Here is a 72,089-nt window from a genome sequence, read left to right as displayed (position 1 = left end):
TGCCATAGCAGCCAGGAGGTAACAGTCACTGGTTGCAAATGTTGCATAAACCAATAATTGCATTATACAGCCCTCAAAGGATATAGATTTGTTTTTTAATATGAAGTTTTGCAGCATCTTGGGAGTGATAGCGGAGGTATAACAGATATCAACAAAAGCCAAATGTTGTAGGAAAAAGTACATGGGTGTTTGAAGTCTGGAATCTGTCTTGATGAGTAGGATCATTCCAATATTACCCACCATGGAAGTCACATAGATGACCAGAAATACAATGAAGAGGAGGTCTCGAAACTTGTTTTGGGCACCAAACCCCAGAAGAAAAAATTCAGTCACTTCAGTGATATTTTCTTTTGTCATGATTATGGAAGTCTAGAAAGGACCAAGAAGAGGACCAAGAAAAGAAAGAAAATCTTTGTGATTTCTTGAAGGAAAAGGATCTTATATTTCAGTCACCTTTTTTTTTTTGAATTAGATCCTTATGGAAAACACTCACAAAAGGATTTATTGCTTTCCATATTTCTTCTATTTCCTTGATAAGTAATCACCACATAAAAAATGACATGTGAGTCATGGATTCATTTTCAAACTGAAGGAGATCTCATAGAAGATGATTGACTTCTAATATGTGTGATTCCAAGAAGCATAGGTTAACACATGTTTCCATCATATTAAGCAGGTATCCATATTTGCTGAGAGCAATATTCAAATATGATTTGCAACTTTTCAACATCTGTAGTTTTCCTTAGACATTCATCATTCCAATCCTGGTCAAGCTCCTGAAATTGGTAGCATTAATGAAAGAAATTTTCTGAGATCAATTGGTAGCATTAATGAAAGAAATTTTCTGCTCATGGCCCACATATGTTTGAAGACTTCAGAGTGTCTTTCTACAACTCTCCTTAGCATCCAACTCCCATATTTACATGCCATATAGTCCCCTCATTTTATATATACATACATGCATATATATGTGTATAAATAGAAGGGATAGCAACAACATCACCTATGTTGTTTTAATGGCAAAGATTTATTGAACCTAATCATTATGAAGCAACTTGAAAAAGTCCAGATGTTGGGAAATTCTATAATCAACTGGCTTAGACACTTCAAAAATGTCAATTTCATAAAAGACAAACAAAAAACAAAACAGGGAACTATTCCAGATTTAATAAGGCTAGAAAGACATTGCAACTAAATTTAATACATAATCCTTCATTGGTCCCTGAATCTGAAAATACAACATCTACTTAAGATATTGTGGAGACAAGTGGGAAATTAGAATAGTAAGTATATATGCGATAATATAATTTAATCAGTATCAAGTTTCTTTAGTGGGAACAGGTGGTTATCACAGAGATTTTCTTTGTTTGCAGGAGGTACATGCTGAATATCTCTTATCTGTCCATTTGCCTGTGTAGCGATCCAGCAAAAGGAAAAGAAAAAGTGTTGGTTAATCTAGGTGCAGTGTATCACAGTGCTCACTGCACCATCATTTTAACTTTTATGAAGGTTTTAGATTTAAATGAAGAAGTTAATGAAAAGAATGGATAAAATATTTTCATGCAAAAAACACATGGAGGGTTTACCATCAGTAGTTGAGCACTATATATGCTTCTAAAGGCTGTTGTTCAGAAGAGACTAATGTGATCCTTAAAAAAGTCTCAGAAACAAGAAGACATAGTGAACTTAGAAATTAGTAAACAGGTGAGAAAATTGGAAAAAACAGAGGAAGTATAAAATATTAATAATATTTTCCATTGGGAAGTGGTCAAGAAACTGAATATATCAGCTAACACTGAGGTATTAGGTTGGAGGGTTAATTAGACTTAAGGTGCTCTAAAATTTTTGTACTTTTGACTTGAACTTAAAGATATATGTTTTCAAACATTATAAAAGATAAAAGTTGGGTTTTCTTTTAAAATTTGGGGGATTGGCAGGAATTTAAAAATCAACCAATCTAAATAAACATAAGAAAGGAGATAAAAATACTAGAAAAAAATCATGGCAAACAGAAATCACCTGAGAAGGCATAAATAATCTAAATGAATTAGGATAATAAATATAAATGGAATAAATGCATCATTAAAATGCAATGATTGTCAAATTGGATTTTAAAAAGGTAGATCAGGCCATGTGATATAATAGAAAAAGTGTTAAAAAAACAGACAACTAATGATAAAATAAATAATGGTACAAAAAATAATAGAATATTTCCATCACTGAAAATGAATTCACTAGGCCTACATTTCTTTACCCAAATTTTAAAATCATAATGTTGAGGGAAATAGCTTCTTGACTAATTATAATATGATATAATACTGGGGCTTCCATAGTATTGGTGATACTTTATATCCATAGCTATCTGGTGATTACACATATTTGTTGTATATTCTATATGCCTTTTTGTAATTATTAAATATTTTTTAATGTATTTTATACTCCTTTAATTGACTTTTAAGTACAGGTCCAGACATACTATCTCTAAGCAAGTCAAAATGCTGCCAGTATTTTGTTTTTTTTTTAAATAAAAGCCACATCTCTTTACAAGACATTGGGAAAACAAGGGTATTATTGTTTTAAGGGTTAAAAGAGGTCAATTCAGTCCAAAGGAAAAATTGAGCATCTCAGTTGTGGAAAGAAATGGTCGGAGACTTAGGGTCTAAAGTGGTGAGTAAGTTACATCTACAGTTGTCAAGTTTAATTTTCATGTTGGTTCTCTGTGACAAAAATGAGAATTAATAGTGTCCAAAAGGAGATACAAACTGCATGCTGTTTGACTTTAGTTTGGCAAATAATCTCATTTTATTAGAGGATATAGAAACCATCCCTAAAATAAGTGGTTTTAAAATTGCTTCTAGAAATGTGTTTGGGATGGTATAAGGTGGAGATCTGTATGGCTAGGGAAGGCAACTCCAAGCAGAGGAAGTATTTGAACAAATGCATGGTGATGTTGCCTCACAAGCTACAGTAGAGACAATAGGAAGTCACATTATATGCAATTAAGGAGAAATTACTCTAATTAGGAGTCATTTCTACATTAAGTTACAGTGGACTTTTTCTGTACCTCTTTCGTAGATATTCTCTCCCCCACTCCAATTTTATTGACACACAAATGACATATAACATTGTGTAAGTTTAAGGTGTGAATGTGTTTATTTGATACACATGTATATTGCAAAATGTTCACGGCCATAAGGTTAGTTAACATATCCTTCACCTAATTATCATGTTGTTGTTACGTTGAGAATATTTAAAATCTACTCTTACAGCAACGTTCACAGTACAGTATTGTTACTTATATATAGTAGCTGTGAGGTACATCAGATCCCAGGAACTTATTCCTTTTATAACTGGAAGTTCATACCCTTTAACATCTCATTTCCCCTACCATCTGGTCCCTGGCAACTACTGTTGTACTCAGAGATATTTTTAAATAAAGTAATGATTTCTTCCATTTCCAAAGTGTTAACTGGTAACCAAGATGGATTAGTTTAGTTATAAAACTTTTACTGAGCACTGAGAGTATTCAAGTGTTTTATGATCTGAATGTTGAAAATGCTCCCAACTCACGCCATCAGTAGATCCTGCTACTCTGTTTCAACTTTCGATTTTATGGGGGAGGATTTTCTGGAGTCTGCAAAGAAGCAGAGATAAAATTCCTGGTGTATTTTTCGATTTCTAGGCTTGGATTTTCCTTCCAGACACTACAGCAGGTGTGTCCTTAGAAAAACACTTGCTGCAAGGTGGTGTTTTTGCTTTTGCTACAAATGGGGGAGTTATTTTTGAGGGCTGTGGGATTAAGATCTATGTATTCCTATGAGAATCTCAGACACTGGGGACTGAGTTGAGTGTATAGAACTGAACTTCTCAGTTGAGACCATTAACAATTTTCTTTTTTTTCAAGTTCCTACCCTTTAGGGAATTTACATCTTGTTTAATTCTATGAGTTTGGGGATCATCTGTTCCAACCTGGGGCTGATCTTGGATCTGGAAAACTGGTTTTGCATTCTGGATCTTTCTCTTACTCTAAACCTCAGTTTCTCCATCTGTCAAATAGGATTAATGATGCCAGATGTGGCTGCCTCCATAGTTTTGGAAGAGCAAGGAAGGGAATGCTCATGCATATATCTTTTGATCAGCAAAGGGCTTTGCATTGAAGGGGGTTATCAGGATTATCATTGCTAGAAGGCTCCTCCCAATTGGAGTGCCCCTTCCTCTCATTGCTGTGGCTGTCATCATTGTTATTTACCTCAATAGCTCTCCGGGGTCTTAGACAGACAGTCAAGATCCTCAACTGAAGCTCTGTCTGCAGCATCAGTGAAGACATTCACATGCCCTTTTAACTTGATCATCTCCATGCCTCATTTTATTAGCCCCATGGCATCATTAGAAGAACGGTTCACAGGTGCTACCCTATAGTTCTAGACCATCTCTTTGGAGAGCTCTTGAGGACTCAAAGAGCTCTTGAGGAGAGCTCTTGAGGAGCTCTTGAGGGTCCAAATCCTGGCTGTATCGATTACTCACTGGGTGAATATGAGCAAGTTACTACACCTCTTGGGGACTTTGGACTTTAAGTTTCATGGGTTTAAGGACAGTATCATGCATTCAGTTATTTCCATGTTTATTGAAGCTGTCAGCAAATTTGAATCTATTGTATGATTACCCACCGAGTGGCAGACTGTGTTCTAGTTGTACTTTGATTGACCAAATGCTGACTGTACTAGAAGGATAACCCAGGGAATAAATAAATGAATGGATGCGAATGAAAGAGGCATAATCTCTGATGGAGAAATCTACCCCTTCTACTTTATGGTGGTGACTACTGAAAGCCGAAAACCAACACTGATAGCAGTAATAATGTGTATTTAGTGTTTGCCACTTTGAGGCTTTGGGCTCAGAGGTTTTACATGCATTGTCTTGTTGAATCTGCACACAACCTTATAGCTTAAGAACTGTTATTATCTGCATCTTATAGATAAAGGAACTGCATCTCAGGGATGTGAAGTGAGTCAGCCATGACAAGGGTAATACAATGTGAATATGGAATTCAAATAGGTCAGTGTGAACCCACAATTTTTAAGACCTCAGTCCCCGAGTCTGAGCCAGAACCGAAGTTTCAAAAGAACCCAAATGGCGAAATCCTGTCTTCTTGAGGAAAAACATAAATTCAGTGATTGTATGTGAACTGTTCTATTTTAGTACAATGGATATTATTACACCTACCATATGGCAGGCCCTGCTCCGGGGACTGGGGACACATAGGAAATAGCAGCATATGGATACAACTGTCATGGAGGTTGCACCCCAGTGTGTGGAGAGCAGAGTAAACACAGAGAAACCCTTTAATAAGCAAGATAATTTCCGACAAGGAGAAATGCTGTAAGGAAAATAAAGTGCTATGAAGTCATGGTGCTTGATAGGAGGGAGAATCTCAGTCAGGAGAGGCCTCCTTCTAGAGATGCTTAGGGAGAAAGCAGAGCCACCTGTGGGGAAAGATGGTGCACAGTCCCCACAGTGGAAATGGAATGAGCTTGGCCTGTGTATGTGCTCCAAGGACAAGAAAGTGGGCTGGAGGGACTGAAGGGGGACACGTTACACCTGGGGTCAGAGACCCGGGCAGATGCCTTATCACAGAGAGCCCTCAGGAGTTTGAATGTCAGTATGATAAAGAGTTATCATAGGGTCAGTGGGAGAAGTGACATAGACATATCATTGCATTGGAGAGATTATTCTTGTTGTTGATTGGACTTAGATGATAAAGGGCAAGAATGGAAGTTGGAAGACCATACACGAGGCTCTTATAGTCTTTCATTTGAAAGGTAATAGTGGGTTGAACTAGGGTATTATAAGGGATAGGGAGACAATGATACTTAATTGCACTGTTTTGAGGAGGTAAAGTTAACAGGAAATTGCTTTTGGTTTGAATGTAGGGAGTGAGAGAAAGATAGAAATCAAGTTTGACCCCTAGATTGTTGTTCTGATCCATTGTGTGAATGGTGGGGCCATTTAACCGGGATAGAGAAGGGAGAAGGAGTAGGTTTAAAGGAAAATGCAGTTGAAGCAGATAAGGCATTGCCAAAACCCCACAAGAACAACGCTCAGTATAACTGACACATGAAATGGATTTCAAAAGGCTTTGTGAGGGACTTTGTCCCATCTGAAAATGGTGAAAGGCTAACAGGGATCCAGAGGCAGACACGGATCCAGAGGCAGATTCCTTCAGCCCCTTCTTAGAACCTGTCCGTAGCTGAGTCACAGAGTAAATGATCCCCTGGAACAATCCTCAGCAGGTGCATGGTGTGGTTCAGCAGGTTGGTGCAAAAGAAAACAGAGACCAAATAAGCAGAGCTCTCCTATAGGCTGAGCTGCTCCCTGAGCTGCTTTAACTACCCGAGGGGAGGCCAGCTGGAGTACATGCAGGTGAGGCCAGCTGAGTCCTTCCTGGCCTCCTGCAGACAGGAGCAGGTACTCCACCCTGAGCCCAAGAGCTTTGAGAGAGAAGTAGCTGGCTTCCAAATCTCTTCCTTTCTGACAGTCTAGTCTGTTATTAAGGCAGCATAAGTAAGACACACTGATCCTTTCCACTTGAAACACCTACTTGTTTATTACCACTCCATCCTGCTATACAAAGGGTGCGAGACTTACCTGGAGGGACACCTGGCTTTGACTCATTTTAGTCACCTTTGTGTCAGCTGATACTATGCTTTGATTCTCAATTCCTAAAACACCTTTTTTAAAAAAAATTCTTTTAATGTTTATGTATTTGTGGGAGAGACAGAGCACAAGTGGGGGAGTGGCAGAGAGAGAGGGAGACACGGAATCTGAAGCAGGCTCCAGGTTCTGAGCTATCAGCACAGAGCCTGACACAGGGCTCGAACCCATGCACTGCGAGATCGTGACCTGAGCGGATGCCAGAGGCTTAACCAACTGAGCCACCCAGGCATCCCCTAAAACACCTTTTGATAAGGACACTTCCTAGGCAAATAATACCATCATGGCCATCTAAGTAGTTCTACAAACAGGGAAAGGTGAGTTTATAGTGATACCAACTTTATTGAATTGAAACATTTCCAAAATGATTGATGCCTCACGATTTCTATATGACTAAGGGGTTTTGTTACAAAAGGTGGAAGAGCTCAATTTTCAATCATTGAACAGATATTTATTGAGTCTCTGACTTGATTCTCACATAGTTCTCGGCACTGAGGATGTCACAATGAATAAAAGAGAAGTTTGAATCCCTTGGTAACTTCTTACCTGTCAGGAAGTTTACATTCTGGTAGGGGAGAGAGAGGTAGGAAATACTGTTGAAAATTATTAATAAAAATGTTGAGGGCATGTGGGGACCTAGCGGTACATGATGATCCCTCTGGTTATGAAAACTACTGGAATATCAGAGCCATGAAATCTAGCTACCTTTCCATCTCCCTCCCTAGTTTAATTCAGCACAGGAGAAATCCAAGGCACAGAGGCCAAAGCTCAGTAGGCATTGTTGCCGGTAATTTTTTATTCCAGAAGACCACACTGACTTCTTAGAGGATTAATTCTTCTTAGAGTATTAATTATTGTTACTGTTAATTTTTTTTTTTTTTTTTACAAATTGAATGCTGATGGTTTTGTCGATTTCAGATATGAAATTGAGTTATGTTTTTAGAAAGAAACTTTATGTTTTACATACATATTGAAGTATTTATGGATGAAATGACATGGTACCTAGGAAGTGATTGAAAATAATCAGGTGAGGGAGGGAAATGGAAGAGGTCACAGAAAAGAAGATTGGTTATGAGTTAAGAAGTATGGAGGCAGGGGGCGCTTGGGTGGCTCAGTCTGTTGGGCATCCCACTTTGGCTCAGGTCATGATCTCATGGGTCGGGCTCTGTGCTGACAGGTCAGCCCTCACACCTGCTTCAGATTCTCTGTCTCTCTCTGCCCCACCCATGCTGCTCACTTTCTCTCTCTCTCTCTCTCTCTCTCTCTCTCAAATATAAACAAACATTAAAAACTTTTAAAAATAGAAATAAAAAAAATGAATTACAGAGGCTGAATGTAATCACAGTAGTTCCTTCTGCATTTGAAAAATTTTCAAATAAAAAGTAAATGAATAAAAAGTAGAGCATGAGAATCCCTTGGGTGCAGGTTCCCTGGTTTCTATACCAGCTCCTGGGATTCTTCTCAGGAGCCATCCGCCTGTAGGCCGCTCCTGCAGAAAGGTTGGTGCAGAACCCCCTAAAACAGGGGCCACGCCTCCTCTGGTGGGTTCTTAGCCAAGGACCATGAAAACGAATGAACGAACACCACCTCCCAGAGGTAAAACAGAAAAAGAACATGAGGATGAAGGGGGAATCCCAAAGACGTTTGTCCTGGCAGAGCAGTGGGGATGCCTTCTTTGGGCCAGCGCCTAAGCCGCACTTGGCTATGAAGATAGACTCCTGGGTTCAAGTTCTGCCTCCGCTACCCACCAACCATGTGACCTTGGGCAAGTTACTTAACTTCTCTGTGATTCTGTTTCCCCTCCTATCAAACGAAGATAATAGTATCAACTTATTGGTGAGGGTATGTGTAAATGACTGACACAGAGTAAGTGCTAAATAAATGTTAGCTGGTATTATTATTGCCTGAGCCTCCAGGCAAGTATAATGTGGGGCAAAGTGCATGTGCGGAGGACGGTGGGGACTCCTTTCCTTCCAGTTCGTCCGCAGACACAGAAGGTTCTGGGCCTGGTAGCAGGGTTGGCGGGGATGCCATTGTCCAGCAGGAACTCAGCCACGTCCACGTAAGCACTCCAAGGGGGAAAAATGTGAACTCAAATGGAAGGTCGTGCATCCTAGATGAGCATCAGGAGGGAAGCCGATTCTGCTGCCCCTGCATCATTTGCCTCCAGCTTTTCCAACTCCTTTTCTCTATTGAGGCACCTCCCACGGGGCTTTCTGGAGCCTGGCAGTCCCTTGCCCCACTGCCCTCCCCCTGATACCCCTGTCTGCCTCCTCATAGATACTCCATCTCCCCTCTCCCCACTGCCAGCCTCCCCTCTCTTCTCCCACATCTCTCACCCCAGGCCCATTCTGCAACTTCCCCCACTCAAAGACCCCACCAGCCACTTTCCTCACTGCTCTTGTCCCCTGTCCCCCTTCCCCACATCTCCCCGCTTCCCCATTATCCCCCTTGACTCTTCCCCTTGCATCCTGACAGGGGCAGCTCCTGCATAGGTTCCCAGTGGCACCCCACTACCCACCTCGCCCCGACTATTTCTAACAGCTCTGGACTGTCTTAATTTTATCTTTCCTTTAAATTGATATTAGTCTTGTCTTCTTTATGAAATTGTCAACTCCTTGGGGGCAGAACAATGGCATGCCCAAATTCCATGTGACCGCAGCACCTGGTAACTACAGTACTGGCTCTCCACAGTTATGTGTTGGATTGGATTCAGTTATCTCTGAAGTGGGCATCAGACATCCTTCTCCAAATATTACTCCACTGGATACTGCTGGAGGCTTTGACCTTGGAAATTCCAGCCAGACCCTGACCACGCACCCTCTGCAGGACCACTGTGTGATGTGGTGGGTGGCTTCAAGAGGAAAAAAGCAGTCCTTCAAGAAAAGTATTTATCCAGCACCAGCTCTGGGCGCGAGATAGAACAGTGGACAAGTCTGTCAAAAATCTGCTCGCAAGGACCCGGTATCATTTTCCAATTCTCCTTCCACTTTGTAAATGACAAAGACATAAATGCACTCATTGCTTTGGGAAGCACTCTTCCAGCCTTCTGTATTAAACTTATTTTACAGTGAGATGAGATGACCAGTAAATAAGATAATTTCAGATGGTGTAAAGATTATGAAGGAAAGAAAACAGGTTACTGGTTAGGGAATCTAGGCAATGGTGGTGGTGGTGGGAGGTGGGGTGGAAAGGCACATGGATTCTCTGCCTAAATTGGAGTGGATATAAGGTGACCAGAATGATGAATAGGTACCTTTAATGCAAACATCTGGGAGATTCCCGGTAGGTAGGACATCAAGTTCAAAGGTGCTAATGGGAGAAAAAGAAGAAGAAGCAAGGAGAACAGTCAGGAAGCTTAATACAGTGACTCCTGAGAGCTGACCGGTGCCAGTCCTGGTTCTGATCATTTTAACATACGTTGTATTTTTAAAACTACAAATACATTAGTCATTTATGAATAAATCATATAATCTCTAGGAAGGGGCAATCTCATGATCACATGGTTAGTTAGTAGCTGTGTAACTTTTAAGAGAACCCTAGTTTGGGACTCTGGTGACTGTACCCCTCTGGCCAGAAGTCCCCCACTATGGCTTAGGGAAGCCTCACTCCTTCCTCAGATCTACCTGATCATACCCCCAATAAATCATGTGTCAGAACCCTAATTTTAAAATGTAAGTCAATGTTTGTATTTGTCCCCATGAGAAAGGGACCCAAATCGCTCTTGTGCAACTTTTTCCAGTTGCTTGAGCAGAGTTCCAAATTATAGGCTTTAATAATTCCAGGTACTTAGGTATTTTTTGTCCTCATACTGAACAGGAAACACCGGTATGACAGTTGGATTCTGGGCAGTAATTACTAAGAATGTTTGCAATGCTGGCCTTGAGCAGAAAGATCATTTACTGTTTTTGTCACTAGGCAGCAACTTTTTGTGGCTTTGGTTGTTCTTGATTGGGAGATTTTGTTGATCACATTGAAATGGTCAAGCTCATCACCTGAAGCCTAGAGTTTACATTTTATTTTGGATAAGATATTTCTCTTTTGGAAATAAATTTTTCAGGACATTGGAGAGGGCTTAAAAGGCCTGGAAAATTACTACCCATCCACCCACTCACCCACCTCCATTTTGGGCCAAATGGGGGTGTGTGTGTCCTGGGAGAAGGGGTGGGGCATCAAGGAGAGGGGGTTGGTAGGAGTTAGATAGAGAGTAGTGGCTGTTTACCAACTGACATGGCAGTGTCCTCAATGTTTTAATAAATGATAAAGGGGCTGTTTCCTATTTCTGTCTGTAGGACTAGCAATGAAATCCAGAAATGCCCCTTGAGGTGGTGTAGACCATAACTTTCCAGCTCATGTGATGGGCATCCTGATTTGTTGAAATGTTGATCCCCTCACCTCTCAGTTCGGATGCATGGAGCCCAGGGTACAGCATTCCCAGGTGGGTTCTCTTGAGCAATGTGCATCCTATCCACTTACCTTTGTGTTTTAGATGAACATTTTAATTTTGTGTCTGTGCCATTACAGAAGAATCTTTGGGTTTCATGCAAATATAAAATCCTTATGTCTAATTTTTATAAATGTTGACAAACTTGAAACAGCAAAATCTTCCCTTTAGAATACCGTTGAACATGTTCAGGGCCCATTCTTCAGCTTGGATATTTGGTTTCTTGAGATGAGCCGAACTCAACTTTGCAAACAAAACAAAGTTCCATGAAATGAAATGGGCTTCCCCTCTGATGCCTTCTCTGGGTATTGGACTTGTTTTCTAGCTGCTCCCCTAACTTTCTTCTTTCCCACCCTCTGCCTCTGACATTCCCTTGTATTTCCTGCAAGGACTCAGTGTACATCTTTTATTTATTTATTTATTTATTTATTTATTTATTTATTTATTTATTTGCAGGCCCATTTTTCTTCCTCCAACTTAACTGAAAACATCAATAAGATTCTCTGTCAAATCAAGTCTACCCCTCTGCTCTTTTTCTTGATGATCTCTCTGAGACTATGTCCAAGCTGGTATCTTTTGCCCTTATGCCTCTTCCAAGGTCTAAAAGGGCATTTTTCTACAATTACCTGCTAGCCATTCACTCTTAGATTTTCCTCCAATATCATTAACTCAAGATATTTAAAATCAACACTTCACTTTTGCTCCATCTTCTACTTTTCACCCATTGGCTAATGTCACCTACAATGCAAACTTTTGGTCATCTTTAGATGACCTTAATGCTTAATTATGGGCTATGTTTCATGGACCCAGACTTTTACAATGTGTCTCATTTATTCCTTTCCATTTCATTTTTTACACCACCAGCTGAATTCAGGTTCTCAATATCTCCCACTGAGGCTGTTGAATTAGTCACCTTGCTGGTCTCCCCTCCTCTGTGCCACTCATCTTCCAATCTTCCCTTTGTGTGTTTCCAGAAGGGTCCTTCCAGAGATCAGTTCCAATTAAACTACTCTCCAGCTCAAAGATTCCCTGTGGACCCACATAGTCTACTAAACCAAGCATATATTTTCCAGCCTGACATTTTAGACTTTTTTTCAGTGAGAACTCAATTTAACTTCCCAGGCTTAACTACCATAGCTCTAACTAACTAATTATTCATTAAAATATTTACTGAGCACCCACTCAATGCCAAACAATGGGTGGGTTGGTAATAAAACGATGAGTGACAGCTCCCATGGAGTTTTCAGTGTAGTGGGTGAACAGGAAGGAATAAGTTGTATCAGTGAGGTGCACAGGCATAGGAGCTTATCAAGGGAGACTTAACCTGGTGAGTGAAGTCTGGGAAAATGTCCCAGAGAATACCATACTTGTACAAACAACAGGAAATTATTTTTGGATGTTGTAGAAAAGACAAGGCAAACTAGACTCATGAAGAAATGAAGTGTAAGTGAGAGAAAAAGCTGGGACGCTAGTTTGCAGTTCACACACCTCTAACTCTATTCTTTGAATAGAATATTAACTTTGAGTTAATAATTTTGCAGAAAGCTAACTATGTTATATTACCTTATAGCAAATTCCTCTAAAATACCTTTAAAGTTAAACTTCTCCACAATTTACACCAATTCTTTATTGAAGAAGAGAAATATGCTTTTGTGGTTGCATAATCTGAGGCTTATTTTTAAATGCAGGCTTCTGCAGGGACACCTGGGTAGCTCGGTTGACTGAACATCTGACTCTTGATTTCAGCCCAGGTCATGATGTCAGTGTCCTGGGATCGAGCCTCATGTTAGGCTTTGTGCTGGGTGTGGAGCCTGCTTAAGATTCTATCTCTGTCCTTCTGCCTCTCTCCGTGTTTTCTCTCTCTCTTTCAAGAAATTAAATAAAAAAAGTAAAAGTAAGCCCTTGGAAATTTACTTTGAAGCAATACAAAAATCAGGCAGATTAATAGACAGATAGGTAGATGGATAAACATGAAATGAGACATGTTTTCTAAAATACTAATGTTGAATTTAGGTGAAGCTTACTCAGATGTTCACTGTAAGATTCTCTCAACATGCTATCTGCAATTTCCATAAATGCTGCTGGGAAAGAAAAAGTACCTAAATATAGTCTTGCCATCAAGAGGGTTTAAGTTCAGGATGGGGCCAAGATGGCGCAGCAGCATGGAAGTTCTCAGCTTCTCTACTCTACTCCCTGAAATGCAGTTAGATCAGCACCAAACCATTTTGCACACCTAGGAAATTGATCTGAGGATTAACACGACAATCTGCATAACTTGAACCACAGAACTCATCAGGTACACAGTGCAGAGAGGTGAAGTGGGGAGAAAGAAGCTGCAGAGGGTAGGAAGCTGTTTTGGGGGAGAGAGGATGGGGCGGGGGATAGTATGTCACATAGGAAGAGTGCAGGAGAAGCACTCCCCCTGAAAGTAGCTGAAGAGAAAGAGTGGAAACACAAGGAACTGAACAAGAAATCTGCTCCCCAAAACCATTGACAGGGATTAACGAGAAGCTTTCAATACCATTTGGACTCTATAAACAGGAGAGAACAGAGTAGGAAATTCTGGAGATCAATACCTTGCAGTGCTCTGGTGGGGAGGAAGGGAGAATCCCTAGGAGCAGGCAGAGAGGTCTGAGGGGTCCTGGGCCACACGGGAGAAGCAGTTCCCCCACCTGGAAAGCATTTGGTATAGGCCAGATAGCCTCCCCATAGGTACAAGTCCCAGTGGACCCCAGAGAACAGCCATGTCCGCTGGTATTGGAACAGAGCCGCCAAAGTGTGGTGAAACCTGGCCCCAGATCTGTGTTGTGATTTTCCATAATCTCTGAACCTTTGCTGCAGTGTGATTGCAAACTTTTTCTGGGGTAAGCCAGCACCTGGCCATGATCTCTGAACCTCTACCACAGCGCAATCACATGAATGTTTGTTGGGGTAAGTGGGCACCCAGTTATTGCTCAGTGAGACCCTCCCTGAGAGAGTTGGAGTGGGTCCAAGCCACAGAGTTCTCAGAAGTGAGGGGTGTGGAAACATAGCCCCATCTGAGATGAAATTTGGGAGGAAGGTACTGCCTGGCAGGCTGATGGTTTGGACACAGACAATGTAGAAGCAGTGAATGGACAGAAGCCTGAGACAAAGGAGGGGTGCTTGACTGGGAGTTGGTGAGAGTGCAGAGTTCCTGTGCCAGAAACCAGGATGCTGTGTGAGCCATTTTCACCTCTCCTGTGCATGTGCAACACACTGATCCACCCCAGTAGGCTAGTCAGTACCACCTAGTGGAGAATGGAGCCATTACACCAAGCCCCACCCAACTGGGCCCTCCAAGCACATGCCTTAGAGGAGGACCACAAATCTCTCCACCTGCTTAGTGTACGGACTATAGAACGCTTCATAGTTTGACTTCTAGGGGAAACTGGATGTAACTTCATTCCATTTTCATTCTGTTTGCTGGTTCATCTATTCATTTTTCTCTATTTCTTTTTCTTTTTTCTTTTTTTACTATTGTTTAAGTTTTTTTTCTCTTTTTCTCTTTTCTTTTTCTTGGATATAGAAAGAAAAAGAATTATTTTTATTTTCCTTTTTTTAAAAAAAATAGTTTATAAAAATTCTTTTTACTATGTTTTTTATTCTTTTTGTAATTTTTAAAAAATTCTATTTCAGTTTCTTCATTTCATTTTATTCTATTTTATTGTATACATTTTTTTTTAATTTTTAAAACTTTTTCTTGCTGTTTTCTTTTTTCTTTTGTTTCCCTTTTTCCTCTATTCTATCAAGTTTCTTTCAACAACCAAACCAAAATGCACTTAGGATATAGCTTCCTTTATTTTATTTTTTTGTGTAGTTTTTAATTTTTAAGTTTAGTTTTTAATTTTCTTTTGTTAATTCTTTTTCTTCCTCCAAAATGACAAAATGAAGGAATTCACCCCAAAAGATAGAACAGGAAGAAATGACTGCCAGAGGCTTAATCAACACAGATATAAGCAAGATGTTTGGACTAGAATTTAGAACCACAATTATAAGAATACTAGTTGGGGTTGAAAAAAGGTATAGAGTCCCTTTCTGTGGAGATAAAATAAGTAAAATCTAGTCAGGACAAAATTAAAAATGCTATACCTGAGATGCAATCTTGAATGGATGCCACAGTGGCAAGGATGGACAAAGCAGAGTGGGGGATCAATGCTATAGAAGACAAAATAGTGGAGAATAATGAAGCAGAAAAAAAAGAGGAAAACTAAGGCAAAAGAGCATGATACAAGAATTAGAGAACTCAGTGACTTATTAAAAAGGTAACATCTGAATCATAAGAGTCCCAGGAGATGAAAAGAAAGAAAAAAGGGAAGAAGGTTTATATGAGCAAATCATAGTGGAAAACTTTCCTCATCTGGAGAAAGACACAGACATCAGAATCCAAGAAGTACAAAGAACCCCTATTAGATTCAACCAAAACTAACCATCACCAAGGCATATGATAGTCAAATTCACAAAAAACACAGACAAGGAAAGAATTATGAAAGCATCAAGGGAAAAAAAATGTCCTTAACCTACAAGGGAAGACAGAACAGGTTTACAGCAGACCTATCCACAGAAACTTGACAGGCCAGAAAGGAGTGGCAGGATATATTCGGCATGCTGAATCAGAAAAATATGCAGCCAAGAATTCTTTATCCAGCAAGGTTGTCATTCAAAATAGGAGAGATGGAGAGTTTCCCGGACAAACAAAAAGTAAGGGAGTTCATGACCACTAAACCAGCCCTCAAGAAATTTTAAGGGCAGGGGGTACTCTCTGAAGGAAGAAAAGATGAAACAAAACAAAATAGACCAAAAACAACAAAGACTAGAGAGAACAAGAGAACACCATCAGAAACTGCAACTCTACAGGCAACACAATGGCAATAAATTCATAGTCTTCAGTACTCACTATAAATGTCAATGGACTAAATGCTCCAATAAAAAGACATAGGGTATGAAAATGGATAAGAAAATAAGATACACAAGAGACCCATTTTAGACCTAAAGACACCTTCAGGTTGAAAGTAAGGAGATGGAGAACCATTTATCATGCTAATGGTCGCCAAAAGAAAGTCAGAGTAGCCATACTTATAGTCAGACAAACTAGATTTTAAAATAAGGACTGTAACAAGAGATGAAGAAGGGCATTATATCATAATTAAGGGGTCTAGCCACCAATACCTAACAATTGTAAACATTTATGCCCCCAATTTGAGCGGAAACACCCAAATATATAAATAAGTTAATCACAAACATACAGAAACTAATTGATAATAATACCATAATAGTAGGGGACTTTAACACCCCACTTACAACAGTGGACAGATAATCTAAGCAGAAAATCAATAAGGAAAAATGGTTTTGAATGACACCTGGACCAGACGGACTTAACAGATATATTCAGAACATTTCATCTTAAAGCAGAAGAATTCATATTCTTCTCAAGTGCCCATGGAACATTCTCCAGAATAGATCACATACTGGACATAAATCAGCCTTTGACAGTACAAAAGTTTGAGATCATACTGTGCATATTTTCAGACCACAATGCTATGAAATTTGAAATCAACCACAAGAAAAAATTTGGAAAGACCACAAATTTTTGGAGATTAAAGAACATCCTACTAAATAATGAATGGGTTAACCAAGAAATTAAAGGGGGAATTAAAAAGTATATGGAAGCCAATGAAAATGATAACAGTCTCAAATCTCTGTGATGCAGCAAAGGCAGTCACAAGAGGGAAATATGTAGCAATTCAGGCCTAAAGAAAGAAGAAAGGTCTCAGATACACAACATAAACTTACATCTAAAGAGCTGGAAAAAGAACAGCAAATAAAACCCAAAACCAGCAGAAGACAGGAAAAAATAAATATTGGAGTAGAAATCAATGATATCGAAAACAAACAAATAAACGATAGAGCAGATCAGTGAAACCGGGAGCTGGTTCTTTGAAAGAATTAACAAAATTGATACGCCACTAGCTAGTTTGATCAAAAAGAAAAAGGAAAGGACCCAAATAAATAAAATCACAGATAGAGAGATCACAACCAACACTGCAGAAATACAAACAATAAAAGAATATTATGAGCAATTATATGCCAATAAATTGGGCAGTCTGGAAGAAATGGACAAATTTCTAGAAACATACAAACTACCAAAACTGAAATAGGAAGAAATAGAAAATTTAAACAGACCCATAATCAGTAAATAAATCGAATTAGTAATCAAAAATCTCCCAAAACACAAGAGTCCAGGGCCAGATGGCTTTCCAGGGCAATTCTACCAAACATTTATAGAAGAGTTAACACCGATTCTCTTGAAGCTGTTCCAAAAAATAGAAATGGAAAGAAAACTTCCAAACTCATTCTATGAGGCCAGCATTACTTTGATTCCAAAACCAAAGACCCCACTAAAAAGGAGAACTACAGATCAATTTCCATGATGAACATGTATGCAAAAATCCTCAACAAGATATTTGCCAACCAGACCCAACAATATATTAAAAAAACTATTCACCATGATCAAGTGGAATTTAAATCTGGATGCAAGGCTGGTTCGATATCTGCAAATCAATGTGATACAGCACATTAATACATGAAAGAATAAGAACATGATCCTCTCAATAGATGCAGAGAAAGCATTTGACAAAATACAGCATCCTTTTTTTTAATAAAAACCTTAAAGAAAGAAAGACCATACCTGAAGATCATAAAAGCCATATATGAAGACCCTCCGGTAATATCATCCTCAATGGGGAAAATCTGAGATCTTTCCCCCTAAGGTCAGGAACACAACAAGGATGTCTACTCTCACCACTGTTATTCAACATAGTGTTTGGAAGTCCAAGCCTCAGCAATCAGACAACACAAAGAAATAAAAGGCATCCAAATCAGCAAGGAGGAAGGCAATCTTTAACTCCTTGCAGACAACATGACACTCTATGTGGAAAACCCAAAGATTCCACCAAAAAAACCAGCTAGAACTGATCCATGGATTCAGCAAAGTCACAGGATACAAAATCAATGCACAGAAATTGGTTGCTTTTCTATACACCAATAACGAAGCAACAGAAAGAGAAATCAAGGAATCAATCCCACTTGCAGTTGCACCAAAACCCATAAAATACCTAGGAATAAATCTAACTAAAGAAAAATCTATACACTGAAAACTATAGAAAGCTTATGAAAAAAATGAAATAAGACACAAAAAATGGAAAAATATTCCATGCTCACGGATTGGAAGAAGAAATATTGTTAAAATATTGATACTACCCAAACCAATCTACATATTCATTGCAATCCTTATCAAAATATCACCAGCATTCCTCACAGAGCTTGAAGAAACAGTCCTAAAATTTTTGTGGAACCAGAAAAGACCCTGAATAGCCAAAGCAATCCTAAAAAAGAAAACCAGAGCTGGAGGCATCACAATTCCAGGCTTCAGGATGTATTACAAAGCTGTAATAATCAAGACAGTATGGTACTGGCACAAAAACAGACAAGTAGGTCAATGGAAGAGAATAGAGAACCCCAAAATAGACCACAAATGTATGGCCCACTCATCTTTGACAAAGCAAGAAAGAATATCCAATGGAATAAAGACAGTCTCTTCAGCAAATGGTGTTTGAAAAACTGGACAGCAACATGCAGACGAATTAACCTAGATGACTTTCTTATACCATACACACAAAAAAACCCCTCAAAATGGATGAAAGACCTAAATGTAAGACAGGAATCCATCAAAATCATTGAGGAGAAAGCAGAAAAAAAAACTCTTTGACCTTGGCTGCAGCAACTTCATCTCCAGAGGCAAGGGAATAAAAGGAAAAATGAACTACTGGGACCTCATTAAAATAAAGAGCTTTTGCACAGCGAAGGAAATAATCAACAAAACCAAAAGGCGACTGATGGAATGGGAGAAGATATTTTCAAATGACATATCAGATAAAGGTTAGTATCCAAAAACTATAAAGAACTTATCAAACTCAACACCCCCCCCCCCAGAACAAATAATCTAGTGAAGACATGGGCCAAAGACATGAATATACACTTGTCCAAAGAAGACATCCAGAAAACTAATAGACACATGAAAAAAATGTTCAACATCACTCATCATCAGAACCAGATCAAAACCACAATGAGATACCACCTCACACCTGTCAGAATGGCTAACGTTAACAACTCAGGGAACAACAGATGTTGGCGAGGATGTGGAGAAAGAGGATCTCTTTTGCATTGTTGGTGGGAATGCAAACTGGTGCAGCCACTCTGGAAAACAGCATGGAGCTTCCTCAAAAAATTAAAAATAGAGGGGCACCCGCGTGGCTCAGTCGGTTAACTGTCCGACTTCAGCTCAGGTCATCTCACAGTTCTTGAGTTTGAGCCCTGCGTCAGCTGTGTGCTGACAGATCAGAGAGCCTGGAGCCTACTTTGGATTTTGTGTTTCCCTCTCTTGCTGTCCCTCCCCTGCTTGCACTCTGTCTCTCTCTCTCTCTCTCTCTCTCAAAAATAAATAAACATTAAACAAAAGAAGACTTTTCCTACTTCAAAGTTATAAATTAATTCTCCTGTAACTACCTTACAACCCAGCAATTGCACTACTAAGTATTTATCCAAAGGATACAGGTGTGCTGTTTCTAAGGGGCACATGTACCCCAATGCTTATAGCAGCACTATCAACAATAGCCAAAGTATGGAAAGAGCCCAAATGTCTATTGACTGATGAATGGATAAAGAAGAGGTGATATACATATACAATGGAATATTACTTGGCAATCAAAAAGAATGAAATCTTGCCATTTGCAACAACATGAATGGAACTAGAGTGTATTATGCTAAGTGAAATTAGAAAAAGACAAATATCATATGAATTCACTCGTGTGGAATTTAAGATTCAAAGCAGGTCAACATAAGGGAAGGGAAGCAAGAATAACATAAAAACAGGGTGACAAAACATAAGAGACTCTTAAATACAGAGAACAAACTGAGGCTTGCTGGAGGGGTTTAAGGTGGGGGGATGGGCTATATGGCAAGGGGGACTAAGGAGGACCCTTGTTGGGACGAGCCCTAGGTGTTGTAAGTAGGGGAGGCATCACTGGATTCTTCTCTTGAAATCATATATTGCACTATATGCTAACTAAATTGGATGTAAATTAAAAAAAAGTTTAAGTTCAATCTTTTATGCTTTCTGTATCTTTGAGGTTGATGATTAGCATGGAAATAGTCAAGAGATTCCTAAATAACATACTGATTAAGCAACAGACAGTATACTTATATTTGGTATGATTTTCAACAGTGAGGATTGTGCTCTCACACGATTAACCATAAATTGGTATAAGTAGAACCTCCGGTTCTCTACTTGCCCTTCAGCCTGAGATCTGGAGATTTCTGCTGGTTCCAGGGGATTTAATACAGCCAGATGTGGAAGGTGCCTCAAGGGTGTCACTCGTTGCAACGGGAGAAATCATTTTCTCGCTTGTGACTCATAAGCTTCTCCCTTGGTGAAAGGTGCCACTGTCATTATAAAAATGATTGTCTGTCCATCTTGTGTGTCTGTGTGACTGACTCCGTGGCCCTCTTGCTTCTGGTGGGTCTGCGATTGGAGGAACCTCATTATAACATAATAGCAATAATAAGCATCAGAATGGGTGTTCTCAGCTTATGAAACTATTCCGTTTGCCTTACTCCTTTGTCCCAGTCACGCTATGATATGGACGAGCCAGCTAATACTAGGCACACCTGTTACACAGATTGAGGTAGGAGGGTATAAATGACCTGGCCAATTTCACTGTAGGGTGTTAAGGAGCTGAAATTAGGGTCTGGGTTCTGACTTCCATTCCAGTCACCCTTACTTAATGCCCAACTGACAGTGCGTGCAAGTTCTCACTGCCTCATTTTACCAACAAGAATGGTGCTTTTGAGGAAATAGGGTTTCAGGGAAGACCATATGAAGACAGCCACAGGGAAGACGAATTTTCCTTTGGCTGAATTCATGTTAAATCACCACAAAATCTCAAATCCGTTTCTTCATCCTGTTCCTCTACAGTTAATGCAGTATCTGTCATTTCTGAAGGCTTACATCTCAGCTTGAACACTCCCGAGTGAAATTTTTTATGAGCAGGATACTCTTTTAGGACTGGTGAGTAGAAGTGAGTCAATAGGAATCCTTTCTGAGTTAGTGCTGTTCCTGTCATATGCTTCTCCAGCCTTCCCTTCCCCTAGGCACCTGTCCCTGCTGGTGAAAAGATACCTACGTTGGGGAGCCTGGGTGGCTCCGTTGGTTGAGTGTCTCACTTCGGCTCAGGTCATGATCTTGCATTTCCTGAGTTTGAGCCCCGCATCAGGCTGTGCTGACAGCTCAGAGCCTGGAGCCTGCTTTGGAGTCTGTGTCTCCCTCCCTCCCTCTCTCTCTCTCTCTGCCCCTCCACCACTTGCACCCTCCCTCTCTCTCTTTCAAAAATAAATAAACTTAAAAAAATAAATACTGGGTGTATTTATAAAAAAAAAGATAACTACCTTAATGCCTATTCCATCAGCTCCTGGCAAGTGATTGAAGTTATTCCAGAAATGCCAACTGCCCGTGTCTATTAATATCACTTAATTTCCTCTTTGAATTCCTTGACTTGGAAATTAATGAGCGTTGGCTATGGAGTCAGACATTGCTGGGTCTGAAACTACTCCAGCATTTCTTATCTGTGACATCAGGCAAGTTGTTTGGCCTGCCTAAGCCCCAAGTTTTTCATCTGTAAAGTGATATTAATTATAGGTCTTGCCCCAAGGGGTTATTATGAGGATTAAATAGACTAATGTCCATGAAGGGGGTAGCTCAGTACTTACTGCTTGGTAGATGTTCTTATGTTTTGAAAATAATTTTGATAATTCAGAGTTACAATATAGAAATTATTTTCATATATGTGACAAATTTTTCCTTTCTATCAAATTAGAAAGAATTACATTCATATACTTGTTTCCCTCCCCTCCCTCCCTCTCTTCTTCCCTCCCTCCCTTCCACACATCTTTGTTGTCTGCCTCCAACAGATCAGGCAGTTCCTACTCTCATGGATATTGCAGGCTGGGGTAGAAGACAAACAAATTAATGAATCACACAAACGAATGTACAATTTTACCTGTAGTAATTGTTACAGAGTGTATAACAATAGGCCTTGACTTACAATAGGCCTTTAGTGTGGAGGCTGCCCTGAGATCAGCAGGTGAGTGGCAGGTAACCAGGAGAGAAGAAGTGAGGGCAGGGAGGGTGACAGAGGGGTTCAGACACTGGGCTTAGGGGCAAAGACCCTGTAGCAGAGCAAGTATCATGACTGGAAGAAGCCACTGGGGCCGAAGCAGAGGGAACAAGGGCCAGACTGGTACAAGGTAGGGGAGGGTATATGGGGAGGGGCCAATGCAGGCAAAGTCTGTTGGCCATCTGAGGGTTGGCTCTTTATTCCAAGAGCCATGAAAACCCATTGAACAGTTTCAGGTAAGGCTGTAATTCGATTCTCAGGAGTCATTTAGTTTAAAGACGCAGAAGTCTGGCCCAGCTTCATTCAAGCGTCTATAGAGCAGAGAGGACAGAAATGAAATACCCTGAGGACTGACCATCTAGATTCTCCCTCAGTGCTCAGTGTTGTGGGAAGCTGTGAACGTGACAGGCCTTGGTTCTCCTCCAAGAGGCTTGTTCAACAGGTAATAAAATGTAGTCACATTCCTCACCAAGTGCAAATACCTGTCAGCACAGGGTGAGGAAGATAAATTAGTTGAGATAGTTCACGAAAATGACTACTATGCTGACTTGGGACGCCTTAAGCAGGTTAAAGTTTACCCACCATAAATTTTTATTCTTACCTAGCAACTTGCTTGAACTAATTTCACATGTTTTCCCTACAAAATGTGTCAAAATCTCCCAGGTGTGTTCAGTCCCACAGTAACCAACCCCATTCAGGCAACTGCCAAGTGGTCTGGTCTCAACACAGAGAGGGATGCCTTTGAGTTCCTGAGTCTGTCCAGGGAGAAGTCAACTTGCTATTTCTAGTGACCAGGAGGAGAAACAGGACTTGAGCACCTCTGGGGGTTGAACCAGATGAGGCAGAGAAAACAACCATTGTCCCCCACACCCACTTGCAGCCCTGATTTCCGGCAGGAGAAATCACTTATAGATCCACCAGTAGGTGGAATATGGGTTATGGCCATATCCATTAGGGCTTATATTATAAAGAATCATAAAACCAATAAAGCCTTTCTTCCTTTCTATCCTCTGCTTAACTTCCCTGTTCAATATTATTACCATTTCAATGCTCCTCCCCCCCCCCCCCCCCAACCAGTTCTTGCTTTCCTGGCTTTGACATACATGGTTAACTCCCCTGGACCTGTGAGTCACTTCACATACTGTCCTTCATTGCCCCATCTTGTACCTCTCTGGCGCCTGCTCCCTCTGCTTCAGCGCCAGTGGCTTCTTTCAAGTCATAACACTCACTTCTGCCACAGGATCTGTGCTCCTGAACCTGGGGATTTAATTAAGAACAAAGAAAAAGAGTATTTTGCAGGGTTTGGAGTGAGGGAATGAAATGCTTCCTGGTAGCATTTCAGACAACAGATAAATCCCTAATGCTGACTTGCCTGGAGCTGCAGATGGAAGTTTCTACTGTTTTCTTTCCCTCCTCACAGCTAGGGTGAGCTCCAACATGACCCCATGAACAGATGAGCAAAAGCACCAAAGCCAGACAGCAGTATGGTCTTGAGAGTGTCCACTCATCCTTCTAGCATTGAAACTCTCTTATCTTAAGAAATGCGTAACTCGGTGCTAAGCTTGGAAAATGCCTTGACACAGCCTGGGGCCTACATTACAGAAAACAAATCTCTTTCCTTCATCAGAGTTACTCAATAGCAAGGCACAGTATTTCCGCTCTTGTGGGTAGGAATTAGGCAAATCAGTCTTAAACTCAGGACCAGTTTACGCTTTAGCAGAAGGCCAGTAATGCTAAAATACGGAAGCTTAATCTCCTGTGTCAGTGGATATTGGGCCTGGATGTAGGGAGCTCCTTAAGAGATTTTATAAGTTGGAAGAAAAATACATACACACCATAATTACACATATGCCATTACAATAAGAAAAATCCAAAGTGACGCTTGAAGCATTTAAGGAGACTTTAATGTTAATTATGTTTAATTTTTAGAGAAAAAAGAGGCTCACACATGTAAGTAAGGAATAAGCAAAAATTTTTATGGTCAACAGAAATTTCTTAAATACACCATTCTCTTCTAAGGGCAACCGTGCTGTTTTCCCAAGTGTCCATCAGAGGTCTCTCTTTTGTCCCACTTCTTCTTATACCCAGTTTCTCAGTAAGACTTTTGCCTCGTTCCCTTGCATATGCCCCAGTGATGGAGATGATCTGATTAGGTCTATTAGTAGGACTAAGTTCAAGATTCTATAGAAGAAATAAAGAAAATTGGCTCCCATTTCCCTTTTGGTACCCTAACCATCTTGTGTTTCCATTGCTTTGCAATTGCAGAGAAAGCCTTCAGGGAGGGGGTTATCATGTGCCCTTGGGATTCACACTCCTGGCACCGCAGGTATGCCCATGGCACCAGCAGGTAAGCAGGAAAGAGCTCTTGCACATTGATTAACCCCCTTCAGAGACACAGCTACATGTGTGTCAAGGTTGATGCTCTGCTTCATGTTTCATAGTAAGCATCCATCCAGAGGGCTGCAGATTTCTTCAAGGCCCTGTGGGAGAGGTAAACAAAATCATCAGTAGGTGAGACTTTAATGTAAGAGGAGCTGCTCCATGGAACATGTGCACTTTTGCTTGGTTCAAGGCAATGTTTTCATTTTCAGCTATATCTGAAAGACGTCTTTTCTGTTGTCCAGTGGAGGGAGTCAAAGATACTGCATTGATTTTTAGCAGATGAATTCACCTTTTCTTTAAGGGGGAGGTTGAGTTTTTCTTTCATTTTATTCTCTTTTGTGTCCCAAACCATTAACTATCCTCTTCTCTAGCATAAAAAAAAAAAAAAAAAAACTTCTCTGAGTCACTCTATAAGATAGTGCATATACCTCTCTACCAACTCATCCTGTTTTCTACCCACCATCATGCTTTATAATGTGAAAGATGTTTTTCTAGGCTCTGGGGATACAGCAGTGAGTAGGAGAGACATGAGACCGACCTACATGGAGTTCCTGGTTTGGTTTGGGAGACATATATATATCTAGATATACATATACACATGTGTATATGTATATCTAGATATATATATGTCTCCGTATATGTATATATATATATATTTTATTATAATTTATTGTCAAATTTGTTATCATACAATCTGTAAAATGTGCTCTTGGTTTTTGGGGTAGTTTCCTGTGGTTCATTGCTTACATTTAACACCCAGGGTTCATCCCAACAAGTGCCCTCCTCAATGCCCATCACCCATTTTCCCCTCTGGGGAGACATTTGTTAAATAATTTATTACCCACAATGTTATTTAATCATGATTGTGATAAAGGTAAAGTGAAGAGAAGCAGGTGCTGCAAGAGCAGGTGACAGATTGAGTCCTGGGGTCAAGGGAAGACCAAGATGAGGAAAAGGCATTTATGAATCTTGGGGAGGGGATGGAAATTGACAAGGTGATGTGAGGGGAGGGGACAGACTGGAAGAACATTCTAGGCAAAAGCCAAGGGGCAAAGGACAGAAAATGGCAAGGGGCAGGAAGTTCTGTAGCAACTGAAGAGAGGTTAGGTCTCTGGAGGACAGAAAAGGAAGATGGGAGCGGTGGAGAGTCTGAAGCTGGAGCGACACCCAGGGACAGATCAGGCCAGATCTGATCTTGTTGGCATCATTCAAGACACTGGTATTTTTTTTCCTAATTCTAAAAGAAAGAGAAACTTATTAAACCCAGATCATGGGCTGTTAATGTTCTCTAGGGGGCTGTGAATGCACCACGATGAGCACAGATTTTCAGTTCCTGCAGGCTTCTCTGCTCTTGGTCGGTTCCCCTACCCCCCAACCCACACACTTATGTCCCTGGACCCTGTAGGCATCTAAGTTTGCAACTCTGGGCCAGATGATTTGAAAGTCCCTCCCCGCACGTAAATGCTAAACCATGTCAAGGTTCTGTGGGGGATTCAGAGACAACACACAGTCCTGGTTTTAAGAAGCTTGAGATTTAGTAGGGTAGTGAGACATTTTCACTAAGAAGTATCTCGAAGGCAGTAGGTAAATGGTAAGAATTATTTATTATCATTGCATTGTTGATGTTTCCTGAAGGGTCTCATGTCCATGCTGGACATACAGATGCCCCTTAACAAAGAGTTGTTGGGTAAATGATTCACAAGCCAGTGAATAGTCTGGGGACTAGCAGTGAGAGGGAAATGAGAGCTGTGAGCTGAGAGACTCTGTAATTACCTGACAATATCTCCAAATGCTTCCAACATGGGCTTATTCACATACTGTAATCCATGCTTCGCACACAGTGACCTCACCAGGGGTGCCACCTTGTGATAATTATGGCGTGGCATTGTGGGAAACAGACTAGGGAAACAGAAACAGGAGATATAAAACTTAGATCAAAAGAAGAAGTTTTTGTTCCCCTATTACTAGATAAAACTCTATTAGCAATGTAGACATTGTACAATACTTCTCTAGGAAGCTCAAGTACTCTTGCCAAAGCATTCTAATCTTATCTCTTAACCCTCTGCATGCCCTGTGGGTGGCTAATGTTTGGGAAGACCAAAGAGACTTACCTCTATAAAATATATTTATTCTGAGACAGGTGAAATGAAAGTATGGGGTTTTCTACCATTTTGAATTACCTGGAGAGCTGGAGATAACTTCCCCAACCCCAGTTCTGTCTCTGTCTCTTTCTGTATATACATATATCTCCTGCACAATGAATAGGTGAATATTAGTAAGTTTTCATCAAGGCATATAGGGAAAAGTTCTAGGAGAAAAGTAAGACGAGAGATGGGTTTTATCCAAGGCTTTCGCTAATTAGCCAGATGAACTTCTTGGGTTTTAACCTTCTCTTTGATGAAATATGAATAATAATCTTTCTTGTTTTGCTGAGATTTTAAAGGACTAATGAGAGGAAGGATAAGAAAATCCCATGAGTAGGTATAAGATCTTTTTCCTTCTCTGCCTATCATAGATTTGGCTTAGATGAAATGAATGTGGAAAGTCTCTTCCTTGAATATTCTGGAGAGATTGACTTTCAAAGTATTGTCATTTCCTCTTTCTTTGGTGCCTATCTAACTGCCTATTGGTAAAGTATTTCCAGATCTCACTTGGAAATTGCAGTAGGAACTGGATTTCATTGTTGACTATTTTAAACCTCAGCTCCAAAGATGTAGATACAGATTAATATTCAAATTAAATCTTAATTAAGTTTCAACACAACTTGGATACACAGATGTCATGATTTTTCTTGGGTTTTGCCAACAAACCACATGTAAAAAACCAATCACGAATTCCTAAGTCCTTAGGAATCCAGAAACTGAGTCTTTGGTATTTTTTCAAGATCTTCCTCCATTTACTCACAATTGTTACACCTCCTTTCTTTCTTCCTTTCCTTACCATTGATGTTAATAGAATTGAGAGAATTCGGATTCATTTTTTCCATCAGAAGTCCCGAGTCTAAGGCTTGCTCTGGACTGTATGGGGGGGGGGGGGGTGGGGTGGGGACTGTTATAAGTGACAGCCTTTGCCTTTTATCATGAACTGTTTCCATCACTTACTGGTGCTCGATCTGAAAGTTCAGGTGCCCAGTGAACCAGTCATTGAAAATGGACTGTTCAACATTACAGGTGGTCAAGACCTGCAAAGAAAAAGGTTACATTAGATGTAAGTAAGCCCAAGTGTCAAAGGAGATGTTTATTTATTCCCCAGGTGCCCGGGTGGTTCAGTCGTTAAGCATCTGGCTTTGGCTCAGGTCATGCTCTCACAGTTCATGAGTTGGAATCCCACATTGTGTGAGCTTGAGCCCCACTTCGGGTGAGCATGAGTTCCACTTGAGTGACCCCCGTTTCTCTCTCTCTTTCTCTCCCCCTCTCTCTCCTTCTCTTTCTCTCTCTCTGTCTCTCTCCCTCTGCCCCTCCTGGGATTCTGTCTCTTTCTGCCCCTCACTCACTTGTGACCTCTCTCTCTTTCAAAAAAAATATGTATATTCCCTTAATAAGCTAATTGTTCAACAAGTTCCTATTTTGTGTAAGAAACTAAGAGGGATATAAAAGATACACAGTGCCAGGTCTCAAGGAAATTATAATTTAAAAAGGTGCTAAGATATTTTGCTAAGAAGTTTATACAAAGCAACAAATATAAAGAAGTATGTAGGATTTGAAGGGGCTAAGTCACCATCAGCCCTTGGATACAGAAGGCTAAAGTGTCATAAATGAGGACTCTGGCAGATGGGAAGTGGGATTATAGGATTTTGGTAGAGATTGTTGGGGTTAGAATACCATTTACATAGAGTACATATGAAGGACTTCTAAATGGGAAGTCAGGCATTCAATTGTTCCAGCCACAGATTCTGAGCATACAAGTACATTTCAGTTTAAGCAGTTTCCTTTACAATCTAATGTATTTTATTTTATGAACTTAAAACCATTATCCTGAGAAGGAGTTCATGGGCTTCTCAAGACTTTCAAAATTAAGAACCCTTATGAATATCATTTTGTTCAGTGCCTTTTTTTTTTTATTATTATGAAATTTATTGTCAAATTGGTTTCCATACAACATCCAGTGCTCATCCCAACAGGTGCCCTCCTCAATACCCATCACCCCCCCTCCCCTCCCTCCCATCCCCCATCAACCCTCAGTTCTCAGTTTTTAGGAGTCTCTTATGTTTTGGCTCCCTCCCTCTCTAACCATTTTTTTTTCTTCCTCTCCCCCATGGTCTTCTGTTAAGTTTCTCAGGATCCACATAGGAGTGGAAACATATGGAATCTGTCCTTCTCTGTATGACTTATTTCACTTAGCATAACACTCTCCAGTTCCACCCACGTTGCTGCAAAAGGCCATATTTCATTCTTTCTCATTGCCACGTAGTATTCCATTGTGTATATAAACCACAATTTCTTTATCCATTTGTCAGTTGATGGACATTTATGCTCTTTCCACAATTTGGCTCTTGTTGAGAGGGCTGCTGTAAACATTGGGGTACAAGTGCCCCTATGCATCAGTACTCCTGTATCCCTTGGGTAAATTCCTAGCAGTGCTACTGCTGGGTCACAGGATAGACCTTAATTTTTTGAGGAACCTCCACACTGTTTTCCAGAGCGGCTGCACCAGTTTGCCTTCCCACCAACAGTGCTGGAGGGTTCCCGTTTCTCCACATCCTCTCCAGCACCTACAGTCTCCTGTTTTGTTCATTTTAGCCACTCTGACTGGCGTGAGGTGATATCTGAGTGTGGTTTTGATTTGTATTTCCCTGATGAGGCATGACATTGAGCGTCTTTTCATATGCCTGTTGGCCATCCAGATGTCTCTTTTCTCACTGGGTCTCTGTCTGGTTTAGGAATGAAAGTAATGCTGACTTCATAGAATGAGTCTGGAAGTTCTCCTTCCCTTTCTATTTTTTGGAATAGCTTGAGAAGGATAGGTATTATCTCTGCTTTAAATGTCTGGTAGAATTCCCCAGGGAAACCATCTGGTCCTGGACTCTTATTTGTTGGGAGATTTTTGATAACTGATTCAATTTCTTTGCTGGTTATGGGTCTGCTCAAGCTTTCTATTTCTTCCTGTTTGAGTTTGGAAGTGTGTGGGTGTTTAGGAATTTGTCTGTTTCTTCCAGGTTGTCCAGTTTGTTGGCATATAATTTTTCATAGTATTCCCTGATAGTTGCTTGTATTTCTGAGGGATTGGTTGTAATAATTCCATTTTCATTCATGATTTTATCTATTTGGGTCATCTACCTTTTCTTTTTGAGAAGCCTGGCTAGAGGTTTGTCAATTTTGTTTATTTTTTCAAAAAACCAACTCTTGGTTTCGTTGATCTGCTCTACAGTTTTTTTAGATTCTATGTTGTTTATTTCTGCTCTGATCTTTATTATTTCTCTTCTTCTTCTGGATTTGGGGTGTCTTTGCTGTTCTGCTTCTGTTTCCTTTAGGTGTGCTGTTAGACTTTATATTTGGGATTTTTATCGTTCCTTGAGATAGGCCTGGATTGCAATGTATTTTCCTCTCAGGACTGCCTTCGCTGCAGCCCAAAGCGTTTGGATTGTTGTATTTTCATTTTTGTTTGTTTCCATATATTTTTAAATTTCTTCTTTAATTGCCTGGTTGACCCATTCATTCTTTAGTAGGGTGTTCTTTAGCCTCCATGCTTTTGGAGGTTTTCCAGACTTTTTCTTGTGGTTGATTTCAAGCTTCATCGCATTGTGGTCTGAAAGTATGCATGGTATGATCTCAATTCTTGTATACTTATGAAGGGCTGTTTTGTGACCCAGTATGTGATCTATCTTGGAGAATGTTCCATGTGCACTCGAGAAGAAAGTATATTCTGTTGCTTTGGGATGCAGAGTTCTAAATATATCTATCAAGTCTGTCTGATCCAGTGTATCATTCAAGGTCCTTGTTTCTTTATTGATCCTGTGTCTACATGATCTATCCAATGTTGTAAGTGGAGTGTTAAAGACCCTGCAATTACCACATTCTTATCAATAAGGTTGCTTATGTTTGTGAATAATTGTTTTATATATTTGGGGGCTCCCATATTCAGCGCATAGACATTCATAATTGTTAGCTCTTCCTGATGGATAGACCCTGTAATTATTATATAATGCCCTTCTTCATCTCCTGTTACAGCCTTTAATTTGAAGTCTAGTTTGTCTGATATAAGTATGGCTACTCCAGCTTTCTTTTGACTTCCAGTAGCATGATAAATAGTTCTCCATCCCTTCACTTTCAATCTGAAGGTGTCCTTAGGTCTAAACTGAGTCTCTTGTAGACAGCAAATAGATGGGTCTTGTTTTTTTATCCACTCTGATACCCTATGTCTTTTGGTTGGAGCATTTAGTCCATTTACATTCAGTGTTATTATTGAAAGATATGGGTTTAGAGTCATTGTGATGTCTGTAGGTTTCATGCTTGCAATGATGTCTCTGGTACTTTGTCTCACAGGATCCCCCTTAAGATCTCTTGTAGGGCTGGTTTAGTGGTGATGAATTCCTTCAGTTTTTGTTTGTTTGGGAAGACCTTTATCTTTCCTTCTGTTCTAAATGACAGACTTGCTGGATAAAGGATTCTCAGCTGCATATTTTTTTTTGCTCATCACATTGAAGATTTCCTGCCATTCCTTTCTGGCCTGCCAAGTCTCAGTGGACAGATCCGTCACGAGTCTTATCGGTCTCCCTTTATATGTTAGAGCCTGTTTATCCCTAGCTGCTTTCAGAATTCTCTCTTTATCCTTGTATTTTGCCAGTTTCACTATGATATGTTGTGCAGAAGATCAATTCAAGTTATGTCTGCAGGAAGTTCTCTGTGCCTCTTGGATTTCAATGCCTTTTTCCTTCCTCAGATCAGGGAAGTTCTCAGCTATGATTTCTTCCAGTACACCTTCAGCACCTTTCCCTTTCTCTTCCTCCTCTGGAATCCCAATTATACGTACATTATTTCGTTTAATTACGTCACTTAGTTCTCTATGTCTCTTCTCATACTCTTGGATTTTTTTATTTCTCTTTTTCTCAGCTTCTTCTTTTTCCATAATTTTATCTTCCAATTCACCTATTCTCTCCTCTGCCTCTTCAATCTGATCTGTGGTCGCCACCATTTTATTTTGCAGCTCATTTATTGCATTTTTTAGCTCCTCCTGACTGTTTCTTAGTCCCTTGATCTCTGTAGTAATAGATTCTCTGCTGTCCTCTATACTTTTTTCAGGCCCAGCGATTAATTTTATGACTATTATTTTAAATTCATTTTCTGTTATATTGCTGAAATTGTTTTTGATCAGTTCGTTAGCTGTCGCTACTTCCTGGAGTTTCTTTTGAGGAGAATTCTTCCGTTTCATAATTTTGAATAGTCCCTGGAGTGGCAGGGAACTGCAGAGCTCTTCCTCTATTCTGTCTGGAGTAACTTGCATTGGTGGGCAGGGCTGCAGTCAGACCTGATGTTTGCCCCCAGCCCACCGCTGGGGCCACAGTCAGACTGGTGTGTACCTTATCTTCCCCTCTCCCAGGGGCAGGACTCACTATGGAGTGGTGTGGCCTCTGTCTGGGCTACTTGCACACTGTCAGGCTTGTGGTACTGCTTTGATGGGATCTGGTGTCTTAGCTGGGGTGGATCTGCAAGGTGCACAGGGGCGGGAGGGGAAGACTCAGCTCGCTTTACCTTTGGTGGTCCGCTGTGGGAAGGGCCCTGTGGCACCAGGAGGGAGGCAGACCTGTTGGAGGCATGGATCTGTAGAAGCACAGCGTTGGGTGTTTGCGTGGTGCAAGCAAGTTACGTGAGGGGAACTGGTTCCCTTTGGGATTTTGGCTGGGGGATGGGTGAGGGAGACGGCACTTCCCAGTGCCTTTGTTCCCCGCCAAGCTGAGCTCTGTCCTCCAGGGCTCAACAACTCTCCCTCCCGCTTTCCACTCTCCGAGCAGAGCTGTTAACTTATAACATTCCAGATGTTAAGTCCCACTGGCTGTCCGAATACACTCTGTCCAGCCCCGCTGCTTTTGCAAGCCATACTCGGGGGCTCTGCTTAGCTGGTGGGCTGCCCCTCCACCCTGGCTCCCTCCTGCCAGTCCGTGTAGTGCTCACCATCTCTCCGCCCTTCTTACTCTCTTCCGTGGGCCTCTTGTCTATGCTTGGCTCTGGAGAGTCCGTTCTGCTAGTCTTCTGGTGGTTATCAGGGTAAATTAAGCAGATGTGGGTGGAATCTAAGTGATCAGCAGGACGCGGTGAGCCCAGCATCCTCCTACACCACCATCTTCCTCAGCAATCTATTCAATGTCTTTTTAATGTTTAATTCCAGTTGGGGTTGTTGCCATTTTGAATGTTATTTTCGCGGTTGTTTTATGTCAATGTTTCTCAAAGTGTATTTTGGAGCACCTTAGGGTTCTCTAAGATCCTTTCAGGGGATCTGCAATTCAAACTATTTCTAAGACAGCATTCGCCTTTTTAATTTCCAATCTCTCATGCTTGTACACTGGATTTTTTTCCAGAGGCTTCTAAACATGGGATGGCATCATCAGTCTGATGTTTAACATGTATTGGTTTTATTCTTGTTATTTTAGAGTTAATTAATAAATAGGTGTTTTAAAATTCTCAGTTTTAATTTCAAATATAGTAAATATAAATGGATATAACTTACATAGACAAAACCTCTTTGAGGTTCTCAATAACTCTTAAGAGCATAAGGTGGTTTGTGACCAAAAAGTTTGAGAACCAATACTCTATGCCCTAAGGGAAGGTCCACTGAATTTGGGAATGAGTTTGGAAAAAGAAGTGGTGTAATGACTGGATTTTCCAGTTAATCATGGCATGGCCACTGGAAGGCTTAGGAAGCAGGGGTATTCAGTACTGATCATAACTCTGCTAATCCTTAATAGCATGTTCATAGAGCATACAATATCTTCTCTCTGGGGCTTTCTAGCTATACAATGAAATGGGGTGAATTTCAGGGTCCTTCTAGGTGTAAACTTAAATGTAATTCTAGGAGCTCAGGTTCACTTGAAAGGTTGTGTTCTGTAGGGGACAGGTCAGCAAACATTTCTTATAATGTGATTCTCTCTGATAGTTACTCAGTTTTACTTTTGTAGCATGAAAGCAATCATAGATAATATGTAAATATAAAAGCATGACTGTTTCCAATAATATTTAATTTACAAGAACAAGCAGTGGGCTGGATTTGGCTCTTGGACAATAATTTACTGATTCTTAAATATAAAAAATATTTATTTATTAATTTTGGGAAGGGGGAAGAGAGAGAGAAAGAGAGAGCGAGCGAGCAGGGGAGGGGCATAGAGAGAGGGAGAGAGAGAGTCTTGAGTCCAATGGGGGCTTGATCTCATGAACCATGAGATCATGAACTGAGTCGAAACCAAGAATCATGTGTTCAACTGACTGAGCCACCCAGGAGCCCCTTTACTGACCCTTTAGAGCAAAGCCTCTAAAATCAGACTGCCTAGGTTTAAAACCTGATTTATACCACTTATTAACTGTGATGTCATACAAGTTACTCAACTTCTTCATGCCTTAATTTTATCATCTGTAAAGTGGTAATAATCATAGCATCTGTGTTATGTAGTTATATGCAAAGCAGGGGACAGTACCTGCCTGCTAGCAAGCATTATGTAAGTATAAATTATTATTATCTGAGGTAGCCAGACTCTAAATCAGTATAGTCTGCAGGATCTTCCCCCCAGAAACTCCACCATTACCTGAGCGCTGAGCCAGTCCCGGTTCTCCTCTTTGCTCATTCTCATTGGTATGTGGCTCATCTGGGTAACATATGTTACCCAGGGACTTTCAAGAAACCTTTCAGAGAATAAAAGGAGAAAGTGATGACTTCTTGGGGTGTTTCAGTTCCCAACACTGGGCTGGCACAGCTGCTGGAAGACCTGGCTGAGCAATTGAGGAAATGGAAGGGAATCAAAGATTCCAATAAAATGGTGGTCATTTGTTTTCCTCTTTGGAGGCCCTTTATATGTAGAGATGACACAGTAGACTTTTGGTCACATAACCAATCTTGCAGCCTTTTGGAAGCAGTGACCCCCAAGTTTGTTGCAGCATTTCTGCAAGGATCAAAATATACCTAGAGCATATGCAAAGTGATAGACAGCCTCAGCTTTGCCATCAGATAGAACTTGGCTCAAGTTCTGGTGTGGCACTGCCATTGGCCCTTACTTGCTCTATAACTTTGATAAATGATTTAATCTCTCTGAGATTAATGAAGATGATGCTACCTACATTACAGGGAGGTGCAAGGATTAAGTAATAAATAATGTAAGGTAAATAAAGTAAGATAATGCAGGTAAATCCTTTATAAAAGTGCATGATGCATAGTAGCTGTCAATATCCTTGCTATTATGTAGGGTTTAGAATCATAGTGTGAAAGAATGGGAGAGGAATAAATTGGAAGTTGAAGACAGCTATTTAGTTGAGGGCATTTTGGTTTGGGGAATATCTGTAGCCATAAAATAACATTAAAACTTCTTGTCTTTCCATTATTTTTAGCAAGGATTATGGTATCCAGTCAGATTATAATCTAAAGAATTTGGGGATCAGACGGAATTCTGCAACTTGGAATTAAGCATATGGGAATAAAAGGACAAGACTGGGCAAGTTCTTTTTTCCAAAGAACTCTTCTTATTGAACTATTTCAACTTTAAAAAAAAAGTATTTTTGTGAAATGTCTCAGTTACAGAAAGGGCATGGTATCCCAACCTTCTGCTAATCAAAAATATCTCAGATAAGGGAGGTAAGAGGATCATCTAGGTTACAGGAATAAAAGAAATATTCTTGTTTCTTACTTGACCAAATATATGAGTAATATGGTTCCAAAGATTCCATAGAAAGGGCCAAATGTGATGAAATGGCGGATGTAAAAGCTGCTGACCCAGGCAATGTCCTGCGGAGAAAAGTGATTGACAGTTAAATGCTCTGGACACAATTTCATTTCCCCTTCACTGGTCTAGGGCCCTTTCATGAATTGGCTAAATCTTATGCCTTATTATTCAAGGAAGCTACATCTGGAAGGGGCCAAGCATTTTCATGCCCCCTTTTCTACCAGATCTAGCTTCAGATGATAAATCAAATTACTCACCTCCCAATATCTTTGGAAGCACATCACTTTCATGGATTCCAGATTGAAATATACAGGCATGAGGAGGGGGAGCCCAACTGAAAAAGAACACAAAAAAGACGGACAGTAAATGAGTAGAATGTGATCCCAATGCAAATAAGCAGGAGTCTATCTCCTTAACATGCTACTCCTGGAATGTTGCCCCTGAGAAGGGATGCAAAGTGGAGATCCACAACCACATCTTGGATTCCACGGGGCTCTTTGGGTCTCTGAGGTTGAACCAGGTTTTGGTTCAAGCTCTCCGGACACTAAGGAAGTGAAGGTTTTGAAGATTTGTGTCATTCTTATGGAGGCAACCCAGAAGAGCTTCTGCTATGAATTTTCAAGCTTTCTCAAGGTCCATGGAATCTGTCAGTCCATCACAATCCTTAGGATTGGGCCCTGTCACAATATGTCAGGGTGGCAGAAACACAGGAGCTGTACTCACTTACTGACCAGATGGTTATTTACCTGCTTCTTCTCCAGGACCAGGGAGGTTGCCTAGAGCACAAAGGAGTGTGTTGGAGTCCGTCTGAGTTTTGACAACTCTGCCCTTGACCAGACTTTAGTTGCATCCTCTTTCTCTGCTATGTCCAACGTTGGCCTCCAGACTCTCAAACTCTACATATTCTTAGCACAAATGATTTTGTTTATCCCTCACACTAAGATGCTTGAACAAATGTGAGCATAGTTTCTAACAGCTTAAGGCCATGCCTCTGGAATAACCCCGGCCTCCTTGCAGTTTTGCCTGAGAAAGTTTAACGTTGCCAAATGAATTAACTGTTTGTTCAAGCCAAAACTGACTAGAGACTTCAGATCTCCCTTTTTTTAGACTATTTCTGTTAGAAAACTTACAATTGTAAAATTCTTTCTCTGTCTTTGAGACGGATCTTCGACAACCCAGAAATGTCTTTCTCAAGGATCTGGGAGTCATTCTTTTCATTTTTTTTTCATGCTTATTTATTTTTGAGAGAAAGAGGGACAGAGTGGGAGCGAGGGAGGGGCAGAGAGAGAGGGAGACACAGAATCCAAAGCAGGCTCCAGGCTTCAAGCTGTCAGCACAGAGCCCGATGTGATCACAAACTCACAAACTCACAAACTGTGAGATCATGACCTGACCAAAGTTGGCCGTTTAACCGACTGAGCCACCTGGGAACCCCTGGGAGTCATTCCTTTGAATGAAATAATCCAGGATGGGGCCTCAGTCTCTCTGTATGGGGGGTGGGAACCTAACTTTCATAAGCACCAGGCAGCAGACACAGATGGCTTAATCACACTGACCAACTCTCCCTCCCACCAAGGTCTCTTGGAAATTTCTTTTTTTTTTTTTTTTTTTTTTATTTTTATTTTTTTTAAATTTTTTTTTTTTTTTCAACGTTTTTTATTTATTTTTGGGACAGAGAGAGACAGAGCATGAATGGGGGAGGGGCAGAGAGAGAGGGAGACACAGAATCGGAAACAGGCTCCAGGCTCCGAGCCATCAGCCCAGAGCCTGACGCGGGGCTCGAACTCACAGACCGCGAGATCGTGACCTGGCTGAAGTCGGACGCTTAACCGACTGCGCCACCCAGGCGCCCCAACTTGGAAATTTCTTTAACACACCCAGTGTTTAAAAGGTCTCCCACCTTTTGGTTCAGCAGAATTGAGCTGAGTTTATACTGAAACCTTTTCCCTTACTATGGAAACCCGAATATAATCTGTCTTGTCACTTTTAAAAAAATTTCCAGTTCTGTTTCTCTTTGACAGTTTGAGCATGATTTACTTGTACCTGAGATGCTAAGTTGGCATTTGAAGGAAAAAGACATAATGAAACAGCTTCAAAAGGCAGAGATTTGTGAAGTGGGCTTTGTGTAGTGAATCCACAGCATTCGTTCATTCCTCATTAGCTAAGGACATATTGCAGCACTACAGACAGGGTAGAAAGTTCAGAAAAGCAATTCCAACAGCTTTTATTATGTGAACACACTGCTGGTTAGCCTGGAGATCAGCTACCTTTCAAAATGGGGCACTGATGTCTTCATTCCTCTTTTTGGTCATGCAGAAAAAGAGAGGGTGACTTTCATAGAATGAGGTTGCAGAATTCTAGCAGTGGAAAGGACAGCAGTGGGAATTCACCCCCTTACCTCAAAAATAAGCCCACAGGCCATCCTGGTCAAGCATGTTACAAATGACTACTGGTGCCCAACATTTGAGCAAATCAGATAAACTGCAACCCCATAACTGTTGGCATTTGGGGCTAATTTCTTTTTTTTTAAATATATGTATTTATTTAATTAAGTTAATTAATTAATTAATTAATTTACTTTGTGTAATGGAATGTAATTTTTACTTTGTGAATGGAGTGTAATTTTTAAAATATAATTTATTGTCAAGATGGTTTCCATACAACACCCAGTGCTATTCCCAACAAGTGCCCTCCTCAGTGCCCATCACCCATTTCCCCTCTCCTCCACCCCCCATCAATCCTCAGTTTGTTCCCTGTCTCTTATGGTTTGCCTCCTTCACTCTCTGTTTGTAACTAATTTTTCCCCTTCCCCTCCCCCATGGTCTTCTGTTAAGTTTCTCAGGATCTACATAAGAGTGAAACCATATGGTATCTGTCTTTCTCTGTATGGCTTATTTCACTTAGCATCACACTCTCCAGTTCCATCCACGTTGCTACAAAGGGCCATATTTCGTTCTTTCTCATTGCCATGTAGTACTCCATTGTGTATATAAACCACAATTTCTTTATCCATTTATCAGTTGATGGACATTTGGGCTCTTTCCGTAATTTGGCTATTGTTGAGAGTGCAGGGCCAGATAATTTCTTGTTAGGGGCTGTCTTGTGCATTGTAGGGTGTTTAACAGAACCACTGGCTCCCTGGGTGCCAGTATCATCTTTCCCTTCCACTGTGTTGTCCTAACAGGGCAGTATTGTTTCTGGTTGAGAGCTACTGATCTATAGGAAATGTTTGGGAACTTCTGATTTTGTCTTATGTCTCAAACTGTAAGCATATGTCTTAGGTGGGCATATTTTGGAATTCCATGAAAACATTTTTTTGAGCTGTCATGAATTTGATTTTGGTTAAGAGGAAAGCATTTTTGCTTATGATATTTTTCAAATCTTTTTTTAAAATTTATTTATTTACTTTTGAGAGAGAGAGAGTGAGAGAGAGAGAGAGAGAGACAGAGAGAGAGAGCACAAGCAGGGGAGGGGCAGAGAGAGAGGGAGACACAGAAGTAGGCTCCAGGCTCAGAGTTGTCAGCACAGAGCTGGATGTGGGGCTCAAACTCACAAACTGTGAGATCATGACCTGAGCTGAAGTCGGATGCTTAACTGACTAAGCCACTCATTGATAGATTGCTATTTATCAATATCAGAATTATGTAGCTACCCTATTTTCTTTCAGCTTGAACCCACATTCAGACCTATTTATACATATTCATACATACATATGACTTTCACTACATTGGGTGCAACTATCATAAAAGATTTCCAGTGACTTGTGTTTATAAAGTGGGAGTTTAAACATTTGCAGGTTTACTGAAATTCAGAAGTTGACTAGAAATACCACTGTACTCTTCAGGTAGAAACTGAACAGTGTTCTAGGTCTTAACAGTTATGCTCTTCTTGAAAGTTTTTTGGTATAAATGACAGCAGTTTAGAAATTAAAAACCCTTTATCTTACAAAATACACTTTGATTGATGGAAGGTTTCCTTTGTGTTTTAAAACATCTTTACACATGAAAAGATGCTCAACATCACTCCTCATCGGGGAAATACAAATCAAAACCACACTCAGATATCACCTCACCCCAGTCAGAGTAGGTAAAATGAACAAATCAGGAGACTATAGATGCTGGAGAGGATGTGGAGAAACAGGAACCCTCTTGCACTGTTGGTGGGATTGCAAACTGGTGCAGCTGCTCTGGAAAACAGTGTGGAGATTCCTCAAAAAATTAAAAATAGATCTACCCTATGACAGAGCAATAGCACCACTAGGAAGTTACCCAAGGGATACAGGAGTGCTGATGCATAGGGGCACTTGTACCCCAATGTTCATAGCACTTTCAACAATAGCCAAATTAGGGAAAGAGCCTAAGTGTCCATCAACTGACAAATAGATAAAGAAATTGTGGTTTATATGTACAACGGAATACTACATGGGAATGAGAAAGAATGAAATCTGGCCTTTTGTAGCAACGTGGATGGAACTGGAGAGTGTTATGCTAAGTGAAATAAGTCATACAGAGAAAGACAGATACCGTATGTTTTCATTCTTATGTGGATCCTGAGAAACTTAACAGAAGAAGACCATGGGGAGGGGAAGGGGAAAAAAAATAGAGAGGGAGGGAGCCAAACCATAAGAAACTCTTAAAAACTGAGAATAAACAGGGTTGATGGGAGGTGGGAGGGAGGGGAAAGTGGGTGATGAGCACTGAGGAGGGCACTGGTTGGGATGAGCACTGGGTGTTGTATGGAAACGAATTGGACAATAAATTTCATATTAAAAAAAACTAAACAAAAACCATCTTTACCGTTGATTGTTCAAATATTGGCTTTCTGTAAAAAAATTATCATGTTAAATTTAGACTGTACTACCGTATCAATAAATTTTTCTGCTTGGTCAGTTTTAATTACCTAAAAAACCAAAATATGTACATACATACATACATACATACATACATATATGTCTCTGTCCACTAAAATATCTTCTGCAACTTTATGTGGGCCATTGGAGCAACCATCTTTCTCTCACACAGTAGCTCTCAGGTGCCTTTTATTCCTAAGTATCTACATCTTATGGCTTCATAATGTCAATGCTTTGGCATTCTTTTCCTATTTCTCTTTCATCCCTATCCAAATACCACTATTCTTTTATTCTGGACAGATGTTTAGTTTTTCTATGATAGTCTCAGATGCAAGGCTCCTTGATTGACCTCCATCCCTCCTGAAGCATCTCATGAGATGCACATTAAAATTAAACTGCCTATTTGCTTTCCAATTTTTCCTTTTCAGATGTTTGTCCCCAGGAAGTCTGAAGAGAGAATTGCTGTTGTGCCGTCTGGCTTGACAACAGCTTGCTTCAGGGACATGGGATGATAAGGAAAGTGGCTCCAATGAGACTCACCCATGTAGAAATACAGGTGCTGCTTTTCATAGTCGATGTACTTGATTTTCATCTTGCCAAACTGAAAGGAGAGAGCATAAAACTAACATAAGAGACAATACTTGTCGTCATTAATGCTCAAGAACATTGCTCTGTGTGTGTGTGTGTGTGTGTGTGTGTGTGTGTGTGTGTTTAAAATCTCTATGGAAAGAGCCATATGGTCAGAATTTGTTGGCTGTCACACTTGAGGCACTAGAATAACCAGAACTGGAATAAGAGGAAATATTGCCGCATCATTTTGCTTTAATTAAATGTGGGTAATTCTTACATTTGACTACGGGGATTGTGACTTTTTAAAAAAATTCCCATGGAAGCCATTTTGAAAATTTTTTGTCCTTCTATGGAGTGGAGCGGTGACCAAAAGGGAATATTTCTGATGAGTTTTTCTAGCTTCTCTTAACTGTGGTGTTTAGAATTCTGCTTGAAGCTCAGTCTCCATGTCCATTCATTCTTTCAACAGATATTTATCAAATGGTAATATGATAAAAGATATAGACATGGTCCTTCTTATCTGTCCCATCTTTCCTCCTTTGCGTTCTCATTATGGATCTCACACTGCGATGAACTATTTCTAAGGTGTAATGATATTACATAAAATCTTAATGCTGGGAATTTGATTAATTTTCTAGGAATCTCCTTAATTTAGTCTGTGCTCAGTGCATAAAGACAGCAAATACTCTGAGGGGAGGCATAGAGGTAATGGTTATATCTCCTAGTAAACATACAATAAATGTTTAGTTGAATGAATGAAAATGAAGATTTATGTCTGCTCTATATTATTACTGTATGTTCACTTGGACACAACACTATGGGCATTGTTTGATTTCTGCTCTCCTCCATTTTGTTGATACCTCCCTTCCTGCATATAGACTTCTTTTCATATTTGGATAGTAGGGTTGATCTTTCCTTCTTTTAGTGTCATAGATAAAAAGAAATAGCATGTTGATGATGTAATAAGAGCTATTTGCAATTCCTCTCAAACCTCCAGATTTTTAAGTAGTGGGAAACATGGGGAAAAGAGCAGGTGGAAATTCCTGGGAGCTGGCACACCTAGATGGAGGACTGCTTTTGAGTCTCACTCCAAAGGAGGGCTGTAAGTCTTCTAGAACATGATCACAGGACCTGGAAAGTAGAATGTTTGAACAAAATGGTAGAAAAATTGGCAGTAAAGTGAGATGGAAGGAAAAGTTCAGGGCTCACCAGAACTATTTTTTAAAAATGTAAACAACTGAATTTTAGACTTTAAATAATTTCAAGCAATGTCTCACACAGTAGCTCTGAAACTCTATTACACGGAACCCTAAGGTCTAGGGACATGTCCCAAGAGCAGCTATAAAACTTAGGAGGTGACCTCCATCATTTGTGAAGAGGCAGCATGTATACTGAACATAGCCTTAGGGAGGTACTTCTGGGGAGGGGGAGCCTGCTTCATAAAATTCAGTTAAGACAAATCCTTCTTGCTCTGTGGGGGTGATTAGAGAAATCAAAGTATCACACTTTTGTTGATGAGCGTAGGAGTCCACAAACATCAGAGAAGTCCAACTTATTTGTGGAGCCATTGTCAAAAGCAACTGATTTGTGATCACAGCCAGAGATTTTTTTTAAGTCTAGCCAAGAGATTTGTTTCCTAATTCAACTGGAGAAGAAGGTACAGTCTTCTGAAGCTGGGAAAACTTATTTTTAAAAAGTTACACAATTTTTGGTTTATGTAGCCCAAAGTGCAGGCAGCAACTGACAGAACTACATTCTCAATAAAACCCCTTAGTTGTTTTAGGAAATAGCAGCCTCTTTCTAAGCACCTGACTCTCAGGATCTACCATATCTCTAGAGGGGGGAGACCTTTCTGTAGTTACCCTTGTACCTCCTTCTTTGAAGTAAGACTTTCTCCTAAAACATTTAGTAATAGTTCTTTACATGATGATTTTAAGTTGAGGTTAAAAAAATCAACTGACAAATTCTGGAGTTGACTTTTTCTCTGCTTTCTCTATTGTTTAACAAGTCCAAATGAGAGGTGAGATGTCTAAGTATCATACAAAGCACTTGGGCTGTGGCTCATGTATAAATGAACCAAATGAACACAAACTAAAAAACACTAGTACAGCCTCTTCTCACTGAGCTAGAGTTAGTTGAGATAACTAGTTATTCAGATACTTGTGATTTAGTGCTTATTGAATATACTGACATGTTTTTCTCTGAGAGAATGAATGTCTCCATATCCTCGTTAAATTTTGGAGAGTCATTGCCAGCTTCAGTCATCTGGTTTCACTACTTAACAGCAACTTATGTTGCCTCTGTTGTAGTGGTGACCACTGGGCAGGGATCTGTTTGAGCAGGATTGCTCAAGCAGGGTGATACAAGTTACCATATTTCCTTCCATAGGAGGTTGGCGGCGTGTCATTTAAGACCAAAGAATCACATGCTCCACATTTCCTTCTATTTGTACAGCTTCAAATTCAGTTATTTCATGTGTATATCATGGACTCAAAGAAGGAGACATGCTCTGAGAAGGTGCTTGAAGCGGGAACCCCCAGCTCCATCTTTCTGGGACAAGACCATAGACATTTCCAGGAATCACTTTTGGGAACATTTCTTAAGTGCTCAGGAGTTCTAAACATACCTTGACAGGTTGCAATTCTCCAAGCAGGAAAAGTGCACCCATATCAATATCTGGGTCTTTGGGGTGGATGTTTGTTTTTACATGATGTTGGAAGTGTCGGTGATTCCACCAGGATGTTGACAGGCCCTGAGGAGAAGAGAGGGTTCATTAGCTGCAAGATTTCTCTCCTGGGTTGTCCTTCACTCTCAGAGTTTTCTGCATGCATCTCCAAAGTCAAAGTAAGATATCTGAGCTTCTGGAACTTGTTCCCTGACTGCTGGGTCACAGAATGGCCCATTGGACAGAGCCTTTCAAAGCCTACAATCAAATAATCATGGGATTCAGGAAAATTCATAAAATTCACAAAAACCTGTTCAGATGAAATGTTTTTCCATCCTTTTTTTGGGGGGGATCCTCATTTTAAAAATTCTGAAGATAAGTAGGACAGAGAAAATTCTTATTTTACAAATAAAGAAAACTCATCTCTAAAACTTCAATTAGCTCTTGGGGTAAAATGGTCCTAGGAATCCTGCTTTCATGAATATTTAAATGAATCATGAATCTGAAATTATCTTGTAGGGGGCTTGGCTCACATTACTGCATGTTCAGGCTTCCATGATCTCATATAAAGATAAATGAGAATAAAAATAATTCAATTGGCTCTGAGCTCAAATCATCTCTGATTAGGTTGTTTGTGATTTTCTCTCTCTCAATGACAGTATGAAAGTTTTAATAGAGGAAGGATTTGGAAGCACATCAATATGGTTTCATATCCTGGATGTATAAATACTGCTTTGTGGTTTGGGTAAATTTCACCCTCTTTGAGCCTGTATTCCATCTGCAGTAAATATGATATAATGACATTTACTTCCATGGGTTGTTTGGGGGAGACAAGAGATGATGTATGTAAAATGTTGGCATATTGAGAAATTCAATTTCCTCTCCTTTCCCCTATTGCATAAATTATTACATAAGAATAAAGAGTATTTGTTTTTTATTGCATATTTGGCATCTCTCAATAACTGGCCTAAACATGTTTTACATTTTCACAGTCCAATATGATAGCTACGAGCTACACGCTGGTTATTGAGCACTTGAAGTGTAACTAGTCAAATTAAGATGAGCAGTATGTGTGTAATATTGGATCTTGAGACTCGGGATGAAAAAAGGAGAGTAAAATATCGTATTAAAATTTTTTATATTGATTACATGTAGAAATGATAATAATTTTGAATATATATATATATATATATTTGGTGACATATATATATATATGGTGATAAAGTTATCTTTTGAAATGTTGTTGTTAGATAATTTAAAATGATTTATGTCATTTTAATGTGGCTTGCATTATATTTCTGTTGGACTATGCGGATCTGGACACTACATCCATGGTTGAGGGGGATGGGCATGTTTGGAAATCTGCAAGTGTTAGCACTGCCTTCCATAGTCCTTGTTGTAGAGTCCTCTCTTAGCAAACCCCTGGTGACCCCATCTCTCAGGAGCAATAGTCTCTTTTCACCCCTAACACTCCCTACCATCCTTGTAGTGGAATCTCTCTTCCTCCATCCCACATCTATCTGCTAAATCTCATGCGTGAAAGGAAAATCACTTTCCAAACATTTCCTTTGCATGTCTCATGATATGTCAAACTGAACTTGTACTCATCAATTTTTACTCCCCCTATGGGGTCCTCATTGCACTCTGCTCTTCTTGCATCTGACTGCATACCACCCACTCACTTTTACAGTTATGCACTTGCTCTTTTCATTATTTATTTTAAAGTACATCCCATGCATCGGACGCTGAAACAAGCGTTTGGAATATAGAGTTAGACATGATAAAATGGGGTTCCCATACTTATGAAACATACAACCTATGGGAGCAATAGACAAACAAGGACACTGCAATAAGCAGTGATTCACTTTGTTAATTAAATGCTTTGAAAGCCAACATTTTAACTGTACTCTTGCAGTCAATGACTATCTGTGGAAATTGGTAATAGGAGAGACAAATTTTGATTCATGATAGGTCAGGGAGAAGATCTTGACAACTCAAGGTCCTGGAATTTAGAACAGTGATGGGAGTAATTGTGATCTAAAGCAGCTGGCTCTACCCTTACCCCTCGGTCTGGAAGCCACAATTACTGGAGGCGAGGGATAGAGTGATCCAGCTGGAAGTGAAGATTATCAGCTACATGCAAATAGGCTGCCCCTGCACCCAATTTCATACAGAAACCACCCTAGGTCATTCCTCATTCCCAAGTTAGGTCCTTTCTTGGTGCATTCTGAGAAATCCAAACTTTGGCCTGAAGCCATTTTTTTTTTTTTTTTTTTTTGGCTTGAATTCAAAGCCCTGCTACTGGGTATGTGTGGTCTTGGGCAATTTCCTCATCTGTGGAATGGATGAGAAAAATATTAAAGGAAATAACATGCTTCACACCCCTCCCCCAAAATTATTTTAGGATGTAGTCCTGGAAAGAGGATAGGCCAGATTTTTAAGGCAGGTCTTAATATCAAATACTCTGTCTCTTTGTCCCTAGTATAATCCTTGATTCTTGATTCTTATAGTTTTCAAACTGTGCATGCTGCATCTTGGGAGGGGGCATTGAAAAATATGCTACAGGGAGCCCATTTTGATTTGAACATTGCACAAGAGTCCAAAATATGCGCAGAAATTTCACGGTATACTTTCAGAAGCACTCTTTTATTGCACAAACACTGCAAAGACCAGGCATACACAATTACTAGCACAGCTAGTGAGTGAAAATTCCAAAAAAAAAAAAAAAAACAAAACAAAACAACTCCACCCCAATCAGGGCAAGGGTAAAATGATAGTAAGTCAAGTTTTGAAATTTAAAATTGTGATGTATGTAGAAGGTGATTTTGTTGCTGTTTATATTACAATTTTCTTTGCTGCCTCCCTCCTGTCCACCTTTCCTTCCTACAGGTAGTTTGAAGCCTACACTCATTTTGCTCACAAATCACTGGTTTTATCTGCAAAAAGGTAGAGTATACTCAATTTGCTTTTAGAGCATTTCCTATTTATTTACTCCGTTCATGAGTCATCAAGGTTATATTCATTTCAACTAGTGCAAAATTGTTTCTGGCAACATAATTTATATAGAGAGAGCTGTGTACAAATTTGGACAAGTGGGAAAGCAGTGATTTTTTTAAAAAGGACCAGCAAGGGTGGAGCTTGAAATATTACTTATACTGGCATCAAGTCAACTGTCAATTACCTCCAAGACACATGAGTCTTTCTTTTCCTCTGACTTCCTCAAAAGGAATTACCTTAATTCTCACCAGGACATAAGAAACTGTTTTTGCTTTTATTCTGTGGTAAACATTTCTGACTGGATACAGAAACACTTTGTCAATCAAGCATGAGTAGAAAGAAGGCAGAACTGTGTACCCATAGAAATTTTCGAGTTAAATGAAACTTATCACATAAAATGACAATTTTAATCATTCTAACCATTTTGAGGAATAGACTTAATTCTAATATGAATCCAGATCCAACTCTGTGTTACTTAATCTACTTAAGCTTAGTTTGCCCAACTGGAAAGAGGGTTGATAAGACTTATTTTAAGTATCTTTCAGTTCAATATAAAACCACTGTGTTAAGGCAAAACAAGTAGGCTCTGAGTCAGTGCTTAGGAGTTTTTCCTAAAATGAGCTGCAAGATTTGGCTTAATGGAAGGCTCAGAGGCATTTTCCCCCATCCGGGCCAGAGTACATAGTCACTAAATCCTAGAATGTCATAGAAAAACAGACATCCTGTTTAACTCCTAATATTAAAGATGAGAACACTGAGAGTCAGAGATAGAATATGACTCAGTCAAGATCAAACAGGAAGCCTTGTCAAGTCAGAGCTAAAACCCACTCTTGGCAGTCCTGTACTGTTACCTTTGTTCATCCATCCATCTATCCATCCATCCACTCAACAAATGCTATTGAAGACCTACTATGTGCCAGGTACTCTGCTAGGTGTTGCACTGCAGTGGCTCATAGAACAAAGCACCTGCCCTCCTGGAGTTTGGACAGGGGGAGGCAAGACCAACTGCCATCATCACCACTGCATTTTCCACCAGTCTGGGATTTACAGTCCTTGACTCTTGAACAGTGCCATCTGACATTTCTTGTCCACTCTTTCTCTTTTTCTTCACTTTTATCTCTTCTGCATCCTTCCCTTTATTTCATCATAGCCTTATCCTTCCAAGACTAATCAGGCTTGCTGAATTCCTGTTGCTTCCCAGCAGTAAATGTTTAGACTTCTTCTAAGAACATTCCCATTCATGATTTTACAGAGCACCTCTTCATTTATAAAGGCACAATCCTCCTGTGTGGTGTTTTTTTAATGGGATGCCAAGGATTGGCTAAAGAGTTTTTTAAGGTAAGAAAAACTGTTGGAACTTCCTAAATAAAAATAAACCTTTCCTTATAAACAATTAAAATCTTAATTTTAACATATATATTACAATGTCATATTACATATAGTATGTATGTAATATCTACATTGTTAGCATATTTGCGAATCTATTTGTGCACAAACATTTTTTACTAATATGACTGCACAAACAAACGTGGTAACCATTGTCTTAGGAGCATGAGAATCCCATCATGCTCCATGAACATCCTGTACCTTGCAATGACTCATCATAAGTTTTTGCATCAGGTGGTTCCATTTGGACTTCGTAAATATGGAAAGGTGTCCCAAGTCATGTTGCAGATATGAACTCTGACACTAGAAGAGATGAAATTGTTGTTAAAGAAGTTGAGAAGTCAAGAGGAAATTAATAAATGAGCTCACTCATAGATTCAAAGCCCATAGGAGAAGAATGGTGGGGGATCTTATCTGGCTCCAAGCCAAGTTCACTTTCTATTTCTTACACATTGTGTTCTTTCCCACTAGCGTGCCTTTGTGCATGGGGTTCTGTCAGTATAGAACATTTTCCTTGTCACTGTCAAAATCTTCCAGCGAAGAGTAGAAAGGGTATGGCCTTTGGAGTCAGGAAGATTTGGATTCTAAATCATTCTTGCCAAGAATGATCTTGGCAAATTACTCAGTAGCTCCAAACCTCAGCTCTTCACCTGCTAAGTAGGGATAATAACATTTTACTCATGGACTGTTGGGCAACTTAAATACCTACAAAGTGCTTGGCTTATACTAAGTACCAAACAAATGTTTCCTTTCCAGTTTCCAAAAGAATTGCTTTTCAAGGAATAAAGCAAGTTGACTTTACAAAAAAAAAATTAACATACATCCTGGAATTAACATTGACATTAATTTTCCATAAAACCTTCTGCACTTATTCCAATGAGAATTAAATGCCTCTTTCTGCTTCAACAGCACGTTTGTTCCTGTCCTTGGCATTAATGTCATTCTGTCATGTTGTATGTTTACAAGTTTGAACGTGAATCTCTCCCACTGAAAGACTCTTTACCCAAGAGCAGGAACCAGGTGCATTTTCCTTCATGTCCGCAATGCAGTGTTGCACTCACAGAAAGCCATGTTTAGAGATTCACACATCATTCAACAAAGATTGATCAGATGTTCTGCTATGTCCCAGTAGTTGATTGGCATTTATGGTGGAATCCACACATTCTTTTTTTTTAAGTGTTATTTAATTTCTAGTTAGCTAACATGCAATGTAATATTAGCTCCAGGTGTACAATATAGTGATTCAACATTTCCATACAACCCCTGGTGCTCATCATGACAAGTGCACTCCTTGTGCACTCACGTATTTCACCCATCCCCCTGCCCCCTCCCCTCTGGTAGCCATCAGTTCATTCTTTGTAGTTAAGAGTTTGTTTCTTGGTTTGACTCTCTCTCTCTGTTTGTTAATTGAAAGATGGATAAAAGATAAAGGTGAGTGTTACATGGCTGGGAAATGACTTCAGTCATTGAACTGGTATGGGTACAATTGGGCAAAGACTAGCATCTGTCATAAATTAAATACTTCCTATGTGTCAGTCACTGTGCTAGGTGTTTTCACGTTAACTTGGTTAGTAGATAACATTTCCATAAAAATTATCCTTATTTTACAGACAAGAGACTGGGGTCTGGCAAGGTGTGGCAACTTGCTGGTGTCAGACACTGATGAGCAGCTTGCTAGGAGGTGTCAGACAGCAGCTGGTGCAGGTCTAAAGGGAGAAGGAGACAATTCTGAATCGTCCCCTAAAGCCACTGCTTGGTTTTAGGGTATGTGCTTACCTGGGAAATTGTGAGAAGGCAGGAGATGAATATTGTCACAGCCCAGCCACTGCCAAAATGCCACACTATTAGCCAAGCCAGAGTTTCTAAAATCAAGACCTGGACGAAGTGAAGGAAGAAGAACGCTGGGTTGGCCTTGAACATGTTCATGGCCTCTAATGTTCTCCGCAATTCTCGGAAATCTTCCACCAACTGGGACTGAGAAATAAATGTTCAAAGAAGGAATTAGTTCCCTCAGGGAACACAAATGAACACAATAATCCATTATATTACCTTATTAGTACCTTAATTTTATGAATACAAATTTAATTATATTAATAAATTTAATTGGGCAAAATTAAAAACATAAAACTATGAACAAACAAAACTTTTTTGAAAAGTTATGATAACATTTTTTTCCCCTGGAGAATAGAAAGAGGAGTAGTAGTTTGTAAACTGTCCTCAAACTATTTTGGAGGCCAGAATTTGTGGGGTTTTTTTTTGGCAGGGGGGCTGTGAAGATGGTTATTGTGTCTAACTGTTGCCTTTCAAACCATCAGTATTGCTTCAGGTATTGACTGATTGATCTTCAATAATGCTTTGGAGAACTGTGTTGTCTATATGGATCTGTGTTACCGTAGTTAGTGGTACAGTTTACACAGAATTTTCTACATCATCAGCAGTTCAGTATGTGCAAAGAACACTTTCATTAAAATGATGAACACAGAAAAATGCAGGGGCATTGAGGAGGGCACTTGTTGGGATGAGCACTGGGTGTTGTATGGAAGCCAACTTGACAATAAATTATATTTAAAAAAATAAAATAAAAATGGACAAAAAAATGCTGTTCACTTGGATTAGCTCAAAGGATGACTTTCTTGTGAGCTGATTGCTGGACCCCTAGAAACAGGGCAGGATTTCTGGTGGCATTAGTGTGTGTGTGCTGATATGTGTTGTGGGGGGTGGGGGTTTCCTGGTTCTGTGTTTATGTAACATGCATATGTGCATGTGGGTGCATGAGCAAGGCTAGTATTGGTTTATAAGATTGCCAGTCAGACTGTAGAGTCAGTGCAAGGGCTGGAAAGAAATATCTCTTTGCTTAATGACTAATGAATGGGTTTGAAACCAGGACAGGTGATATAATGACCAGAGCATAAGAAAGAGAGCAGGATTGTTCAGATACATGAAAGGAGAGAATTTATATATATATAAACATAATTCTAGAAGCAAATTCTATGAACATAATTCTAGAAGCAAAAAAAAATTCACTGATTCAACTTTTAAAAGATCTGTTTCCTGGGTTCATCTCTCAAGCCTCCATCAACTTTGGAATTTTGGTGACCATGGATAACTTTAAGAGGCATCTCTAGAGTGCTTGCCAACCTGGTCATATTTTCCAACTCATCTAGTGTACAGAGTAAGGGGTCAGCAAGCCCAGATGAGCACTGGTCTGAAATCATCAGCAAGTAGGTGATAGAGGCAGGAATTCAACTTATGCTTTCTGACACAAGTGTTGTGCTCATATTAATTGTCTATAGACATATATCTGAGTATATATGTATTATTTTGCACACATACATAGTATCTACATAGATACACTAAAGAAAAATTTTGGCAGACCTTTACCCCCCAGAAACCAATACTCTTTTAGATAATGAATGGTTGTCTTATAGTTATCAACCATTAGTGGATTTTCTTTTCCTTCAAGAAAATTTTAGCAGAAACAATTAAGCTTTGCATCAATTTCTTTTGTTTAACCTAGAGTCTCCTGCCCTAAATGATGGCGACATATCTGGAGGTTTGTCAATTGCTGGTGCCACGAGTGAGTTCATGATGACAGTATCTAAAATTTATTGAGCATTTACTATGTTCCAGACACTGTTCTAAGCACTTGAAGCGCTTTTAACTCTTTCCATAATTCCCCAATATCTTCTAGGAAGTTGGTGCAACTGTCGTCGCTCTTTTACAGAGAGAGAAATTGAGCCATGGAGAGGTTTGGGAAGTGGCCTGAACCCATACAACCTGTGGCAGAGTTGGGCTGTGAATCTAAGCTGTGCAGCCTCAGAGCCCTCGCTGCCAAATACAGGGCTGGGTTTTCTGACACACAGCTGTGTGGGATGCATGTGGGCCTGAAGGGTGAGCCTAAGTGTTTGTCTGCGGTCTACACAAAATGAGTTATACATCTTCAGAATCTGCCTGTTCCTCAGTGAGTTTGTTTCCTCATTTCCTGAAGCAGAAGTATAATGCTAATTCTATTCTCCTCACAGTGATATATGGGTCAATATTGGGTACAAATTGTTTCAGAAGAATTACACAGAATGTAAGCAGCTTTAACAAAACAGATTGCCAAAAAAAAAAAAAATGAAATGCTCGATATTAGTCAAAATCCTTTTAAGCCTTATGTAAAATCATCCTAGTGAAGGTCTAATCTTATAAAGACCCTGTCCTTTGGAAGATGGTATTTCAGGTGGCCAAAGTAGTAGAGAAAGAAAGGGTGGCACCCTTCCCTGGGGTCAGAAAGAAGTGACTTGGAATCCTGGTTCCTTGATACACCAACTATGGGGCTTTCAGAAAGTAACTTATTTTCCCTGGACTATAATCTCACCAAATGTAAAAAGGGCTGCTGTTAGGATATATTCACAACTTTCATTTGGTAGCTATTTATGGAGTCCCTACTACATGTCTGATCCTGTGCAGGTGGGTTCTTGAGGACACAGAGATAAGCAAAATATACATACATATCTACTGCTTTCATCAAACTTACTTTAGCAGTGAATATAGGCACAGACATCAAGCAATTGTAAGCAGTCACTGGACAAAAGTTGTATCTGGTAGTTGCCTGACATAAAGGAGGTACTTAGAGACACAGAACTTCTGGGGTACTGTAGAACCAAACAATTCATTCCTTTCTTACACAGAGGTTTAAGAGTTCTGAATGTCTAAGGAGGATGACATTGTTTTGTAATATGTAGAAACTACTCATTTATGCTATTACAGGCTCACCTAGGCATAATGGTCAGTTTCTCACAAAAAAGGATCAATTCTTGCATATGTCAGGAATTGCTCAACCGGCCTTTGTCCCCATCCCTCCATATGTTTAAGGGTCCTGAGACCCACTCACACTTTTGTTTCTCTCCTGGCTCGGCTCTTCTGGGGCAAGCTCTCCGATGAGCAGTGGCTTAAGGTACAATTTTACAATGTCAAGGTCCAGGTGCATGGCTCTGAAGACATCCTGTAAATCACAGAGAATTGATAGAGTCTTAGAAGACACACGCTTATCTACAGAATAGTCCCCTTCCTTACCTTATCCTGTGCCCATCTTGGGAATCAGCAGACTCTATTACAGAGGATTTCTTCTAACCCCAGGTTGATGCTTCAAGTTGAACAATCAAAATTACCCTTGGAGATACTCTATGAAAGCTTCATGCTGGAGATCCACCTACCTGAGGCACTGCTTCATTAGGCAAGCCCAACACAGCCAGGATATTCCTGAGCATTGGAAGAGATCACTGTTTACTTTACTGAGCACCAGAAGAATTAGTTTGCTTGAGTTTGTGAGCCATGATGAATCTTCAAAGCCCAACATCAGAGTGGTAAAAGTTGCTCACATAGAAGCACGCAGCAACCATGACTAGCTGTGAAAAGCACATCTCCCATCAAATATCCCTCTTGGTTCCTGGCCAAAGCCAAGAGGAATGAAACATTTGAATTAAGTTTTTTTTTTTTAAAAAAAACTGGTTAAAGTTGACATTGATAGTGTAGGATTAATGCACAGGAGAGAAAGGGAGCACAGCCCTTGAGGTCTGAGCTGTCTAAAGTACACGCTCTTCACAAGTTTTTCACTGGAGGGGTCTCATCATTCTTTCTAAAAAGTGCTAGGCCAATCTCTGCAAGGGTTGTGACAGCCAGGCACATAGAGGTGACCAACTGTTTTTCCCCATCTCAGGTCCATGTTAAGTAGGACCTCAAGCAGGCTGTGACAAACAGTGGTGGTTCCTATATCCTGCTTGTATTTGAAAGTTAGAGATATTCTCTTCCTTCCCAAAGAATAAAACAGATTTTGGGGAAGGAGAATTCTCCAAGAGGTAGATATTAGACTTTCTGCTATTGCAGCTTTGAGAACAGAAGTGATCAAAAATGAGGAAATATAACTAAGATCATAACTTGAATACGTGGAAGCCACACACATGACTCTAAAGTGCTGTTGTTCCATAGTACTGACTAAGATAGTGGACCCTGGAGTGGTCTTTCTGTACCTAAATTCTGGTTTCTACTTATTAGCTGTGTAATTGTGGACAAGTGTCTTGAACTTGTCTGTGCTTCTGTTTTCTCTAACATAAGGGTGATGGTAATAGCCAACCAATTCATAAAGTGATTGTAGGGATTAAGCAAATCAACATATTAGCCATCTTTCTTGTATATATACTTCAAGTGCTAATAACTTACTACCTACATTCTCTTCAATATAACAACTCAGAGATTTTCTTCCTATACTCCAAAGCCTAATGTGGTATGAACTCTAAATTGTTTTAGTGAATATAATGAACCTTCCATCTTCAAAGTGTAAAGCAACCTTGGATACATCTAAGAACTACATAGAAGCCTACTTTATAAGAAGGTGTTTATATAATGAATAACATTAATTAAAAGGGTGCAGTACCAACTCTTTAGACTTACTTCTCCTAAGGGTCTCTAGAGTCAATGATGGAAAAAGGATTTTGTATTTGCTAGAACCAGTCCAGTCTCTACTGCTCATTCTGTTTCTGCATACTTCCTCTGACCCACCCTGGGAAATTCTGCACTATATAATTTCAAAAGTTTTTCTTAACTATCACATTCTGTGGGTCTAAAACTTAGTTTCCCAAACCAGGATGAGAGCCTTTCTGTGATTAAGAAAGGAATTAAAGTATTTCAGAATGATCCATAGTGGCAAATGATATTCTACTTGTTTAAAAGCAGATTAGGATGAAAAACATTCTCATGGATCAAGTTAAGAGTGTAGAAGAAAGGTAAGCCATTGAAATTTTGTTTTACTCTGAGCAGTCATACAGAGTCCTGGAACAGTATGCTGACGATAATGTTCTTCTGGGTTCATCGTTTTTTCTGATTCCCAGCAAGATTTGCAGGCAATGCTGTAATCACATAGCCTAAAGACCAACAGAATTTTCCAGCATAGTAGGCATTGCCCTGCTATGTGGACCTCTTTTCATTGTACTGATGAGCAGCATAACAAAGGAGTTTGGGTAGTCTTAGATATTTGATGTAAAAGCATTTCCTAATAGAGTCTGGATATTGTGGAAGTCGTGAAATCCTTTTTTTTTTTTTTTTTGAAAGACTTGTAAAAACAGGCTATGTTATCAACACTCTTGGGCAAGTATATTCCTGCTGAAGGAAGGAGAGTGGGTAAACTGAAAGGAAGAGGGGATAGTTCTAACATCTGTTGTGTATATCCTGTGTACAAGAGAGTCTATGGGCCAATTCATAACCATCACCTTGGATCTATGAGATTCCATTGCTTCTTCTGTAAAGATAAAGATACCAAGTCTCAGAGGAGAGAACGTCTTGTCCAAAATGCCACAATAATTAGGTAGATAGTAAGCTAGGATTTGAACTAAAGGCTATGTGATTTTACAGCCATGAAGCTATAAGGGTTTATTCCAGTCATAACATGTATAATTACTTTTCTCAAAGGCCTCTTAAGAGAGAAGTGATTTCAGATTGGGATGATGCTAAAATCAGCATGTATCTGCTGGGCGGATAGTAATATCTTCCCACATTAGGTTTTAATCCCCTCACATTGCCTCTGGCTCCAACCTACCTCTCCAGGCTCACCTTTCACCATTACCTTTCATGAACCATCTTGTTTACCAGACCTGAACTCTCTCCATTCAATAAATATTCCATTCCTGTCTATTGTTCTGAAACTTTGAACATACTGTTTCCTTTGTCTTGACTGACTTCCTCCATTTTCTATAAAAATTCCTTTTCATCCTTCAAGATGCAGATTACAAATTGTCTCCCCTAACTCAGTAAAGTTATTTATGATTTCTCTGGGCTCCTCTAGCTTCTATAACTTTTCAAATTATATTTTAATGAAGCTGTGTACTTGCCCCTTCTCAGGTGGTCTTTTTGTGTTTCTTTTTAAAATTTAGTATAATTGACATATAACATTACCTTGGCTTCAGGTGTACAACAGAATGATTTGATATTCGTATGCATTGCAAAATAATCACCACAGTGAGTCTGGTTAACATCTGTCACCTTACGTAATCCCCAATTTTTTTTTCACTTGTGATAACTTTTAAAATTTAATCTCTCAGCAATTTTCAAATATGCAATACAGTATTACTAACTATAGTCATCATGCTGTACATTATATCCCCATGATTTTTTTAGTATAACTGGAAGCTTGTACTTTTGAGCTTCTTCACAGGAGAAACCTGCCTCTGGTAGCCACCAATCTATTTTCTGTATCTATGAGCTTGGTTTTTTGTTTTCTTTTTTAGGTTCCACATATAAATAACATCATATGGCATTTGTCTTTCTCTGTCTAACATATTTCACTTAGCATAATGCTTTATGGGTCCATCCATGTTGGGGCCAATGGCAAGACTTCATTCTTTTTTATGGATGAATTGTATTCCACTGTGTTTGTGTGTGTGTATTTATGTGTGTGTGTGTGTGTGTGTGTGTGTGTGAGCGTGCGTGCATAGGTATCACATTTTCTTTATCCATTTATCTGTAGCTTTGTATCATGTACTGAAATCCAGGTTTTTTCTTTCTCAAGATTGCTAGTTGTTGCTTTGGCTATTTGGGGTCTTTTATGGTTCTGTACACATTTTAGGATTGTTTATTCTATTTCTATGAAAAATACCATTGGAATTCTTTTTTTTTAATGTTTATTTATTTTTGAGACAGAGAGAGACAGAGCATGAATGGGGGAGGGTGAGATAGAGAGGGAGACACAGAATCCGAAGCAGACTCCAGGCTCCGAGCTGTCAGCACAGAGCCTGACGTGGGGCTTGAACTCACAGACCGCGAGATCATGACCTGAGCCGAAGTCGGATGCTCAACCGACTGAGCCACCCAGGTGCCCCTACCATTGGAATTCTGACAAGGATTGCATTGAACCTGTAGATTGTTTAGGGTAGTATGGACATTTTAACAATATTAATTCTTCCAATCCATAAGCATAGAATATCTTTCCATTTATTTATATCTTCCTCAGTTTCTCTCATTTATGTCTTATATTTTCTAGTATGTGGGTCTTTAACCTTCTTGGATAAATTTGTTCCTAGGTATTTAAGAGTTTTTGAAGACTAAGGCCATGTGTTATTGATTAAATTATGCCTACTGTCTCACTCTGCCTGGAATATGGCACATTATCAGTGAATGCCTGATGAATACAGGAAAGGAAGAATGAAGAGATGAGTATAGGATTTCTCTAACAAGGAAAAAGCTGGAAGCATTCAAATGTGTTGAGTTCAGAGGACATAGGTCTTAACAACCAGCCTCTCTTCCCTACCCAGCATCTCCCATTTCATCTGGCAGTCTTTTGATTGATTACCTTCTCAACCATAATCCTGCTCCTCAATCTATTTATAAATTTGTACCAACACTCATCCAAAACTGATTATTTCCAAAACAATATCAACACAGGAAAGATGTGACTATTTTGCTTTTACAAATAGCTTAGAAATCCTGCTAACTTTCTGCTGTTATTGAATGGGAGATGGGGAGTTGTGCTTTATTGTAGAAGCATGATCCCTACAGGAAGAGAAAAATATGGAAAGTCCTTCTGACTTTCCCTGCCTTTACAAAAGCCTGCCTTTACAACTTAAGTACTGTTGAGAGGTTATGCCCTTCACAAAGGCACCCAACCAGGAGGGTGTGTATGGTCTAAAATCCAGCAATCATTCCATTTGGAAAATCTTGTGCTACAACCACCCAAGGAGTGTGCCTTTCCTGTTCACATTAAGGCACAGTGCAGTAGGAGTAAGCTGGTTTATATTGGGCAAATTACTTTATTTCTCAAACCTCGGTTTTTTTCTAAATATGGATAATAATGGCACCCACTCTGCCCAGTGGGTTTATTAATTCTTCCATTAATTTATTCAGTCACTGTTAAAACTTAATGAGGATCTAGCCTAGTGGCTAAGAGCTTAGACTTTGGAAATCAGACCAAATAAATAAATCAATAAATAATTGCATTTTTATATTATATTTAGTTCGTCTGGGGTGGGTTGAAATTTCCCAAATTCAGGAAATAAAACACCAATGGCGAATGTTTATACACACCCACACCCACCCACACACCCACCCACACACCCCCCCCCCCCACACACACACACAGAGTTACAAAACATGATAACTAGATCATGGATTTTGATTTACTCACCTCACAAAAGCTCACCAGACTAGTCAACACCCAACCACATATGCATTACCACATCTTTGAGTAATTTCTCTTATGCTTACCCATCTCTGGTCTCATGTGCTCCAAGGCAAAGGCTAGAACAAGTCGCCTCATATTTTGGGTAGTACATGAATTATGAATAGGTAAGTTTGTAAGGAAAACGCCGTCTTTGCCCTTTATCTGGGAGAAAGCTTTTTCGGAATAGAGAATGTTCACTTAAAGTCACCCAGATTCCCCTTCACCCACAGGAATAAGCAAAGGGTTATTTTTCCACTGCAACTCATTTCATTGTTTGAGAACTTTCATTATTTGAAAGCTCTTCCCTATACCGAGATTTTTTTCTGTGATACTTTCTGCTGAGCTCCAGCCCCAGTTCTCTCTCTCTCTCTGCTCTCCCTCCCAAACCTGCTCATCCTCCTGGCTTCCCTATTCTGTCATGGATATAGTCACCTCGTTCACTATGTCACATATGCACAAGGCAGACAGACTGTTTCTCAACAATTACTCAACCAGTCACTCATCACATTTTATAAATTATGTCTCTTAGACATCCTTTGCAGCCACCCCCTCTTTTCCATTCCTGTGGTCAATGCCTTGTTCAGATCTTCAACATATTCCCTGGGCTTCCTCCAATTTTGGCTACTCTTCTTCAGTGCAGCTTTCACTTGGCTGCCAGATTGGCCTTTCTGAAAGAAAGCATGTCCTCATGATCCATCTTCCCCTATTAGCACCTCAATACCCCTCTCTCTGTCTACTTCTCCACCTATTTTCTACTTGAATCATTGTTCCAGTGAGAACCAGATAATTTAAGAAATGTTGACAACCTAGAGAAGATACAACTATTATTACTTATTATTACTTTCCTTCATTAATACTTAGAAATCCTGGTTGGTTTTGTTGTGCTGATTGGGGGTGAGGAGGGATGCTGACCAGAGAAGTGTCATTATGTGTAGTGGAAAAAGAGGAAGAAGGGGAAGACATGGCTCAGACTTCAACTCCCTTCCTCTCCTTCCCCTTTCTCTTTCTCTACCCCTCCTCTCCCTTCGTCCTCTCCTCCTCATGCTATGAGAGTCATTGACACTAACTGAGCACTTACTACATGCCAATATTGTCCTAAAAAGAAAGCGGCTAAGCTGAGATGCCCATTTTGCCTGGGTGTTTACTCCTGACGTGAATCCTATTTTCACTCCACCTCTGTGCACATCCTCTCTTCTTCTGCCCTAGCCTCACCTCCATTGGCTCCATGCCATCCTTTTGGAATTGCACACAACTCTCCTGTCTTCCACATGGTAGTCCTCCAAATAGCTAGATGGACTTTTCTATATTTCCTCTAAGTTTTTTTCATCATTTCCCTCTCGTATTGTCCTTTGATCCTCACGAGAAAGAACTCAAGTTTCTCAGTGTCCTACTTAGAGTGTGGTGTCCGGAGATAAGAAGTGGGTTGACCAGCACACAAGATACTTAACTTGCTTTCTTTGTCCTGGACATGCTGCTCATGTACATGCATCACAAGATTGCATTTATTCCTTTCATGGTCCTGGAACATACTGTTGCCTTACATGAAACTTGTGGCCAAATATTGTTTCATTTGCATGTCTTGTCCTCAAATGCTTTGTCATCCTCATTTAATAATTGCAAAACAGCCCATCATATGTTATCATATTGATAACTATATCATCAATTCTTCTTGGATTTACAGTTTGTTTCTGGCTTTTCCCCAGCAAACTCTCATCAGATTAGAAGACTGGGCCTAGTCTGTGATAATTAGCACTGTGCCATTAGTTTTAAATCGTATAGTTTGAAAAAAATCAGACAACTCAGATGGGAAATAACAGGAGTAGATATACTGATTTTGTTTTATGGAATCTTTTCTTTGGAGAAAACTAGAACCCATCTCAGAAGAACTAAGCAATAATAAAACAAAAGCATTGCCATTTTTTCAGTATCTAATCTGTGCCAAACACCATAAGTACTACTGACTTTCACAAGGCTAAGATGAAAGTGTTGTTATTCCCACTTTCTAGATAAAAGAGCTGGGGCTCCAAGAGCTTCATCAACCTCCTCAAGACATTCTTAGTAAGTAGTTGAGCTCAGATACAAGCCAGGCCTTTTTCATTCCCAACCCTGTACTCTTAATCATTATGCTCGGCCTTTAACAAGGGTTTTAGAATGGATGACTAAATGAATGAGTAAATTAATGATCTTGTGGGAAGGACTATCATTATTACCCTTTTATCAGGAGGGTGGAAGCTTGGAGGAGAGTTTCCATGTAAATAAAAGAATGGTTCTCTCGTCTGGGCTAGTGCAGCCATGCGTTGAGGGTCAGCTCACAGAGATAATACTTTCTTTAGTCCACAGTTGCCTTTGAGGACACAACCTGCAAACACCTCTTAGGTTGTAGAGTAAGTCTCTGATTGTAGGTCCTTTATGTCCTGGCCTCCTTCACTAGAGAGAATGATGCTTCTCCACCATGGGCTCCTCTGTTCCCAATCAGATGACACCAAATATAATCAAGATTTCTAAGCTGGTGGTAAACAGGAAATAATAATCACACCTCTGAGGCTATGGATGCCAGTGAGATAAATCATAATAGTTAGAATTTAATGAAACTTTATTAAGTGTTTGGCATTGTGCTAAACACTTTACAAGCATTAGTCCCATTTACCATAAACCAGTTAGATTGGTAAGGTCATTTCCATTTTACAAATGATGAAGCAGAGGCTGCGAGCATTTTAACAACTTTCCCACGTTCATATATCCAGGTGCCAAGCTCAGGCTCCCTGAATTCTGAGTAGCTATGGGGTATTACATTTGTCAGAACTCCTCTGGAGCCTCCCATTCTTCTTGAACCATCTTCCTTTGCAAGAATCTTTTCTCCAAACATTTTTGGATTTACTGACATAAAGTCTAGGGTACATGGCTGGCCACACTCAGGATTTTCATTCTTAAGATATGAATCCCAAGGTGGCATGGGTATTTTATCCTAAAGTCCTGATGGTTTTATTTTATTAATTAATTCCACCTTGTTGGCTAGAATTGGATGTGGAATCATGTTTTTTTTCCCTAACTTCTTAGAGATAAACATCATCAGAAAATTAAAGATTCATCAGCTCAGCTGTCTCAAGCTGAGTGAGTTTATCAGTTATTTCCAAGGTGGTTGAAGGCCTGCATCTTTGCCAACACATCATCTGAGCTGATCCTGTGACTTGGGTTAGAAAAGCACTATCCATAATTGTAGGTTTGTGTTATTGTTATTAACATTTTGATGCCTATCATGTGAATTGCTGTCTTCCTTTTACACACCCCATTTATAAGAGCCTGAGAAATTTCTAGATGGGCACAGACGTGATTTTTCCCAAATTTTACTCATGCATTTGTAACTTTCTTCTTAAAAGACAGTGACAGATGGTAGCCACACTTGTGGTGAGCATAGCCTAGTGTATAGAGTTGTTGAATCACTATATTGTACACTTGAACTAATGAAATGTTGTGTGTCAACTATACTAAACCAGGAAGCAAACAGTGACTCCAATTCAAAACACAACACCAAGAGAAAACAAGATCCAAAATACACAAACAGTATCCACTGTCAGCATCTGAGCCCATCCCAAAATAGGAGCTAGTCCTTGAGGCTTATTTGGTTTCAGGTTCTTGCAGGATAGGAATCCTGAAAAATTGGTTTGGGAGGAGATGAGCAATTGTGGAGTTTGAGCACGTACTCAAATGCTTTGGGAAAGAGAGCCAAGTCGCAGCCACCCACCAGTCAGAAGAGAGAAGGCAGAGCTTTGAGTTCCTTACCGTGGCATCTTCCCCAGCATAGTGGTTGAGGACTCGGCTCCCCCCTGGATGCTTGTTGGCCCAGCCAGTAACATCGTAGACCTTGCGATTGATCACCAGCCACTGATCAGCCTTCTGATTGTGTTTCTGGATCTCCTGCCAGCTGTACATGTTGAGACTTTTTCTGGGCACGCCACACTTTCCATTTGCCTCCTGCTTTACAGAGATCTCTCCTCTCCCATTTGCTACTGGTTTCCCATTCGCTTGATACTTCTCACCCAGGTATGGCTGACCCTCTCCTACAAGGTTCCCATTACCTGCATGCTTGTCTTCAAGCTTCGTCGTCATTGTACCCCTCTGATTTCCGGGTTGGCTCCTGAAATTTCTAATATTTGCCTCTGATTAGACCATAAAATGACACTTTTCCTTCCTTCTTCTTCTACTGCAGTGTGATGCCTGCACAGAAAACTTTTTAACCTAGTTATCTCTTCACCATCCTGACAGTGAGCTCATCCCCAGCCTCACACTTCTCTGTCTGTCCTGATTTTCTCTGCCCTGCTAGAGGCTTGGTCACCTTCCTTCTCTCTGCGGGCTGATGTCTTAGCAGCATCCTCTTTCATCATTAAATGTCTCCTGGTAAAGAGCTTGGACCAATCACAGTTGGTCTGAAAGTTGTGGCCGGCCCCAGGACCGCGGGGCAAGACTCAAGTCACAGGGCTGTCCTACACTGCCACTCCATGGAGTTGGGTTCCCCAGCTCTCTGGCGTGCCTGTGGATAGAGACATTTAGGTTTGTTAATTCCACGTGTGAACAAAAGCTATCAAAATCTCCAGGATGACACGAATGCTTGGGGGACTTGGGGGATATTCTGTATGACAGCTGTTATTTCTCCCTAGGGTTTTCATTTTTTTAAGTAATATTTTTTGAAAGCAAGGTTTAAATGTATCAAAAACAGCAATGAGTGGGAAACTAGTTTTTCTCTTTATTCTTTGAAAGCCGTCTAAATCTGTCACACGTCTAAAGGTAATAGCAACAGATGTTTGCCAGATTGCATGATGATTTATGAAGCGGTTGTCACATCTGATTTAATCTGATAAAGCCATTGCTTTATCTGATTTAATCCTCACATCAGTCTTTTGAGGGAGGTACTATTAGTAGTACCTGGTAGAAAACTAGTCTCGTTTTCCAGGTGAGGAAACATGGGCTGAAGGCCTCAGGTAATATGTCAGAATCACTTTGGTAACAAGTGAATTGGTGCATGGATCCAGACTTCCCGATTCCAGATATCTGACTTTTCCCCCTTGCATTCTCCAAACCTAGGGTCTAGACATATATAACAATAACTTGACTCAGTGGTTTAGAAATGAGTCAGAGGAGAGATTTTGGGGTAGTGTAGTGGATGTTGTGGGGAGGGTGTTAATTTAAAAAAAAAAGCAGCAGCATGAAATAATAGAAAATGTCCATTTTCATACTTGGAAATCAGTCCTAAGTAAATCATCAGTAATTCAGCCCCAGATTTATATACTAAGGGTTTTGTTCTTGTACTTTTTATAATGGTTAAAATCAGAGATGGCCTAAATGACCAGCAATAAGGAAGAAGGCTGATAAACTATGTACATATTGATATTATATAGATATTAAAAGTTAGTTTTTATAGAATTTTTAATTGCATGGACTCATGTTTACAATATAAAAAGTGAAAAAAATAGCAAAATTCTATTTACTGAATAGTATGTGATTGGAAATAAAAATGTCAAAGTGTTGGCATTAGCTTAGATTATAGTGATATTGAAACACTTTTTCATTTTTATTTTTAATACTTTTCCCGAGATTTTCTACAAATAAATACATGTTACTTTATAGTTCAGAGAAAGCAGTTTTTTGTTTAAAAAAATAGGGACCCAATAAAAAAATAAAGAACATGAAGTTTGGAACTAGATGAACCTGTGGTCATATTTCTATCTATCATGTATTAGCTGTAGAGCGTCATGCAAATCACCTTACTTCTCTGGGCTTTAGTTTTCCCATCTGTATAATGAAAGAAGCACTATTCTCAGGATTTCATTAAGTTAACATAAACACTGTGATATTTACAGAAACCCTCAGTAGTTTCCATGATTTCTGTGTGGAAGTTTCATAAACCTGACATATAGACATTTCATATTTGTAGGTTATACACATACATTCAGGTTACCTGCAGAATTTCAATAAAATTGAAGTTTGAAGACAATATTCTGATTGTAAATTTGTCTAGGGCAGGTATGGGGCTTGTCCGGGGGTTGGCTGGCCCTTTATGTAAGCTTGAGATAATGTCCTTTTGCTATATTACACAATGCAAATACACTGGTGGGAAGTGTGTGTGTGTGTGTGTGTGTGTGTGTGTGTGTGTGTGTGTGTTGGGGGAGATAACCAAAGAATTTCACATCCTCCCATTGGTGTTGGCATTGAAAACACTCAGTGCACAGCAGGGCCTCTGTAATCATTCATTTCCTGTCTGTACTTGCTTGGATATCAAGTCGACTATAAAGATAGCTACTCATTCCTTTAAAACTTTTGTGCTTGTTTGTTTTGGAGTGTGGGAGACTTTATAATACTAGAAACAAGAAACTGGATCCAGAAATATCTAAGCTGAGTATTATTACACAAGATTCTTACTGTCTCTGTGCATCAGGTTTTTTATTCTACAAAATGGGGTGAACAAATGTGTACTTATGAATTTGTAAAGAGGATTAAATTATATTATATATTGGAAGAAGCTAGTTTAGTGCCTAATACCTGGAAATGTTTAATAGATGAAGCTGCTGTTATTATTTTTACTGTACATGTTTTATTCTTGCTTTGGAATGTAGTCACCTGTGTCTGGCCCTCACTTCATTTTATTTGTTTTTTAAAAAATGTTTTCATTAAAAAGAACATCATTACTAAGGCCCAGGAGAAGAGACTGGGGGTGTTTGAGACTGGGGAAAGTGAGTCTTTCTTGATTCTTCCCTTTTCACCTCCAAAACAAAGGGTCCGACATCTGGGACTTTCTAGGCTAGGAGTTCTGTTCTACCTTCTTTCAGGAGGGACTGGTTCCCAGTGGACTCCATTTTTGTTTTACTCAATTCTGTGGAAGAAAGTGGGCGGAGGAGGAGAGCAGCAAAGAGAGAGCAGGAAATGAGACATAAAATAAAGGGAGTAGATAAGAAAGAAGGAAGTGGTATGGAGTTGAGAAAGAAAGTACATCTGACATCAGTGACCCAGTCCCAGCTTGGTCCCCAACTACTGCAAGTCTTGCTCATTCACTGGGACCGTTTCCTCATCTATAACATGAGATGTTGAAACTGATGGACTCTGGCAACCCTTCAAGTTTTTCAGTCTATGGAAAGGGAGAGAAACTGTCCTTACTTCATTTCACAGGGAGGTGTAACAATTGCTTTCTGAGCAGTTTGTGCGTAAACAGCTCTAGGACTATTGCTGGCCAACTGGCATGCACATGTCCTCGCCAGAGGGATCTCTTGTGGGTCAGGGGACAGGTTAGAATGATTTCTTATGCCGGCCTTGTCACAGACGGAGAGCACATGAGCCTTTGCTAGTTGGGACCAGAATCTCTTTGAATAAAGTAATTGGCATGGCTTTGCTCCTGCTTTATGTGCAAGGTGTTTGTAAGGCTCAGAAAGTATTGGTAATGGAGGTTTTTCCCAACAAAAGCCCTCAGCACACTCAGTTCTCAGCACACACTCCTTTTCAGAATGGGTGCAAGTCTGTCAGAATATGGGTGTATGCGATTGTGTCCAAATCTTCCCCAAAGTTGGAGGGGCTTGTCCCAGACTCATGGAGAGCATATGGATTGCTCCTCAGTAACTATCTTCCTCATCATATTCTAAGTCTTCCTTGTGGAAAAAGAGGTAAACACCTCATATCGGTGGGAATGTTCAAGATTGTTTTGATTACAAGAAGATAATCCTTTAAGGATATGATTCAACATTTGAGATGTCAATCCCACAATGAATTTTTTTGAAATACTAGCATCTTTTACCAGGGGAGGGTCAGTCATTCGTGTATTTACAGATCTATCCATCCAGCCTGTGGAGCTTCTGTGGGCTGGCATTGTGTCTCCTGACCTTTCTGGCATCTTTAAAAACAATGTGAGTCTTTCTTTAATTTTATTTTTAATGTTTATTTATATTTTTGAGAGAGAGAGAAGAGAGAGCACAAGCAGAGAAAGGGCAGAGAGGGGCCGACACTGAATCAGAAGCAGGCTTCAGGCTCCCAGCTGTCAGCACAGAGCTGGACGCGGGTCTTGAACTTATGAACTGTGAGATCATGACCTGAGTGAAGTCAGATGCTTAACCAACTGAGCCACCTGGGCACCCCAAGATAATATGAGTCTTTTTTGATATCATTACTCCATAGGAGGTCAGAATAGGGGTTACTGTGACTTGAATGTCAGCATTCAGTTACTTGGGAGACTTAAGGTGGCATCCTGGGTCAGGCAGGTTAGACCAATGCAGGCCCTTCAGAATCCAGGGCCCCCACCTCTCAGCCTGGAACTTGTCAGAAGCTGGTACAAGTTCTTTTGAGGTCTTTCTTGCCTTTACACAATTCATTGAAGATTTGCAGAGAATTTAATTACTTTCTGGTTGCCATGGTAGACAGCCTGGAGATAAGGAGATGATGCTTCCTTTTCTCTGCCTGGAGAGGTGCTAAAATCAAAACAAGGGAAGGGAATGCACCTCCCCTACCCTCAACCCTTGAGCATTTAGTTTCTTTGTAGTGTTAGACTTCCCCCAGGATTCAAAATCCAGGACTATTGTTTCTAGTGCTGTGAACATGGACCAATGCCTTAATTTTCCCAAGACTCTGTTTCCCCATTTGTAAAATAGGTCTTATGGTAATAACACTGAAAACCTCATAGATTTTATTTTGTGAAGATTACTTGTGCTAATTCATATAAAGTGCTTAAGACAATGCTTGACATGTATGAAATTCTCTATAAATGTTAGCCACTAGTGTTATTCTCTTTGTCTGAGTCAGCACGTTGTTCAGCCATAGCAAGTATTTGATGAACACTTGTGAGTGACAGATAGGGCTCCTTTACAGAAATGTTCTTTTCTTAGAGGAAGTGGGAAGATAGGTAAATAGGCAACAACAAGAGACAAGGATGTATCAGTTCAGCAACTGAAGTAGTGAAAGGAAATACCAAAGTATAAATTACAGACTGAAGAAGCAGGTTGAATATTCTTCCTCAAACTCTCACCAGCTTGGTTGTCTGAACCACCTTTTAGCACATGGAATCTCTTCTCCAGGCTACTGGCCTCTGTTTAAGTCAATCAGAGAACATTCTCCAGCTCTGCAATGTCATAAATTAACACAAAAGGGCTATCTTATGCACAATCCTATAGTAATGTCCTCAAAACTAAAGCATTGTCTTTTTAGGAAAAAGATGAAAATCATCTATTTTTAAAGTTTATTTTACTTATTTTGAAAGACAGAGAGAGAGAGAGAGAGAGAGAGCGAGAGTGCACATGGGGGGGGGGGGGACAGAGAGGGAGGGAGAGAGAGAGAAAATCCCAAGCAGGCTCTGCACTGTCAGCAGCACAGCCTGAAGCAGGGCTCGAAGTTAGGAACTGTGAGATCATGACCTGAGTCAAAATCTAGAGTTGGATGCTTAACTGACTGAGCCAACTGGGTGCCCCTAGTATGAAACTATTCTTATTTTTTTTTTTAATTTTTTTTAACGTTTATTTATTTTTGAGACAGAGAGAGACAGAGCATGAACAGGGGAGGGTCAGAGAGAGGGAGACACAGAACCCGAAACAGGCTCCAGGCTCCGAGCTGTCAGCACAGAGCCCGACACGGGGCTCGAATTCACAGACTGCGAGATCATGACCTGAGCCGAAGTCGGCTGCTCAACCGACTGAGCCACCCAGGCGCCCCTGAAACTATTCTTATTAACCGCAGAATCACACAGCATGTAGGACTGAGTACAGGGGAGTCGATTCTTCTGTGGACTTGCTATGATTAGTTGCTATCTACCTACCTATCTGTTTATAAAGTGCTTTGAGCTCCTGGAGGACTGACATTATATAAGTGCATGTGAGTGTAGCTGCTCTTATCACCTGCGATCTGCTTTCCAGAAGGGTTCATTTGGCTTGGGGCACACCCTGGCTGTGTGTGAATGGAGCGACTGCATGAAACACACACCCATTTCCCCAAGACAACTGTCTCAAGTTCTTTATCATTTCAACAGTTTGTTTGAAAGTCATCCCAATTAGCTACTGGTGCTTTGGCTTTGATGAGTCTCATTGTCTGAAAGCCAACATTCAGGAAGGACTGCCTCAGTCACAGACACTCCCAGCACCCAGCTGGTCCCTGTCAGCTGGTGTTTGGCTGGCCCTGCTCCTGCCAGGGACCCAATTCTACAGGGGCAGCGTGGCCTCCTCTTCTCACAGACTCTCGCTGCGGTCTCAACTGCTGCTTGCTCTCACAGGGAGAAAGAAGAAAGGAGACGGGTTCTTGAGAAAGAAAACATGAACACCCAAGAATCCATGTTCTACCGGCCAAGGAAGAGAACGGGGAGGCCAGGGGAGAGAGCTGGGGATTAAATTCTAAGGTCCGGGGGATGGGGAAGGGCTTTTGACTGTTTGGTTCATCACCCTGTGTATAGAGTCCAGCCTAGTATTAGGTCCTCATGAAACATTTGTTCAGCACATAGATAAACACATGAATGAATGATCAGGAGAATGAACTGAGTTTCAGGATTGCCAGGGGCCTTTAGCTGGCCTCCCAGGTACATTGTGGAGAGAACACATGACAAAAAAGAGACATTTGTGAAGCATTTGCACGTATCCATCAGATTTACTTACCTCACTTTACCTACTTCTTAGCAGAGTAGAATGTGACAATGCTCCTGGCTCTATTCCTCAGGCAGGAGAAATCAGATTCCGAGAGGTTGGATATATTAAATCCTGTGCCAAGGATTACGAGACTCAAAAGTGGTGATGAGGATGGAGACGGTTTGCATCTACTCTCTAATATTAAAGAGTAAATGCGTGCCCTGGCGGTCGTGCTTCAAGTGGCTTCACCTCACTGGTCACCACAGTTTTATTAACACTTCCCGGCAGCTTTGCTTCCCACTCAGTACTATCCACTGCAGTCTCATCTCAGTGTTGGAAGATTCTGTGAGTTTACCGTGTGGTTTCATGAGACCCTGGGCCATGGTCCCCAGGTTTGGTGAACCTCCTGTAAAGTCATTTGGCCTCCAGGAGGCAGTTGCCACCATTGTAGGTACTTACACAGTCTTCCTAAGTACTCCCCACCCCGTGCATGCGTAGGATCAAGTTTGTGGGCATATGTTATTGTAACGCGCTGATTTATTAAAACAAATGCCGTCCCACATCTGTTGTCTTGATGTTTCTTCTCTCCTTTTCCTTTTCTCCTTCATCTCGGCCTATACCCTTCTTTTTCTCCTTCTCTGTTTTCTCCATCTTTCCCCCCGGTCCTTTCTGCAGACCTTTCAGAGATTAATAAAGTATGTCTCTTCAGGTGAAGAAAAAACTAGCATTGTGCTTCTCAAGATCTTGATGCTGCTTCCCCCAAGTCCATGTGTATGAGTGTGTGTGTGTGTGTGTGTGTGTGTGTGTGTGTGTGTGTGTTTGCACATGTTTGAATGTGACTCACAGTGAAGAAGGAAGATTTGACCTGCCAGAGCAAGTTCCTCTGCAGGCAAAATCTAGACTGGTCTTCCTGCATGGACACAGGAATCCACCCTGGTGATTTCTATGATATGTGATTATGGAAGCTCTGGAGGTGTTCTGAAAATATATATTGAAAGAAATTTATTGGTCATTTTTGAGTTCAAGCATTTTTTCCCCTTATTTTCAGCACCACTATTATATAAGCCTTGAACATAGCATTAGGAACTTAGTAGTAGAGATACATACTATGCATCATATCAAAATAATTTACCTTTTATAGGAATTAAGGTGGAAAAATTTAACATTGTGACAAAATGGAACATGAAAGCTGTCTGTGAAAGAGTTAATTAAATTTCAAAAATGACATGAATGATCAGGGTGGGATTTAATCCATCAGTGACAATTGCATCGTTGGTTTTAAAGAGTGATAAAATATTTTTATTTTCAGAGATGAAATTTGAAGTCCATAGTTCACAGTCATTCAAGAACAAACTCACTTGGTTCAGTTCCTCCCTTAAATTAAAAAAAAAATTCAGATTTTTTAACAATCTGAAGCCTGCATAGAATTTGCAAGAATAGGGAAAAAATACTTATCTACCTATCATCAAGATCCCCCAACTGTCAAAATTTTATTACACTTGCTTTATCACTTTCATGCATGGATAAGGACATTATCTGTCTATCTATCTATCTATCTATCTATCTGCCATCTATTACCTATCATCATCATCATCTATCAGTCATCTATCTATCATCTTTATATGAATAAGTACTCATGTTTTTTTTAAAAAAATAACTGTAATTAATTTTGTAAATTTTACCAATTATGGCTAAAGAAAGCTGATGTCTTGTGCTTTTGATATATTTCCATCAACATTTTTTAAATTTAAATTTTAGTTAACCAACACAGTGCAACATTGGTCTCATGAGTAGAATTCAGTGGTTCATCATTTACATACAACACCCAGGGCTCATCATTACAAGTCCCCTCCTTAATACCCCTCACCCATCTAGCCCATCTCCCACCCTCTTCCCTCCATCAGCCCTTAGTTTGTTCTCCATCATTAGAGTCTCTTGTGGCTTGTTTCCCTGTCTCCTTTCCTCCCCCTTTCATATGTTCATGTGTTTTGTTTCTTAAATTCCACATGAGTGAAATCATGTGGTACTTGATTTTCTCTGACTTATTTCACGTAGATTAATACATTCTAGCTCCATTCACATTATTGCAAATGGCAAGATCTCCTTATTTTTGATGGCTGAGTAATATTCCATTGTATATATAGATCACATCTTCTTTATCCATTCATCAGTTGATGGACATTTGGGTTCTCTCCATAGTTTGGCTATTGTTGATAATGCTGCTATATACATTGGGATGCATGTACCCCTTCAAATCTGTATTTTTGTATCCTTTGGGTAAATATCTAATAGTGTAATTGCTGGATAATGGAATAGTTCTATTTGAAATTTTTTTAAAACGTTTATTTATTTTTGAAGACAGAGACAGAGCACAAGTGGGAGAGACACAGAGAGAGGAGGAGACAAAGAATCTGAAGCAGGCTCCAGGCTCTAAGCAAGCTTTCAGTGTAGAGTCCAACACAGGGCTTGAACCCACAAACTGGGAGATCATGACCTGAGCTGAAGTTGGACGCTTAACTGACTGAGCCACCCAGGCATCCCAGGTAGTTCTATTTTTAGTGTTTTGAGGAACTTCCATACTGTTCTCAAGAGTAGCTGCACCAGTTTGCATTCTTACCAACAATGCAAGAGTGTTCCCCTTTCTCCACATCCTCACCAACACCTCTTGTTTCTTGTGTTGTTAATTTTAGCTATTCTGACAGGTGTGAGGTGGTAGCTTATTGTGGTTTTGATTTGTATTTCCCTGACGATGAGTGGTGTTGAGCATCTTTTTATGCGTCTGTTAGCCATCTGGATGTCTTCATTGGAAAAGTATCTATTTGTGTCCTTTGCCCCTTTCTTAACTGCATTATTTGTTTTTTGGGAGTGTCAAGTTTGATAAGTTCTTTATGATTTTGGATACTAGCCATGTATCTGATATGTCATTTGCAAATATCTTTTCCCATTCCATAGGCTGCCTTTTAATTTTGCTGATTGTTTCCTTCACTGGGCAGAAGCTTTTTATCTCTAATGAAGCCCAATAGTTTATGTTTGCTTTTTTTCCCTTGCCTTTGGCAATGTGTCTAGTAAGAAGTTGCTTTGGCCGAGGTCAAAGAGGTTGTTGCCTATGTTTTTCTCTGGGATTTTGACAGTTTCCTGTCTCACATTTAAGTCTTTCACCCATTTTGAATTTATTTTTGTGTATGAAAGTGGTCCAGGTTCATTCTTCTGCA

At 40.0% G+C, this 72,089-nt stretch overlaps 2 protein-coding genes across 2 annotated transcripts in view; both read right to left on the bottom strand.

The window, feature by feature from the left end:
• LOC131488870 (olfactory receptor 5AK2) overlaps positions 1-357 on the bottom strand; it is a 930-nt gene extending 573 nt beyond the window's left edge. The window contains exon 1 of the mRNA XM_058690717.1: positions 1-357. This exon is cut by the window's left edge and continues 573 nt beyond it. Within this exon, the coding sequence (XP_058546700.1) occupies positions 1-357 (357 nt within the window).
• A 23,929-nt stretch (positions 358-24,286) lies between these two features.
• Positions 24,287-62,676, bottom strand: LOC131487856 (fatty acid desaturase 2-like protein FADS2B). The gene is made up of 12 exons (XM_058689004.1): positions 62,081-62,676; positions 52,988-53,098; positions 49,888-50,085; positions 48,313-48,414; positions 43,690-43,815; positions 41,034-41,094; positions 35,902-35,978; positions 35,609-35,706; positions 34,517-34,613; positions 27,888-27,967; positions 26,560-26,685; positions 24,287-24,884 (listed from the first exon to the last, which is right to left on the bottom strand). The coding sequence occupies exons 1-12, from the start codon at positions 62,405-62,407 to the stop codon at positions 24,833-24,835; spliced, it is 1,455 nt and encodes a 484-aa protein (XP_058544987.1). The 5' UTR covers positions 62,408-62,676; the 3' UTR covers positions 24,287-24,832.
• Positions 62,677-72,089: the final 9,413 nt, after the last annotated feature.

Source organism: Neofelis nebulosa, chromosome 10 (assembly GCF_028018385.1).
Source record: "Neofelis nebulosa isolate mNeoNeb1 chromosome 10, mNeoNeb1.pri, whole genome shotgun sequence".
NCBI lineage: Eukaryota > Metazoa > Chordata > Mammalia > Carnivora > Felidae > Neofelis > Neofelis nebulosa.
Note: the sequence above shows the minus strand (reverse complement) of the source record. Positions and strands in the feature narration are given on the sequence as shown.

What these genes read in the sequence shown, in the direction of transcription:
- LOC131487856 (XM_058689004.1), bottom strand. Translation starts at nt 62,407, where the DNA reads ATGACGACGAAGCTTGAAGACAAGCATGCAGGTAATGGGAACCTTGTA. An exon ending in AACTTTCAGATCGAGCACCA is followed by an intron (nt 26,686 to 27,887) that starts GTAAGTGATGGA and finishes CTGTTTCCCTAG; the next exon opens with TCTGTTTCCCACAATGCCAC. An exon ending in GCATTTGGAGATATTGTCAG is followed by an intron (nt 24,885 to 26,559) that starts GTAATTACAGAG and finishes CCTCTCCCACAG; the next exon opens with GGCCTTGAAGAAATCTGCAG.